Source organism: Cupressus sempervirens, chromosome 7 (genome assembly GCF_028749045.1).
Source record: "Cupressus sempervirens isolate cs-2001-9-10 chromosome 7, ASM2874904v1, whole genome shotgun sequence".
Taxonomy (NCBI): Eukaryota; Viridiplantae; Streptophyta; class Pinopsida; order Cupressales; family Cupressaceae; genus Cupressus; species Cupressus sempervirens.
The window spans coordinates 366347300-366419388 of record NC_143124.1 but is presented as its reverse complement, the minus strand read 5'-3'; the positions used below and the strand labels follow the sequence as shown (position 1 = coordinate 366419388).

General features: G+C 31.2%; 1 protein-coding gene and 1 long non-coding RNA gene across 2 annotated transcripts; both read left to right on the top strand.

The window, feature by feature from the left end:
- Window positions 1-32339: 32339 nt before the first annotated feature.
- On the top strand, window positions 32340-35570 carry LOC149546999 (NAC domain-containing protein JA2L-like). Its single transcript, XM_089791463.1, has 4 exons — window positions 32340-33068; window positions 33263-33571; window positions 34297-34589; window positions 34692-35570. The coding sequence occupies exons 2-4, from the start codon at window positions 33397-33399 to the stop codon at window positions 35475-35477; spliced, it is 1254 nt and encodes a 417-aa protein (XP_089647589.1). The 5' UTR covers window positions 32340-33068; window positions 33263-33396; the 3' UTR covers window positions 35478-35570.
- A 1995-nt stretch (window positions 35571-37565) lies between these two features.
- On the top strand, window positions 37566-38701 carry LOC149546998 (uncharacterized). The gene is made up of 2 exons (XR_016353804.1): window positions 37566-37810; window positions 38289-38701. It is a non-coding gene; the product is annotated as an uncharacterized LOC149546998 (long non-coding RNA).
- The last annotated feature ends 33388 nt before the right edge of the window (window positions 38702-72089 follow it).

Sequence of the window (72089 nt, the reverse complement as noted above, 5' to 3'; positions counted from 1 at the left end):
CTATGTCACCTTTTATAAAAAAACATGATATCAAAATGTGAAAGTTCAACATTAATGCCAAAAAAATGGTATTTGCGTTTAAAATATGAAGATGATGTAAACTGATGAAATGTATAGAATTGGATGAATTTTATGCCTATAATTTTTTATAATTTTTTTAAGTAAGAATTTATTCATTTTATTTTATTTTGAAGTTCCTTTTTTAACTATAAAAAATATAGGGTGTAGTTCTCGTCAAACAAGTATATGCAAATCATCTTTTTTTGTTCTAATTTGAAAATATCTTATAGATGACATGTATAGCTAGTGAACAAGAAAAGAAATAATTTTTTTTGATGTATATTTTCTTTGTTATAAGTACTCAAGTTCGACCTTATCAAAATTCAACAATTTTTCCCTCCTGTCAAAGCTTCCCTATCAAATCTATACCTTCTTGAAAAAAATTGCATATTTGTGAAGAGGATTCTCTCCTCTACAGATAATGTAGTGCCTATCCCTAGTTCACATTTCTGTTATCATTGCCAAACTCTGTTAGGCCAATTTTATGCTTATGATTAGTAGTATTGTTTAGAGATTATCAATATTGTTTTAGATTTAGTTGATTATATAATGAGATTACTTAGTACTTTATACTTCATGTATGCATGATGATTATTACAATGTTTTCAACTATTGATGATGATTACTTAGATGGTTTATTCTATGTGTTTTCTTATAGATACTTACCCCATACTTGCATGTGTATGTTGTGTGTGTTATTTTCTTTATGTATGGCATTTCTGATGTGGTTAAGGAAGGAATTCATAGTCACCTGCTAGTCAGGATCTACATGATGCACCACTTCCTACTATTGCTTGTTTAGCTTAGAATATTATGTTTGTACATGTGTGGATTTTATGTAGGTTGCAAGTACTAGTTATCAATTTCCTTGAATTGCTAGGATGAGCATACCCTATCACATTATCTCAATGGTAACAGAGGAGAGATATATTCTTAAGTCCAAATCCAACCCTTTTAGCCATTTTTCTTAATTGAAAATTAGGACAAGTATCTGAGTTGAGTACCCTCTGAATGCATCGAATGACGTTAATTCGTGTTTATAACCCTTTAGTTTGATTTTGTATGTGTTTTTCTTTGATGAATTTTTGTATGTTACTTTAAGAGTCTTTGGTGAATTTTCTATTAATTAAGTCTAATTAAAAGATTAAATTAATGATTTAATTTAATGGAAAAGTATTATGACATTTTAATATTTAATTATATTTAATTAATTGGGAAATTAATTAAATGAAAAGAATTAAATTTGGAGATAAAATTTATAAGAATAAATTTAGAACATGATAATATTAAGTTAATTTAATAATAATATATTTAGAGTTCATTTTAAAAATAAATGCTAGATAATATTTTCATTTAAGTTAATAAATATTTTATTAATTAAGTTTCAAAAATAAATTAAAAAGTCAAAAGATATTAAATTATTAAAAAGCTTTAAGTTTGCATGATGTATGCATGAGATTAAAATATAAGAGATTAATTAAAAAGATTAAACATGTGAATTTAATAATGTTATTTTAATTGTATTAAGTGCGCATGGGATTAAATTTAATAAATTAATTAAAAATGAAGTCTAGCGAAAATTGAATAAATTTATTTAATAATTCATAAACGTGCATGAAAACAATTAATGCAAGATAAAGAAAGATTAACAAAAGTTAATTTGGAGTTGGAGTCTGGTGAGCATGGAGGTCTCCTGGGTGAATGCACGATTAGTGCCTCGATTCAAGGAGAGAACTCTTTATCACAATGGAAGGGGTTCATTTTTGAGAGATGAATTTGGACACAAATTTTTGGAAGCAAATTTTGGAAGGGAATTTCTAGGGAAATTTTTCAGAGAGAAGATTTTGGATAGAAGTGAATTCTCTCACAATTTTCGAGTGGTTGCGCATTAGCATCAGGCTCAAGTAGGGTCTTCTATTTTGACCATTAGATGAATTATGTAATTCGATATGCTCTGTCTACTTCATGCTTGTAAGAAATTGTGTTCTCAAATCTTGTGGCATGAATCTTGTCACCATTTGTTTTGAATCTTTTGTTATTCAATTTCATCTATAAATCTAGATTGAAAAGCTATTTTGTAAACGTCATTCAACAATTGAAAGAAATTAGTTTTAAATCAGGGAGAGTTTGAATGAGATAGAAATCTTTATATTTCAAATTTTTTGGCTTTCCAAAAAATTGAACAGGAAAGATTTTTGGGTTAAATGCAAAATTTGTAACTAGAAGATTCGACTAGTTGGTCATACTTTGTCTATCAGAATTGGGTTGAAACTTTTATATAAAAAAAATAATAATAATAAAAAAAAATTGAAAACATATTTATTTGGAAATTTAAATTTAAATTTAATTTATAGAAAAATATATTATTTTAAAAATAATATAAAAAATTAAATTAAATTGGGGAGGGGTGGGTTTCACCCACCCCTTAGCCCCTTACCTCATCAAATATTGACGGCAACACCTACTATTGTAGGGACTGTGTTAGCATCATTGCCGCAGGCCCTACATTAGTAGGGTTATGTTTTTAAAAGGCCAGTTGTGTATTAAACATGCCTGGCATTAATCGTAGGTAAGTTTATTTTTATTTTTAAGTATTAATTTATTAATATTTTATTATAATTTAATAATAATATATTAATAAGTTTTATAATAAGGCTTAGTGTAATTTAATAATTTTGTTAATAGGTTTTAAAATTAATTTATTAATATTGTTAAATTTTAATATTTAGTACTAATATTTTAATATTGCTTGTTATTATTTAATGATATTTATTAACAAGTTTTATTATTATTTATTAATTTAAATAATAATGTATTTAAATATAGTTAATTTTTAAATTATTAATTAATTTATTTTAATTAAATTTAATTAAGATTGGTTAATAATTGAAGTTAGGTAGTGAATTATTAATTTAAATAAATAGAATTTAATTGAGGTTGAAATTAAAAGGGGACTATCTAATGGAAACAAATTCTTTTTAAAATGATAATGATTTTTAATGAAATCAGAATTAATTCATTGAAAGATCATTAGATATAATCTTAATGGTTTAAAGTAATTCAAACATTTACCCTAAGTTAATTTTAGAAAGATTGATTTCAAGTATTATGGGGGTATGACCTTAAGTTTCATTCAAACAAATATACAGGTCTATTATAAGGCTAATACTAAGGATCTTATACAATTAAAACATTCATTGAAATGCAAATTGAAATCTTATAGTAAACTGAAACTATGTGGTTTTAAATCAACCCAAACTATGTAACTGTACTATTTTATTTGATATTTTTTCTTTTGGGCTTCGGGGTTTGACCTAGCTTGACTAGTTTAGGATGTTTACCGAAGGCTTGGGAGTTTTGTGATTGTGATGTTATGATGTTTTGGTCTCAATATTTTTAAAACCCAACCATGGTAACGTGATTAAGTGTGCTCTATGACATGTTTGTATTTATTTATTGCTATTACTTTCCAGTCTTCTTGTGTGAAGCTAAGGTGAATGTATATGAGATACCTGACTTAAAAGCATTTTTGCATCATCGATCAGTTATATTTGTTTTTCTTTCCAATCACTTTGAGAGGATTAAGGTGTTTTGAATGGTTTGTTCTTAATGATTTCATATTGTGACATGTTTGACCTGACCATTTTGGAGTCTTCGATCAGTATTATTTTGGGATACTTTCTAGTTGCTCATTGAGAAATGATGGATATTGTGATTTATCATTTGATGTCTTTCAGTTGGTTGTTGAGAACTATTGTGATCATTATGATTATCTTTTGGTGGTTTCCAGTTGATCATGGAGAACTAATGTGAATATTGTGGATTATCTTTTGATGTTTTTCAATCGCTTCTAGAGGGCTAAAGTGATTTTTATATGATTATTGATTTGTGCTTTTCTGAGCCTAGAGTAGGTTATCTATATCTAGTGTCAAGAAGTGGCTTGCAATGGGGGACGAGGGCCCTAAGTTTCTCCGGGGATAACCCATTATAAGTTGTTTCAATAATTGAAAACATTACACTAAATGGGGATTAAATGAACCTAATAAGATAATTGTATGTTCTCACCCGTGCCTCGAGTGCTAGTACAAACTAGGATGGGAGTAGAGAGAACACTTGGTTATGACCTTACATTCCATAGTATGCCTTGTCAGTACGAGGGGATACTAGTGGCAACATAAGGATCACTAGGGACCTTGGATTCCTAAGCTAACTGCCATGGTAACTTCTACATGATTCATGTGATGACACTTTCCCGCTTACATAGTAGGTTTCCTACATGTCTTTCTGTGCCTCTGGAAATTAGATGTCAGTCTGTCTTAGATCCTTTGAGTTAGATTACTTTTAGGATTTCTTGGACTTAGAGAGTACTTGTGTTATGTGGTTTGATATCATGCTTGGGACTTGAGACTATCTCCTCAGTGCGGTGGGAGTGGACCATTTAGTTTCCACACGGTCAGGTGGTAATGCTTGTCACTCTTACCATTGAGATCCATCCATAGTCATCATGGTTGGAACTTCTTGGGATGCTTGTTTATCATGTTTAAGTGATGTTATTTACTGGTGCATTTCCTTATATTGATGATTATCATGTGATAGGTGATGTTATCTAGTTTGTACGATCATCTTATGCTATATTCTTGTATGTTAGATTTCCTTATGATTATGTTGTAGTATGTTTAGTAGCGAAGTCCCTATTACTATAGTACTGACAATCTTATTGATGGCTTGGGATGTTACGCGCAGGGGATGGCTAGGGCCCGCAATGGTCTTATGATGCTATTGATAGTTGGGAGGAACCACACACTTAGTTATGTTTTATGATGGATAGTTATATTTCATGATGGATGTTTATATCTTTTATGATGGATGGATGTATCATGTATGGTGGATGGTCTCTTTTATTTTGCTATACTTTATATCATTTATTCCAAGAGGATGATGTATCTTTATTTCTATTTCTACATATGTATATTCTTTTAGCCTTTCATACCCTATGACATGTACAGTGGATGATTGAGAATTCTGAATTAATTTTTCAAGAGGCATTCAAATCAAATGTATATTATGGACTTTAGTATTCTTTCATGTGTATGTGGTAGTTGTTAGACTTAGTTTTAATTAAATTTAAATGTGTTTAAACATCATGGGACCCTTAAGGAATGTAACCTATTATGTATGCTTTTAGTTGATTGTATGCTATTGCTTCTGCTACTATGTGTTTGATATGCATGATAATCTTTCTTGTTCCAAAAATAAAATAAAAAACATGTTGGCAAACTTAGTAAAACTTTAGGTTAATTATTTTGGATCCCTTGGCAGGGCATTATAGATAAATATAATTTTAAAATTTTTTAGATATGATTTACTATTTTTTTTTTCCTTTTTTGAGGGAGCATCTTCTAAAATGTTTAAATATCAACTTATAATATTTTGAGATTATAACATATTATAATAAATCAAAACACTCAAAAATTTATATAATGATGATATTGAATCTGAGATCTATAAAAGGGTATCTTTAGTTTTTGGAAAGAAAAAAAAGAGTTTTGATAGAGAAATGAGATTTGACCAAAATTGGTTTTGGTATCATAAACAGTGACACAGATCTATGCTTTTACCCCAATAATATTTTCAATTTTTAATATTCTTTTCTCTAAGAACATTACTTGAATGTAATAAATGTTGAATGTACCATTCATTCTCATGAGAACAAGGTTTTTTTGAACCACTCATGAAACATGTGTCAATGAAATTGATTTAAAATCTATATAAATGAATCTTAATATCAATATCATGGCATAACATTTTTTTCTTTTCAATTTTCAATGCTTCACCTATATGAGTATCCCTTGGATGTGATCAATGTCAAATATACTATTTAATCTTATAAAATTATAGGATCTTTTGAACCATAACTATTCAAACATGAGAAAAATAATTTAACTTAAAAAATTCATACATGAATCATATAGAAATAGCATGACACAATAATATTATTTTCCATGTTTTAATGTTTCTCCTTGTGAAAAACTCGCAAATGTAATGAATTCTAAATTACCATTCATTATCATGATGAAGATCATCGGTTCCTATGAACCACTACCCATGAAACATGAGTGAATGAGTTAAGCTTTTAAAATACAAATTTTAGTCTTCATAGAATTATAATAGCATTGAAATATTATTTTCCATTTTTTTTTATTCACTTCTCTAACCATCAATTAGATATAATGAATGTCAAATGTATCATTCATTTTCTTCAAAAATGGATTCTTGTGAACTACTAGTTATGAAACATGGTCTAATGAGTTTGACATGAAAACTAAATAATGAAATCATGATAGCAATATCATAACATATAACAATATTGTTTTCCAATTTTTAGTGTTTCACCATTGTGAGAATCACTTAGATGTTATTAATGTTAAACATGTCATTCATTCTCATGGGACATGAGTTGATTTCATCCACTACTCATTACACATGGATCTATGAGCTTGTATCATGAACATCATAATTGAAACTTGATACAAATATCATAAAATTACATTAATTCTCCACTTTACAATTATTCAACTATGTGAGAACCACTTAGATTGAATTTATTCTAATGTACCTTCTATTATCATTAGAGATGAGTTATTATGAACCACAACAAATGAAACATAGGTCAACGATTTTGACTGAAAACCCATATACTTAATCCTTGTAGCAATATCATCAAAAAACTATATTATTTTACTTTCTTTTGAAGTTTTAATTTCTACTATGAAGCTAGGGCATAAAGGGTGACAAATTTCTTAATTTCTAGATTATTGATTCACAATAGAGAATTTTCTAGTATGGTGTGAAAATATGAAGCTTTATGCAAAATTTATGTGAAATCAATATTGGAATCATGTTGTTACAAGTTATATTATGACTACAAGAAACCTTTTCATAGATCAATTGAGCATACAACATGAGCATACAACATCTATTAAAGTCATTTCTTGCAGTTTATCTAATACAAATTTTATTAATGTTCAAGATGTGGACACAGCTCATGATTTATTATGAATTAATTTTCAATCTCACATCCATCCACTTACATAAGGAAAGATAAAACGTTTAAGGATCTACTATCTCACTTATCTCAACATACACATAGAAAAGTGCAATAATATTTTTTTTCCATCTTAATTCAATATCTCACTTTTAACTTCTTCATTTTCCTATCAAATGTATCTACAAATATCACATGAATTATTTATTAGAGTTCCAAGTAGATGCATTAATCGATTGAAATACCTTGAGCTATTTTTCTAAATTCCCAAACATGGTACCCCTCTGAGATATGAAATAATATTATGTAATAATATATTAAATGGGATTTTAGGCCAAATGACTAGTAGAAATATAATATTTAAATAATGTCATAAGAAACAAAGGTCCTCCACTAACTTGATCATAATGTTTTGACCTTGAATTTATATTTCTATGGCTTAAAGCTTTTTTTTCCTTTATAGCTAAATTAATAAGTTAACATATTGTCTTTTCTTTTATCTTTCATTCCTTCACAATAATTCACTTTCCATGTTTATCATCCTATGTCTAATATATAGTTGACTTTTTTGTACATATCCACTATATCTGTTATATTTTCCTAATTTGGATATCTTCGTGGTGGAAAGTTATATAAAAGTGAACTACTAAAAATGGATCTACATTTAAGTACAATATTGAAAGTACTCTTTTTCTTTGTTATTAGTTATTCCTTCATCCTTATTCTTATCTTGTGCTACAACATTGCCAATATTTGACTAAGAGATATTCCTGGACTAAAATATGAACGCTTCTTCAAATGTATTCTTATTTATTTCTATTATTTGTGAGTTAGACCTCATGTATTATAACTTTGATACTCACTATTGGGACTCAAAATTGCCTTCTCGATTTTGAGTACCATTGAGAAATTTTAGGCCTATAAATGCTTTGTGAAGCTTATGTACCCTACTATTGAGTTAATGCATAAATAGTGTTTAATGTTTCTAACACCCCTCTATTCAGCCTGTCTAAGTGTTCCATGAAGTTAGATCATCATTTCGAGTCATTTGGCGAACTCTTGCTTTAAGAAATTTTCAATCCTACATTTTCACTTAAGTATCAAACAACGACAGGAGGCCTTGTTTGCATCTAAATATCTCACACCCAGAAACATTGTATGATAGACCACTTTAAGAGTGTCTAATGTCCATACTTGAGAGCCTATGTTTCAGATTTTGAGTCGTTTCAAGTCCGTTTGACTAGGTTTTGAATCCCTCAAAGTTGGTCTTTAAATTTGTCATGCTAATTGCATTGCACATAATTCTGGGAAGCCTTGTTTGACAAGCTATAACTTTGACATAGTTGATCAAAATGTGAAAATTCCTCTTGTGTTGCATTGTAGACGTCAGAAACTTGTTATGTTTCAAGTTTTAGCTTATGACGAATTCGTTTGATCAATTTTCAAATGCAATTCCAAATGGAATTTCTAACTTTTTACTGGTGTCAGTATTTGAATATTATTTGGTAGCCCTTTTTGTGACATCATAACTCCTAATCTGTGACTTGTGAGATCGAATGTATTGTACCCCTATGTTGTACTCTGAAAATACTTCAAGTGTGCCAGTTTTTAAGTCTTGATGAATCCATATGCACACTTTTCTAGGACCTTTCCATTTGCAAAAATCGTTATCCTATCAATGTTTTCAGTCAGCAATTCCAAGTAGCCCGCTTTGAACACTTTCCATTTATGCCCAGTTATTCGTCATGAGCCCGAATCACATATTGATACTATCCTCATGAAAGAGAAGCAATGTCCTAGTTTTTATTTCCCCATGTGCTCATTCGCCTAGTTTTCAAAGCCAAATCCCAACCCAGTTTGTTGTTTTTCGACATGTTTTCTTGCAGATAAATTTGAGAGGGCAACTTTGACAACATATATATTTTGACTGGGAATTCCTCATGAGATAAGATTCAGCAGGATACAAGAATACAAAGTAAAGAACCTGTGTGCCAGTTTTCAGAGCTCGATCAAGTGTTTGGGTCAGTTTTAAGGCTAGTCAATAGACCTCTTGGCACAAAATTGGCAAGTTGGCAAAAAATGATAAAATGAGTTTAATGGATATCTCAGTGATGCATAAGTGGTCGAATTTGTTTCCAATCAGTGGGCTAGTTATAAGATTCAATTGTTTGGAAGCAAAAAAAATTTTAGCCAGACCCACTTTGGGGCCTGACTAAATGGTATTAGATTGATAGGGTATATTAGGGAGTTGGTGTTCTAGAAAATACTAGCCACATTTGAGAAGCTCAAAATTATGGTCAAACTATTTGTGGTCCAACCAAAGCATTACAAGAAATACCTAACCAAGGTGCACCACCTAGCCAAGCATTCATGCTAAAACATGGTCAGCGATCACAAGTACCACATCAATGCCCCCTAGTTCATCAATCTGCATTACCTTGTCCTAGCAGCCAACAATCTGTTTCTAGCTCAGTTACCACACAATCTATGAGAACTGGTGCCCCTAAGCTGGCTCCTACATTGGAGAAACCACAAGAAATTAATGCACAAGATAAAATTGTGAAAGTTTCTCAAAATGAGCATGGTTTACTATTGGCAAAATATGTTCAATTGGATGAAGTAAATGATGCCCAAAAAAAGGGAAGTATCATGAAAACAATCAACCCTAAAAATATGATGTCTAAAAGAAAAACCTGAGCACATATTGAGCAGCAGCTAACCATTGAAAAGGTGGAATAGAAAAATCTTTCTATATTAGAGCCTACCAAGTTTGAGGTTTCTAATTCTTCTTAACAACAAGTGTCAACCAAGGATTTACAATTTGGAAAGATTGAACCTAATCTATAGCAAGCAGTTTCTGAGAAGAAAGTGCATGAGGATCTTCCTAAAAAAATTACTAGAGGTAAGTGTAGAAAAAAACTTGCAGGAGCCAACTCTTGCATATGAGAGATGCAATTTCTGAACATACCCGTCATCATCAAGACGAAAACATGTAGGAGTATCCTCGCCAAGCGCAAGAGACAAATTTTCTTAAAAATGTTACTCAAAAAGTTCAAGAGCCACGATGAACAGATGACAAAAGACAAAGTATTTATTCTTCCTAGGACAATCTAAAATGGCAAGAAAGGAATGTTTTACAACAGACGCCATTGTTCAAACAAGGAACCTAAGGCCACATTAAAGGGAAGAAAACAAACTCCATGCAAAGATAAAGACACGCAGCATCAAAATGAAGACCCTACGCAAGACACATTCCTAAACTCAGTGAAGCAAAACTTAAGTTTAATTTCATTGCCTTCCTTGGTTTGTGGTTGCCTGCTTCAAAAAACAAATTTCGAGCAACAGTTAATTGTACTCAAGCAGTCTTAACTACAGATTGAAAGATATGAGTGGCCTTTCTAAAAGACGGCATAGAGGGAAGAACCCCATCCTGTAAAGAGCCAACGCAACATAACAGAGGAGTACGTGAGTAGAAGAAAAGCACATGAAAAAGCCATTAAAGGCCATTATCCCACATTGTCCGTGGGAGGCCCTTTCTGTTTGCTTAAATGCAAATCCACATTCATAGTGAGTTGTCTTAAGACAAAAGGCTTTTGAAAAGCCAAAGCTTGTGCATTGGGCCTGTGGTCAGTCAAATGGACAGGGTTAAGGTTGACATTAGCCAGTTAAAGTGAAATATTTTAATTGAAGTTGCCCCTGCGATGACATGGCGCCAAAAATTAGAATGCTCTAGATTTTGACATCTGGCTAAGATCAATGGTATCCGCATTCCCACAATATTAAGTTGCACAAAAGTTAAAAATGTGGGAAAGCAGGCAATTGACATGTGGCGATGCGGGCTCTGGGTGCAGTGACGTGGCAAGGACATGCAAATTCAAGCTGGCACACAGGATCGCGCCATGTGGCAAGATCGGACGGCACCCACAATCTCGCATTATGAAGATGCGAGGTAGATAAATATTGCAGGAAAGCGAGCTCGCGACACGTGCCAGTGGGCCTGCCCGATAATGACATGGCGGATGCATGTTTGAGTAACCAATCAGATAGTGACACATGGCACTGGTCAAACAGAGGGCTGACCACGGATTAAAGGATGAGGAAAATGTTGAAGAGTAAAAATTAAATATTTTAATCATTTTCTCAGTTTTAGTTGCACGTCAGAGTTTTAAGTTCCAAAAGGGGATTTTATTCTAAAGTTTTGACTTTAGATAAATTTAAAATTTTCAAAATTTAAAATCAAAGAAGTGGAGACCAGACTTTTCAACCAGAGAGACATTTTTTAAATAGACTTTAAATGGGTTTCTAATAAGCAAAATAGGCGATGTTATATATCGCCGAAACCAGGAGAGAATTAATTTTTTGATTCTGGAATTCATTTTTGCACAGGAATATGTCTATTCGAGCAGTATGAGGTTTTCTATCAAGTTCTTTTTCTGCAACCGTATTTAGATATGAAAGTTCAGAATTGATTTTTAACAAAGTAATGACTTGAATGGGTTAAAGAGATAGTGAAAATATAGTTGGGGTCACATTCACTCAGTAAAAACTGAAATTTCACTAGTATTTTCATGGGGCAATCAAATATTTTGATGACTCAAAGGTTTCATCATTTCAATGGAGATATTTCTCAAATCAGTTACAGTAATGACAAAGCAAAAATCAGATCAGAGGGAGATGGAAGAAAGAGGTTGTTTAGTTGCCAAGGGAAGGAATTCTAAAGGGACACATCTGAGCTATATAACAAATCCAAAGATTCTTTCTTTGCTATATCTTTCTTTTCTTTCTCTGTTGTAGGTTGTTGGTTGGTTTTCTATTTCCAGTTCTTTGAGCTCTGCTTAGGTTATGAAAGCCACACACCCAGCATATCTTGTATGAATAGCATATGGATTTCATAGATAGTTTCGATACAGTACTGTGATCTTGTATCTTGTTTTATGCATTCCTAATGTACTTATTTCAAGGAGATGAATACAATGTGCAGAAGGTTTTGAATTTCATTATAATTTTGTCTCCTTTCTTCTTGAATTTGTAATTTTATATGTTCAAGAACAAAGAGCTTGAACCTATTTGCAATTGCTTGGTTGTATGTTTGAAGTTTGCTTGCCTTTGACTCAAGGAGTCATATAATTGCTTGTGGTTTCAGACAAGGTTGCATATTCATTAAGAAGGATGTGTGAAAGTATGGGGTTATATTGGATATTGTTGTCTAATTCATAAGGTGAACAGATCGAACATGAATGTCTCAACATATGCCATATGTTGATTAATGTTCAAGGATGCATAATTATGGAGTATAGGATTGCCCTAATGGATAAGGCACTGGTCATTTGTAGGATCATTAAGTTTTTGCTGCATATTGGACATGCTATCTTTTCTCAATATAAATCAATCATTTTCCCTTCATGTTGAAGTGGACATAAAAGTTTAAACCCTCACTCAGTTTATGAATAATATAGGTTTGCACCTAGCTATTGTAGAATCTATGTTGTTTCATAAGACACTAGGAGATATAAGGGGTTTTCATCTGCTTAATAGATTCAGGGATATGTTTTGCACTGGTACAATATCAATTGAATCTATAGGTATACCCGCCTAGGTTTTGTAGATCTTGAAGTGCAAAAGGAATGTAGCCTTATAGTTGGCCTGTTGCCAAAAATGGCATGTTGAAAATGGGAGTTAGCTACCCCTAGACTTGTCACTTTCTCAGTGGGATAATTGAAAGCCCTCCAGCGTTTTCAAACACCAAGACTCACCATTGCACATGAAGTTTTAGTTCTACACAAAAAATAATGGTTCAATATAATTTATTGTAATATTTAATTGTCTTATACACTTTGTTCCTTAATTCCTTTCTATATATTTATCATTAACATTCCAACCTCACAATCACTTATTTCCTCTTAAGGTAAATTGAGCATCCATTAACATTTTTCTCCTTTCTTTTACTTTTTAGACTCTCTCCATTTTTAAACATATATGGTGTATGTCTATAGACAATTATGACTTTCTCCTTAGTGGATAAAATAATGTTTTAAATTAACTTACCATACTTGCAACAATAAATAATTGATTCATCCTCCTTTCTATTCTTGGAGTCACATTATATATATCACATAATTCCTTCATCCTTCTAATAGTTCTTGATCATTACAAGTTGCTATTTTGTTCAATCCCTTCCACATATAATTGTATATTTTTTCCTCTTCTAATATCATGGTTTTTATTTGAATATCTCCTCCTTTATGTCCTTATACTAATCTAGCCTCCTTGGAATATAACTTACATACATGCTATACTTCCTTTGTGATAGGCTTAATCTACTTATATGATAATTTTGTTACACTCTACTAGTATAATTTACTATAATTTTTAGACTTTGCATTTTTTTAACATAATCAAATCCCATTTCTACATGTACTTGTAGCATCTAAAATATAGTATCATCAACATATGTGGCCTAGTAAAAGCATAAACTTGTATCACCCTTTATTAAAAAAGGGAACCCATAACACAATCTATTCAACTTCAATGACATAATAACATCATTTATGTTTAGAATTTGAAGATGGTATAAACTGATGAAATGTGTGAATTTGGATTAATTTTATGCCGATAATTTTTTTTTTTAAATTGAGTAAGATTTTTTTCAATTTTTTAAATTTTGAAGTCTTTTTTTAACTAAAGAAAATAAATGGTGCAGTTCAATTTGAAAATATTTTATAAATGACATGCATAGATAGGAAGAAAAAAAAAATAGTTTTTTATGTATATTTTCTTTGTTAAAAATATTCGAGGTTGACCTTGTCAAAAATCAATAGTTTTTTGTCCCATCAAAACTTCTATATCAAATCTTCAACTTTTCAAAAATAAATTACATATTCTTGAAGAGGACTCTCTTATCTAGGGATACATATAATTATTATTTTTTCCTTTTTTGAGGGGGCATCTTCTGAAATGTTAAAACACCTACTTATAATATTTTGAATTTCAAACATATAATAACTTATCAAAACAATATGAAATTTATATAATGATGATATTGACTCTAAGTTCTATAAAAGGAATTTTTTAAATTTTTTTAAAGTTAAATTTTGATAGAGAAATCAAATTTGACCAATACAAGTTTAGAGGTCTAAAAGGTGACATAGATATGTTGTATTACTCGCTCCACAAACTAACTTTATTGAAACTATCTACTAGCAATTGTTTAGAAAACATCTCATTTACATTTGTACTTTCATACTCATTTTTTCTTAATAATTCTATACTATTAAATAGAATTTATTTTTCTTTACTTACCATCATTCCTTCATACATAGTCAATGCAATTAGGACACTTCATCTCTCACTTTTCATTGGAAAATACATATTCAATCTACCATGATGAAAGATGGTGCAAGAATTTGATGATCTTGTTGCTCAGGATCGAGCTCCTTGTTGAGCTCTCCTTGTTGTATTCCTTTCTGTCTTAATAAATTTTTACCCCTCTTTTTGCAAAAAAAATTTATTATCGAACTAGCATAACACTCATAAAATATCTTGCACATGTCCATTATTATAATCTCACACCACACCTTATTTTCATTACAAAATTTTTAAAGACTCAATGAATTTTGTTGATTCACCAATATTTTATGAGATATTTACAACCAAGCTACTTTGTAGGAATTAGGTTGAGATATTTTTCTTAACCATAGTTTATCTAACATCTCAAAGGAAACTAAATTGTATGTTCTTTACCTTTATTTATGATATTTTAGCACATGTAGGTCTATCCTTGCAAACACACAGAAACACCTTAGATATGCAAGATCATTCTTCATTATTGCTAGTTTTGTAAATCAATTCGTCATCCTGAGAGAATATTCACTCCTATTTTTTCTATGCATTTAGATGAAACATTTATCTACTTTGCATTCTCAAATGATTTTTTTTCTACAAGTCACCTACAACTATTACATGATAAATGTGAGAATTTATTCACTCTATGAATACATTCTTTAGAATTTTTGTATTTGTTATGATAATATATGGCTCCTTATACCAAATCCACCTTATAATTTTTTAAATTTTTCTTTCCTTAACCATGACAACTCTTGTAGTTATAAGAAAAGTGGACTTCTTCATCTTAGTTTCCTACATTGTTTAGTTCTTTGAAAGGATCCTTAATTCAATTATTTAGTTTTCCTTCCCCCAAAATAATTTCTTTAATTATACTCTTTTCTAACTTATTTAAAATTTATCTTGTTTATTAGTGAAAATTGGTAGGAATTCTTAATATTATATAACACTAAACCTAACTCACATGGTCAACTTTATGCAATTTAAATATCGATCTATTTCCACACTCAATCTAATACATGGTCACAAACCTATTCAAAAATATTATGGAATTCTTCATTAGAATTCTTTATACTCATCTTATTCATCTACAAATAGATTATACTATTTGAAACCTAAAGTTACTAGTCAAGTAGTAAGAATTTAATCATCATTTTTCTCAACATTTGATCTCACCAAATAGACTTTTCTTTCTCACTTATTCTTATAGACTACACCCTATTTCTAGTAATGGAAAGTAAGACTCTTTAACATCATCAATGACACTCTCAATTATAATGGATTCTCTATTTCCTCAAATTAAAAGAGTTGTTTCAATTATCTCAACTAATCAACTATGTATTTAACTCCACACTCTCTAATATATATAAAATCATTGTGGATGGAAAAGTGAATCATTATATAAAAATGTAGCAACTTCTTCATTATTTTATCCCTTGTTGTTATTTGTGATGATTGTTTCTTTGGATGTTTACTTATATTGTTATAGGTTCTTCAATATTTATCTATATGATTATTATTTTAAAGGTTTGGGGATCCTTTTAAAATCCCAATGTTTATAGAAATGAGTACAAAAAAAACCCATGTTTTGGGTTAAGGTTAAGGAAACCTACTTTGTGTAGGCACTTGACATGATGTGGTTTTTCATCTCCTAACTTGTGTCTTTTCTTTATTATTTAGGCTATTGATTTATTGTTTCATGGTGCAATTTTTGTTTGGTTTTTCTCCATTTTTTATTGCTTGGACTTCCCAATCTTGCCAAAATATGTTTAGATATTATTTTAGGACCCCTCTAAAACTTATTGTATTCTAATTAAAGATGATGCAAGAAAAATACAAAACATTACACTCACAATCACAATAACTAATTATTTTTATTTATTATTATAAGACAAAACAAATTAAATGATTATTTTAACTATAAGATTGTGATGTTTTATGTAATCTCATTTGCTAGCATTTTATTGTCAATTGAATTATAGAATCATTTTTTTTTACAATAAATTAGCTTGATTTGTCTAATTAAAAATATCTGAAGTAGAATAAGATATTGATTTATTATTATTTTGTACATAATTTCAAATTTCAAAACATAATTGTCCTTTTCTAGTAATTTAATTTAAAATTGTTGATCAATGTTGTCCAATTCATTTATAGAAGTGGAATGCAATTTTTTACCACTAGCTTCAATTTTTTAAAGGCAAACACCATTGAGTATGTACTATATTCTATTTAATTTTTTTATTCAAGGACAAGAGTAATCCCTAAAGATAGGCAAGAGCCTACAACACAATGGTAACTTGTGAGCCTCTCATCTAGGAGGTCTTTACTTAGAGCAGGAATTGATACTATTTTAAGGATAGTGTATTTTTACTTTTTATATTAGATTAAGTTAGTTTTGTTTCATTCAAATTTCAAAATTCTTTCATCCTAATAAATATAATTGAAATTAAAATCCGGATATAAGACCTTAAAAAATTCGTTAAAATCAAGCAAAAACTAAACAAATGTATAGTGTAGATAAATTTGAGTTCAAGAATAGTATAGATTAGTTTATTTGCATGCATTTAGTTTAGTTGGAGACATATGCAATAACACAAAAAATAAATGATAATAGAAGACCTTGATAACATCATGTCACACAAAACATTCAAAAACAAGTCAAAATGACAACACCAATAAAATATAAATGAACAAAATCATATTGCATGGTTTTTATCCTTACTCAACATTCAGATGAAATGTATCTTAGAAAAAAAGAATATTGGATTAGTGTAATCCTAAAGATTAAAAAAAACAACTTAACCTTCTAACAACATTAATATATCTACCATAACACATAGTCAACAATGTATTCATCAACATCAAACCCCACCCAATTTTGTAAGCATAATAGTTTACCACTAATTTCCTCCTTAGAGAAGCGAGTAAACATATTTCTGTCACTCCCATCAAAGAAAATTACTTGGTTGTCATTCACAATGTTCTTCTTCATTAAAAAAATAATTTTTCAATCCCACCACCAATAGACTACTTAGACATGATTAGTTGGGTGTCATTGACAAGGGTGTAGCCTAAGTATGACATAGAATCTCACTCACTCATGTTGTACTTGTGTTAATTTTTTACATCATCATTTCAAATTAAAAGACATGAAAAATTAATAATTTCAATATAAAGTATTTATATATATTCCAAGAAATGTAACGTATGACAATACTAGAAATGTAAGATCTCACATGATGGACATAAAATGAAAACTATATAAAAATAATAATAATAGAACTTTAAAATTTGTATAATACAAAACTATTACAAAAATGAAACATGTAAAAAGGAAAAAACCATTTGTAAACCAAAAAAATACTATACTTTTAAATCAATTAATTTTATAACTCAGACTAAGATCTATAATATAGTCTTTCTATAAGTGAAAATTTGGGTCTATAATAATTTTATTTTTATTAGAAGTTAAGACACTATAGTTTAGCTCATCGCACAAATATTACAAAGAGAAACTGGTCAGGAAAAAAACGTAGGGTATGAGCTAAGCAGTGACGTAATATCTTAGACTTATAAACCCGTGTGAACGTCTTCGCTTTTGTAGTCGCCATCGCATTTCGCTTGGATGTGATTGTTTTAATCTATTTGTACGGTTAAATGGGAGGAAGAGTTAAAAACATGCGTAGTTAGTGCTTGCATTTGTATGCATTTATATATTGACACTATTGAAACTATATCTACAATTTGAAACTTTTCGTTGTAAATACAGTTTTGGTATAGTCGTAAATAACTAGACAAGGAATTGAATTTGTTTTATTTAGTATATAAATTGATCTTTAATTTAAATTTATTTGGTAATTGTATAAAAAATAGCGTTAGTTGGAGGTAAAAGAAATATCAATATTTAAGATTGTTTGTATGTTTCGTTATTATCATTAGTCTGGCCTATTTATTCTTTTATTCAGTTTGTTCTTTAAAAAATTTAAAGCATATCCTTAATATTTGTAGTTCTTTTGTCTTTATTTTTCATTTTTTAAGAATTTATTTTATTTTTTATTAGTACTCTATATTTTTTTGACCGTGTTTTTTATTTTATTTTTGTACATTCATTTCTAAATTTAAAGGTTTTTTCAGTGGCCAATGAAAAACAAGAAGTGAAAAAATATATTTTGTCTCTACAGAATTCAGTCTTTATCCAAAGCAATAAACCAATTGGGAAGCCTCTGTCACCACATAAATTCTGATTTTATTTATTATCATTATACTATAAAATTATTTTGTTCTAAATAAATATCTCAAAAATCGTTGGTTTGTTGGTTATTCTTAACATAAGCATATCAAAAATTCTAAAATGTTATTGACTTAATCTACAATAGATATCAAAATCTACTAAAACCCAAATTAAACTATTGATTTATTTGAAATTTGATTTAAAAAATGAAAAAATGTTGAAGCCAACTTTTAAAAAAAATTATATAGCATCCATACACTACATTTATTTCACAAAAAAAAAATGTCTTAATCAATAGCAAAATAAAAAGCCAAAATTGTTCCTCAAATTTCTATATATTCACATAGTTTTTATTATTATATATAATATTTTTATTTTGCAAGTTTAACTTCCAAACTTATTTTTCTTATTTTTTCTTAGAAATAAGGTTAGAGGTTAGGAATGTTTAGCATTAAGTTTTTTAGAGGATATTAAAAAAAAAAAATTAAAATATTTTTCATTGTGTATGTATTTCTAAGATCATATTTCATCCATCCTTTAAAAAGTGTGTATGTGTCTAAGTTTAAAATTTAGGTTACCGCTAGCAATCATAAGATTCACCTCCTAAAATTTGTTGCTTGAAATTCAACCATATGATTCTAAGTCTGTTTTTTGAGAATAATATTTTTAATAGTTTTTTTAAATAATTAATGTTAAATGCTTGTTAATCCACCTTACTAATCATATTTTCAACCCTTGCCAAAATCCTATATTTATAAGGCTAGACTCTAACTATAACAAAAAAGAAATACAACACTCTACCCATGAGAGTTCTCTCAATGGTGCTATTATGGACTTTGGGTATTATGAAGTTTGTTTATTTTAAGTTGTTTATTGTTTCTAGTTTTCTTTATCGTAGTTGGGACACATTAATATGAGGTTTTTTGAAATTGAAAACGGGGTTGGTTAATTATGGAGTTTCCTTAATTAGGTTTTTTTCAACATATTGTACTTCAAGTCAGCCCCCATTTTGGTTGCTTTCAATTTCATAAAATAAAAATAAATAGAATGAAAATAATTTTCTCTAAAAATAATATCTATTCAACTATTTTTTATATATAATAGTTCTATTTTAAAAGATTAACTTTCATTTGTATTTCTTTTTCCTATAGGGAAAAGAATAATTTATCCTTCTTAGATTCTATCAATTTTCTTGTCAAATGCCCTTGACCTATTGTAGTCTCCATTTCATTTGGAGCTGATAGTTTCTAGATTTATTAAACCTGGTTTATTGTAGGGTGGTAATCTTGCTAAAGCTTGCCAGGAATGTGATCTTTGGAGTGATGCTGCTCTCATTGGTAGTTTATTTCATCATCATGCTCTTCTTGGTAACCATGGTGTTTATGTGGCTTTTGAGAGCATAAAAAAGGCTCTAGAGAGGTAGTCCTTTCGACCAGTTAAGGTTGTTTTATAGTAGTTTGGTAATCACTTGCCTAAAAGTTGTGATAATAATTTGCATCAGGTTGTCTTTGGCATATTGGATCTTTTGGAGCATGACTCTTCTTAGGCACCCATACACCCATTGACATCTCCTCCCAATTTCATTCTTGATCTTACCCTTAAGCTTGGACCTTCTGATCCTATAGTAGGAGTTATGTAGGAATAAGATGAGTTGTTATGGTGTAATTTTTTTCTATGTGGTTTATGTCTATTTGATTTGTGTAGGTTGTAGCATGGAATTTATTTTTGCAGATGGTTCAATAGATGGACATGGACAAAGCATTCTTTTTTTGTAGCATCTCCCTAACGATTTTATGGTTTCTTTTTTGGATATACTATGCTTTAATGCCTAAGAATTATCAAAACTTATTATGTGATCATTTTTATATATTACTCAAATGGTAGTGTTAGGTTTCCTATCTCCTTCTTTTATCTATTGTAAATCAGAGGTGTCATTCCTGGGATATTATAACCTATTTTGATCATCTTTCATTCTCCATGCATTTTCTTATTGATGAGGTTATGAACAAAGTTTTTCTTCCTAATTCTTATCTCTGAGAATTCCTTACATTAGAATCTATGTATATGGAAAATAAGCTCTCTCTCTCTCTCTCTCTCTCTCTCTCTCTCTCTCTCTCTCTCTCTCTCTCTCTCTCTCACTCACTATATATATATATATATATATATAGTGGATCAAACATCTTATCTCAAATTGTTCAAACTACCAAAGGCCTCCTCATGAACATACACATTTATCTCTAATTGATCAGATTCAAGTAGGTCATAAGATAACTTGAAAACTTAGGGTTGATCCTAGATTAGCTTTTCAAGAGGTGAGTTTGAAAAGATTCCTATCATTAAGCATCATGCAAAATGATAGCTCAACAGAACAATATTATACCGACCCTAGGTTTTTTCCCTTAGCTATTTATTTTAGACTTTTTATTTTGAAATTTCTTGTTATCTAATATTACTCATATAAATTTATTAGATCATATTTATGTTTTCATTTCTATTGTTTTAGGAGGATCTATATGTGCATAAAATTCACCATTGTAGTAAGTACTTAATCATGGGTACTCAGAAAAAAGATGCAAACTTTTAATACACTTATGGACTAGAGCATAAAATTATTACAATTACAATTCAAGAAGCTATATATGTACGATTAAGGGTTAAATTTGGTTTTCCATAGGGAACCCAAAATGTCAAAAGTCTTTACAATAAAAAAGTTAAAGTTTACCATAAAAAATAGTGTTATAACAACAACCAACATCCCTAAATGACCAGCAAGAAAAAAGCAAGCTAAAAGAAAAAGACAAGAACAAGCACAAAAATCAAGTTGCTACCCATAGAAATAAAAAATGAAAAGCCAAAAAACCAAAGACTAGACAAACAAACCAACATTCAGTTGTCTCCAGCACCATCTCTATCTTGTTTTCTTTCATCTTCTCAACAACAACTTTGACATCCTCCTTAATCTATTCCTTAGTCTTTGCCTTTAGCTTCATAGTAGTAGACCTAGCTCTTTTCTTCCATGGAGTCTCTTCTGTGTCCTTTTCCTCATCAAAATCCAAGGCCATAATGTTGTTCACCCGCATATCCACATTGGCAACAATTTTTTTTCACCTTTTCTATAGGGGCTTCCATCAATTTCTAGTAGGTATTAATCATCACGGAAGTATTTCTTTCTAAATTTTCAATTCTATTCACCAGCCCATGAATCTTTTCATCCCCATTAACAAAAACTTTATTATTCTCTGCCTCCCCACTTAGCTTGTTCTCAATTTCCTCCATCTTCGAATTTACGGCTCTATAATTAATATTGAGTTTTTTGATGGAGTTGAAACCCCAATTCTCCATATTGAAAATATACATTCAATAAGCTATATGTTATTTATTACAAATCTTCACTATTATTAGAATCCAAATTAGGATATCAATCTATAATAATTAGTGACAATGTTTAAACATTAAAAAATAAAAATAAAAGAAGATAAATTATGTTTTAACAATTTCACATATAAAAGAAGACAAATATTGAAATGAGACATGTAATAGATTTAGATTTGTAGCAAGAAATCATTTTCCAATGGAGTTGTGTAAAGAGACTCCACAAGTATAATTATGACAAATCTTTTGGTAATTTTACCTTAAATGAGAAAAAAAGAGGAATATAATATACCCTTGAATAACCAAGGGAAGAGGAGAGGGACTTGAGGGAAGATTTTAAATTTTATTCATATATACAAGTCATGAAGGAGTATAAATGTGTTATTTTCAATGTTTAGATTATGTTGAATGGTCTAGAAACTATAAGGCTTAAAATTATAAGTAAAGAAAAATACTAGTTGGATGGAGATAGTAAAAGATGATTTTTTTATAGTTTGTTTGGTGGTCATTATCATGTAATAAAAAAATATGAATAAAACTATCAAAAAAAATCTAGGAATTACATTTTTTGGCTTTGGATTTAAATTTGCAAGGAATAGTCTAGGTGATTTTGGTTGCTAAAATTTCACTTCCTTATTCAAATAATTTGAATGCTGGTATTTTTTTATAAAGAAAGGTCATATAACCATTCAAATATTCATTTTAATTTTGTATCATTTTGCATGTGATTTTATTGAAGACATTATAAATTAGCTTAATGATCTTTTATATGAATTTTATTCCTCATTAGTTTGAGGTATTTAATCTTTTTTTTTAAGAATATAAGAGGGAAAACCCTTCACTACATATGGTATCCAAGAACAGATGTCCATGAGTGCATCTGTGTGTTCTTACATGCACACAATGATTTCCCTTGTATCATTTACTAGTTTTATCATTCAATTATATCCTTGGGCTCAAGTTTTTATTTCTCTTCATTTTGCAAATTTATCATTGCGCTCTTTTCAATATGAAATCATATGAAATTGTTAATCCAATTTTAGTCAAATCTATCTTTGCTAAGGGAATCAATTTCAACTTATTTGATTGTTATCCAATGAATATGAATGTTGGAAATGATTCCTACTTTGCATTTTTAGGCTAGTGAAATTTATTTTCCCTACATTCATTGTATGGGATTTGACATAACTTTCATTTATTTGTATTTAGACATTCAGAGACAAGTTTAATCACCATTTTGGTGAACTTTCATTATAAATTATATTTATTGACTAATCATTATTTAATTATCTTGTATAAATTTAATATATGATTAATTGGTCATTTTATTATGATATTGTGTTGTTGAATTACTTTTTGTATTGATATAATTTTATTTCATTTATTAGTTTTATAAATTTTTACTTGCAATTTTATCAAAGGCATTGAAAGCGTACACTAATTCTTTTATCTTTTCCTCTAACATATATTAGTTACTCACTAGGACTAGTTTTGTGTTGTTGGATCTTTCAATTAAAAGAGCTTCGCAATCCATTATTCTAACTTTAATCAAGAACTATAGGAGGAAGTTATAGCTTCCCAATAATCAAAAACTTACATATTCTAAGCTTGATTAGATTGTTCACATATTACTAGCTAAGAGCTTGGGTGAGTCCTCTTCTCTGAATACAACTTACACAATGTTTGGTATTACTTAGAGTCCTTACCCTCTTGCTTTTATTGATAAGAACAACTCTTTAATAAAAGTTTCTAATTTGAATACTTAGTCAAGAATAATATGAAATTCAGAAATCTTCAAAAATTAATGAGTCAAGAGAACTTGGTGGGACAGTTAATCCCCTTGAATAATGTTTTAAGGAAGTTGATTCAAGGTGTTGTACATGGTAAGAAAGTCTTATATAGAATAACTCACATAATTAATGACAATTTACATTGATTTTTCCTAGTTGAAATAAAGGTCATGCATATTTTATTTGTCCAAACAAAGTTTAGATTTTCATGTCCATGCTTACATCTATACATAATGTTCCTAAATTACATCTTCCATCATGAGTAATTTACAATACAAAATGGTAATTCTATCCCTACAAGTAGTGATGGGAAGCCTATCAGTCAATACTATTATCTTATAGATTTAATTTATTTTTCTTTTATTTCTTAAAACATTCATCAACCATATTCTCCAACCAAATATTATAATGTTCCACCTACCTATCATACCACATCTTCAAATCCTCTATCACAACTTAACTTTTATTAATATAATTAATTTTTTAAAGCAACCAGAAGTTGATTTATGAAAAAATATTTATGCTTATGTAAAAAATAATTTGAAGCATAGTTCAATCTAAATCCACTATCACTAAATATATTGTAGTCCACTTTCATTAAAATTCACATTAAACTCTACCAACATGTTGAGGTCCATTGCTTAGGGAAACATAATGTAAACAATGATCATAATTCTTATATAAAAATCATTTATACTTTAGGCAATGTTATTCATTATGATAACAAACATAATGGACACTCTTCACCTATTCCCTAAAATATACAAATTTGAAATCTTTTTCTTTCTTCTTTGACTTATTATTAAATTACGGATTTTCAAAAATTGGTATATGCACTCATTTATCAATTTTAAAACAATATTTTTCAAATGATACTTTTCATTAATTTATTCCATGGAAAATTATATCATAAGGATGGAGTAACTAATTTAATAGCCTAATACCAACATTGATATGCATTAATTTCTTATATTTTCCTTGATGCTTATATTCAATGGAAATTCATTAGTTAATTTTAAAAAAATTAGAGAATACCTTTTTCAATAAATTCACATCTTTCATATAATTATTCACACTAATTCACAATCGCCAATTTTTGGTTAGTTAATATAAGGTATTTTCATCTTTGAATCCATTATAGAGGAATGAAACTTATCATCAAACATGTCAAAAATTTAGAAAATAAAACTTGAAAATCATTAAGATCAATAAAAACAATTCTTCCAATAACACAGATACTTATGTTATAGCTACATCACCCCTATTGTAGCTCAATATTCTTCTTAAATAGTTAGACTTCATAACTTCACATCCCTTTCAAATTATTTTCATAAAATCATGTTTTAATGAAGTATTCTCATATTTATCCAATATATAACTCTAAACCTACTAGCTTCCTTTAACTAAAAAATGATTTCTCAGTATAATCATCAACTCATGCATGAACTAGATGAATCTAAACATTTGAATCATTAAATTTAAGAACTCAATGATTTTAATACTATAGTAGTGGATGAAATGAGGGAAAAACATAGTCAATTTACTTCATGATCTTTTGACTTTTATTATGTATGTAACTTATTACGTAAATATTTCTGATCATACTATTTGATCCATTATTAGGATGTATCTTTACATCTAAATGATGAATCAAAGAGTGTGATACAAAACATTGAAACTGAAAATAAATTACAAAGTCAAATCCATAAATTCAATAATTACATTTGAATATATTATGGAAATCTAATCAATTTGAAATATAATGATTTCATAAAACCACCTAATGATAACTTTTGATTTTTTTCAATCTTTTTTCTTCTAGTTTTACCAATAATTTTTAGTATAAGTATAAAGGAAATATATATAGTAATGACAAAAAATCTAACTTATTCTATCATAATCCTTTAACAATTAAATTTTATCTAACAAAGCATTAGTTAAAGCTATTAAATTGAACACAAATACACATGAGAGCCATATTTACATGCATAACTAATATGAAAAAAATGGTACAATGAGAGTGTAGTTACTATATGAATATTTAGCTACAATATTTGTTCCAATCTCATAACAAAGGAAGCACATTCATCCCACTACATAATTTGTAGGATAAGGTGAATTTGTTAAGTGAAAGGTTCACATCTTCAAAGTATACCAAAATAGAAAACAATTACCCAACAAGTATACATAAATTGGTGCATAAAAGGTATAGGATCTCATCTAGCTCAAAACAATGTTTTCAAATTCAAACTCTTATGTCTATTCTCTTCCTTGTTCACATTAATCTACCTTCACATTCAATCCATATATTACTTTATATAATTCCATATTAAGTACATCTTTTTGTTAAAATATAGATACAATGTTAAATATTATAAACTCAACAAGGTTAGTCATAGGGAAAATAAGAAAAGTTAGTGCAAATCATGAAAGCAAATATTTAAAGTGGTCCACTCTCAGAGATAAAGGTTAATTATGAACATCATAAAATGCCATCCATGAGACAATTCATCAAATTCAAATTATTTTAATCATCTATAAGATCAAACTCAAATGAAGCAGATAGAAAAGGATACATACACATTAAGAAAGTTTGCCCAAAAATACTCTCCAATGAAAATGCCACCATGTGAAGCACTAAACTATTTTTATATCACAAATCTTATTTTAAAATGTATCTAAACAAATAAGACATCAATCAATATTCCAAAAATAGCTTAAATTAGATTCAGGCTAACAAAAACACCAATATTGCACATAAAACAACATACAGTCACTTTTTGAGTAAAATAACATAGAATACTTGAATTGGAACACTATGAGGATTTTATAAGCATGTACACACAATTGCATAGTTCAAGATACAAATGTAGATCTTTCTTTAATGCTCTCAAAAGCCAACATTCTTCTCAACAACCTAAAAAATAAATCATCTTCCTTCGAACCATTTTTCACTTAAAATTATGATAGTGTTCAACATTTAAATTCCAAAAATTATAGAGCCAAAACTTCAAGCCATCAAATTCTTCTATGGAGGAATGCAAAATGTTCTTCCATAAGAACTTAAATTAATATTTCTTGTATATTCCAACTTCCCATGCTTCCATCTTCTAGATATGTGACACACTAATCTTTTATTACCACCAAAAACCAAAGAAATCATATAAGCATACACTAAAGAACTTCAAATACGCTTATCCTAAAAATCATTATTCATAGACACTTTATTTTATATAAAAGTCTCTAATCTTCTCATACTTTACAACATTCCTAAATATCAAATTTTAGACATTTTTTCTTTTGTATAAGGCTTTGTATACTTTTCTTTTCTTATATATTAGACTTTTAATACTTTTTGTACATTGATCATAATTTATTATGCATTAAGTGTAAATTAATTCACACATGTTAACATCTATAAAAAAAAATGAACATGCAATGTTGACAATCTCCTTCTTTTTCATTGACGAAAACACCAACAACAAAGAAATAATTATTCTATGAGCATTGTTCAAAGATCTCTCTATCTTTAACAACAAGGGAAAAGGGTAAAAAAATGATCTTTTGATTAAAAGAATTTCTTTTTAAGGGATATCTTTTCTCTATATTTCGCTTTTTTATATTGTGTATGTCACACTATTTGATACACTTTAATTTTTAGAACATCTCTCCCTCTATTAGGGAATTCATAACCTTCACTACCTTCACTTCTCCATGTCATCCTATGACACATAATATCAAAAATAGTTCACCCATTAGAATGTTTCACCTCTCATAGTTTGAAAATGGAAGGTAAATAAACCCCATCCTACCATAAACATACTCAAATGTATCGTTCACTAGTGCCTTAGTGAAATTGTCTACATTTTTTTCCCTTTGTGTGTACATATTCCATCTAGAAGTCTTCCTTGGAACCTTTTCTCTTAAGAAGTGATATCTGATGTAAATGTATTTTCTCTTTAATTGTATCACCAAATTATTTAAAATATTGATAACACTTTTCTAATCACACTCTATTGTCCACTATATTCATCACAGATTATCTTCATATCATAAAGGGTTTGTTTCATCCATATTATTGGAGTACATCAAGATGTTTCTACAATTTATTTTGCATCTATAGTAAAAATTTAAACTCAATAGTATTTACTTATCTTGGAGACAAGTCTAGCTCCCAATAAAAATGTAAGTTACCACTTGAACATTTCTTTCACCTGCACTTTTGACCCAGTATATATTATTAAATGCATTTTAATAGAAATAATTATATTTTGTACCCTACTCCAAAATTAGATTTCCTCTCAAAGTTTGCTTGTTGTTGTCTCATGCTACTACATGACATTAACATGATAATTGGTACCTAAGAGAATGACATACATAATATTCTTAGGATTTTAAAGAAGACTAGAGAAATTGACAATGTACAAAATATAAATTGTGTGTGTGTGTGTGATTTACTCGATGTCAACTACATTGACTAGAGAAATGGTCATCCACTATTATTTTTTATTATAAATCAATGAGGAAATTAAAAGGTGATTCTTTTTACATTAAACAATGAATTAATTTTAGGAATTTTAGATATTTTACAAAGATTGGTTTATATATCAAAACCCTATTCAATTCTTTTATTAAATGCAATTGAAGGTATCTAAAGCTTCTATATAACTACTAGATATTCATCTTCACTTAATTGACAAACAATAGATATTCATCATTTAAATAAAAATTTACATAAATAAAATAAAATAAAATAAATAAAATATGAAATAAATATATATTTTACTTTGGTCTACCTTTTGGCTTTTAGGTTTTCTTTATGATATTGTGTTAATTTCCTATAATTCTACAATTACAAGTTATGTCCTACAACATAGCATAGTTACAAATATATAGAAATTTAAAATTACAAAGATTGATAATTAAATTAAATAAATTATTCATAAAAGAACAATAATTGAACTTATTAAACTATCATTTTTTTCAATAGAAAATTTTTTTAAAAAAATTTATACCACTTAGATTCAAACCTACCTAGTGTAGTTTAGATTAACTTTATATATTGGCTATGTGAAATTAAGAAGCAGGGGTTGAACATATGTGAATCCATGAATGTGAGGTCATTGAATAATGGTTTAGTGAAATATATATTAAGGATCTTTGATGCCTTATTTAGGAGTAATGCCCAATGTCTAATCTACTCTTTTTCCTAATAAGGAATTGAGAGTTCCACATCACAAATCAATCTTTCATTTGAAGATAGATAATATCTCATAATATTCATTAAAATTTCTTGAAACAAGAATTAAAATACATAAGAGAACATTAAAAAATGCTAGTTTGAAAGATATACATATAAAAAACTATAAATATTGAGAAAGGAGTTGAATAGAAACAAATAAAGGTTGTGTTTGGGGTCATCAATGGGAAGAACCAACTGAAAAAGGTGAGCCAAGCCAAGGAAAATAATTGTGAGGAGATAAAGATCAAGATCTGGACTAAAGAGATTAAGTACCTCAATGAAGATTGGGAGAGCATTAATCACGCTTAGTTTCTCTTCCTATGTTTTTTGCAATAATACTTTGAACATGGTTAGTAAGATTAGTAGTTTAAAGTTTAGACTTAAGTTAGTGATAAGTGTGGATGGTTTAAACTACTCCATGAACATGGATGGTTTTGATTAATTTTCTCTTTTTGTAGTTTTTGGGTGGGACTCTAACTGGGATTAGAGTGTGCTTCTTTGCTACTTGGCTATAATGGCCTAGGGAAGAGAGGTTTATGACCCTCTTCCTACCTTTTTAAATCAAACAAATTAAAAAATATAATCTAGGTTAGTTGAAAACAATTATATAGAAACAATTAAAAAATTTAAATATGAAATCTAATTTAGATTGTTTATAAATATATAACAAATTTTGATATTGAAAAATGTAAGAAGGAAACTTGTGTAATTATTAACTTTTTCTAAAACTACAAATGTTAAGAATTTTGGAAACTAGGTCTCATATTGTCTATAAGCTATGTTCAGTTAGTAAACTAATATTTCTTCCTAACATGTTTAAGTGATGAGAAATGAAGAATCTTACAGAGAAAATGAGCTTTCATATCAGCTTACACAACATCATATAATAATGATAAAAATATCTTGAAACAAAATTAAAATATATATGAATGGATTGACTTAAGTCAATTTGGAATTATAAGTAACATATGTATAATCATGAGAGGCACTCATTGTAGGATATTCATTTGAAAATCAAAGAAATAAAACATTCTTTTATTTAAAAAAAAAAATAATTTTAATCATTAAAATCTTATTTAGAGCTAAAAGAGAACAAAATTTAAAAAAAAATCTTCTTTTTCTAAATGTCTCTTAGCATAGTTTTGCTACTTAAAATTTATCTTAGATTATTACTTTTAACAAATCAAAAAAGACATTATTTTATTTGATCATAATAAAATAAATTTTTTACCTACTAATTTTAAATATATTACATATTCAAAACTATATAATATTTTTAATTTATAGTAAATAAACTTAGTAAAAAATGGTGTTATGTATATAAAATTATTTAAATATAAATTATATGTGTGTTGCTGAGTGCAAGGTTCCAAGACATCTGAATTTGGCAGCCTAGATGCTCCTTAGTCCTTGACTCTTAGCCAAAGAAGTTTCAGACATGCGTGAGCCCGCGTAAAACTTTTTTGTAGATGACCTCCATCAAAAAAATAAAAATTATACATTCCAAATTCTTTTTGATTTTGAAACCTAACTAGTAAGTCCCAGCTTAGTTTCTATTAAAGCCTAATTATTGTTTTCATCTCAATCTATATTATACTAAGATCCTCCCTATGTCATAGAGTATGTCATCAACGTAAATTGCAAGCACATTTTAATTATACAAATCGATCCTATTAGAGACCCACACGTCATATACCTAAAACTCTCTCAGGAAATCATAGAAAAGATTTGACCTTTTAAAAAGTTTAAATTCAATAAAATAAATTTAATTAATGCAAGTCGGTTTGTGCAGATATAACATAAATTAGCTCCTATAAGGGCGAACAACAGATAGAACGTAAGCTGAGACATTTATCAAATCAAAGAAAATATACCGTCCCTTTGAAAAAGACCCATGAGACAAAGCAGCGGTGAAAGAAAAATCAGATATATCCAGTGAAAATTACTGATGTATGAGAAGTTAAAGATATTTTCGTCTCCAAGATATCTTTTATATTAAAATCTTAAAATCAGAGTGTATATCTTATTATAAAACAGTTGAGAGATATTGAAAGCAATTTAATTTAGTATCAACATCACATTAATTGTGTATCAAATGTTTTTATTTAATTGTGTAATTGTTTAATTTAAACTTATCTACATTTTACAAGTAATAGTTCACAAGAATCCATTTCATGTCATGAAGCATCTGGATATGCTCTAAATGATGTTTTCCCTAGAGCGCCAGACACTTCACCTCTATAAGCATGGCCTAGATCTAATTAGTGTTGACATTTGCATTTGTTCTAATGTCCATTGAATTCATGAAATATAGGTAGATGAGTTCTATAAAAGACTACAGGAATGTAGCTGCATGCTGTCAAAAATTCTCCTGCTTTTAATCTTCCTACTATTTCTAAATCAGATTACCTAGAATTTATTCCCCTCCAACATTTCAGATCACACTGAGTTATAAACTGAAGTATCCATCGTCAATTATGAAGATAATAAAATGTTCGTGAAGAAACAATTTCAAATTGATTACACCTTAATGCCAGAAACTCATTTTAATTTTTTTCTGTACTCAACATGTTAATTACAGTTTAAAGGTCTTAAAAAGGCTTTTGTCTGATACGAATTGAAGCGCAGAAAGTTGTGGAGAAGTTTCTGAAAAGGGAATACGGAGAAATCACAAGGCGGCGCTATGGACGAAATCTAGCAAGAGGGCTTTGGCTTACTTACCACGTGTTTGATGGGACTTATTGTAAGAGAATGAACAGTGGAAAGTGGGCCTCAAGTTCTACATTGTGCACGCGTGCGGCCACTTCCTGTTAGGTAGGCCAATACGCGTGATTAATTGAAGTTTACTTTGTCAATTTCTGACTGGTAAATGTTATCAAGCAAAGAGGAAGAAGAAGAGGCCTACAGTGGCACTTAATCAATTGGCCACACGCATCGTATACCGAGCCAGCGGTTTGGATTGGATTGAAGAGAATAGGTGGGTGCTTTTAGGATTGGATTTACAGGTGGAGTATTGAAAGTCATCTTGTTTGAATAGAGAAGGGGAGAGTTATCTTTAGGAAAGGGAGCTTGGACTGAGATGCAGAGAGTAGCCGCCGCGGGTTAATTGTGTTACCCATGATTTTGTTAGATGTCGCTTGATTAGGTGTTCCACGTCATAAGGCGGTGCTTACGCAGAAATTTCCTCTCGTGGACTGACTTTGGTGATTGGCGTTTATATAGCCCTCAGGGGGCACTTGTAAACAAATTTTTTCTAGAGGGAAAGTTCATAGCTTGGAGGGTTCAGGAACTGGTTTGAGTTTGTTATAGATATTTGGGTGATTGGGTCTAAATTTTGCTGTGGGATTGATCTATTGTTGAAGTCTGGGAGACTCTTTCCTGGGGAGGGAGATTCTTGTGTAGAGTTTGTAGATAAGTGAGTTTGGTGCTGAGATTTAGGGTAGTAGAGTTTCAAGGTTGAGACTGTGGTTGTTCCTTGGTGGAAAAGGTGAGCAAGGATTGTTGGTTGTTGTTGGAGAGGTTTTGGATAATCAGATTTGAAGTCTGAGATTGGAGGTGTTCTTTATTGGAGATAAGATTGAGAGTCTCTATGGATTAAATTGTAGGTGTTCTCTGTTGAAGAAGGTGAGATTGAGAGTTTCTATGTTAATCAGTTTGGAGATTAGAAGTGTTCTTTGTTGGAGTGGGCGAGATAGGATTTAAAGTCTCTAGTATCTCGTATAAAATTCGGTTTGAGATTGTAGGTGTTTTCTAGAAGGTGATAGTCTCTAGACAATCCATCTTGAGATTATAGGCGTTCTTTGCGAGATAAGCTTGAAAGCCTTTGTAGTATCCACTTTGAGATTGTTAAGTGTTCTTTGAATGAGAAGGTGAGATAAGGATTTTCCAATTCAAGGTTTGGGATTGTGGGTGTTCTTTTGCTGGACTAGGTGAGTTGAATTGCTGATTCTTAACGGAAATTACTGCTGCTTCTTTCTGGAAAAGGTGAGTTATGATTATTCAATCTTGGTTGAGAGCTTTACTTTGAATGTTCAAGAATAGGTGATAATATTAGCAATCATTGTACGGGAATTAAGCAAATTCTTTAATAATTTTGTGTTTTATTGTTTGTTTTTTCCTTTAAAGTGGTTAGTGGGTTTACCTTAGGCCTGATAAACTCACTTCAATCTTGTGGACAGTGCAATTCAATAAGGATACTGCAAGCGCAAACAGATTGATTGGACTGCTGAGTCAAGAAGGAACTTTGGCTTGGTTGGATTCATTTTGTTTGGGAATTCATTGAATTTCATTTTGTTGTTTCAAGATAAAAGTGATGGGGAGAGAAGGGGCACCGGGACAACTTTATCTTCCACCTGGTTTTAGGTTTTATCCCACTGATGAGGAATTGGTGGTTGATTACCTGTGTAAGAAGACTGCAGGTCATTCTTTTGCTGTGCCCATTATTGCTGAGGTGGATCTTTATAGGCTTGATCCTTGGGAACTTCCAGGTAAAATTCTCACTTCATGTTACAGAAAAATAAAAAATTTAAAACTTAAATGTATGAGTTATGTAAGCTAATATAATTGTAAGGTTTAGATGGTTTAATTATCTGCATCTGTTAAGTATGATATTTTTCTAGATATTATAGATATAAGACAGGTATGACAGGAGGAAATAATTGTGTAGATGGCAGATATTTTCACAGCATTGATTACTGAGATTGAAGTTGAAAGTTTGAGGCGCAGCAGTAATTTTCTTAACAGATTCTTGAAAGAAGCATTTATGGTATCCAAGAAAATAATAATTACTTTCACTTTCGAGCACTTTAGCAATATACATAATACATATAAAAATATTAGGATTCTGTAATGGTTGCAGTCATTGTCTTGGTACGTGTGACGCTGAAACTGCTTCTTGCTTTGAGTTTCCTGATTGTTTTGAAATAAACAATAGAATAGAATATGTTTCCTATAGTTGTTGGTCTATTGAATATGAAATATAATGATTAACCATGACGTGGAACCCATTATCAGACAGCAATATGATTCTGATGTCTGAATTGATATGATAATATACTGTAAACAAACAGATTTTTTTTTGGGTTTGGGTTAAAAAAATACCCATCGCAAAAGATGACTCCAAAATATTACTTGGGACAACAGTTCTAGAAGATTTATATCTCTGCACGATGGATTCTATTGTTGATTTTAATGTGGATCTCTGAATTGGCAGATAAGGCGCTGTTTGGAGAGAAAGAATGGTACTTCTTCAGTCCTAGAGACAGGAAATATCCGAATGGATCTCGACCCAACAGGGCTGCTGGAACAGGCTACTGGAAGGCCACGGGTACTGATAAACCCATTTACAGTAATGCGGGAAACCACAAGCAGCTGGTTGGGGTAAAGAAAGCTCTTGTTTTCTACATTGGCAAAGCTCCTAAGGGAACCAAAACCAATTGGATTATGCATGAATACCGTCTGGCAGATGCGGGCACTCGAGCTGCTAAGAGAAAAGGAAGCCTAAGGGTAATTATGGCACACTGACTGTCATTTGGGACTCCTAAGTTCTTTTACCCAGCAAAAAAATTCAATTTTAACTAATTTTTTAATGTTTTTTTTGTATTGCAGTTGGATGACTGGGTATTGTGCCGGATATACAAGAAATCCATGGGAGTTCAAAAGGCGGCTGCAGCAGCTGCTGCAGCTGCTGCAAGGAAGGAAAGCAACGAGTCATCTTCTTGCTTGGATGAGGTTTTGGCTTCTCTGCCAGATATTGACAACAAGCTCATCAATCTACCTCGTTTAAACTCCTTGAACCCTTTTATGGAGCACAAGTCCTGCAATGATATTGAAGTGAAGGGTATTGGAGATAATGTTAGCAGATCTTGCGCCGGACAGCCATGGCAGAACTCCACCACAACGGCTGCAGCTGCAAACAACAACAACGACAATTCTATTAATTGTTTGATGGATTTTGGGCAGAAAGGGGATCAGCAGTATTCCAATGGAGGAACAGATGGGGTTATAACAGAAGTAGCATCTTCTAGATGTAACTACACTTCCCCACTTGACATACAATTGAATGGTACTTCTAGAACTAGAAATGGTAGCATTAGTTATGACTTTGCAGCTCCTAATTTGCAGTGTAGGCCTCCAAGGCCTGAAAGGCAGCCATTGATGCATCACCACCATGACTCCCCAGATGAAGAAGTTCAGAGTACTTTTAGACTACACAACAGTGAAGTCAATGCCATTCAGCCTTCTCAGCCACCATTGGGATTTGGGTATGATGCCAACCAAATGCAAAACACATTTAACGCTTCTTCTCAAATGGATCCAATGAACATGGTCTTTGACAATGGATTCTTAGCAAGCTTGCAGGGGCCAAACTATCTTCATAATAGACCAGAATAAATTCCTAGAACTCATTCCCTCCTTTCATTATATGCATCTTCTTCCCAATATTGATATTATAGACTATGAAAGAATCTTCTTTCTTCATCTCAATGTTTCAAAATCTTAAACATGAACGAATAGTAGTAAGAAAGAGCTATAATAGTTAAACCAGAAGCTCTTCAAGGAAAAATTGGGAAGATTTAGTTGTGTACATTGTACAATATGTACTGTGCTACAGAAATCATTGTATTACTGTCTATAAGAGGAATTTGTTTCCTCACTAGTCTTGCATTTGATCAAGAAGTAACAATATTGTTCTTTGACAGGTTTCAAGAATTATTTTTAATAATACTGTTCGTTTCCTATAGAAAAAACTTTTTTATCTCTGAAATATTTGGTTTTAGAAGTTTTGTGAATGAAGTATTGTCTTGGAATCATAATCTAATATTATCTGGTTTCTTTTCTTTTCAGATCCAACATAAAGTTTTCCAAATAGGACAAACATCATGTGTAATCTAACGTAAGATTTTACTATTGAACGTTAAAAATAACGTGAGCAAAGAAAGTCCCAGACAACATTTATTTCAGTCGTAAGAAAAACTAAGTTCAAATGATTTGTCTTTTTCTTAGAGCTTTTATTATAGGGAAACTTTGAGGATTTGTCTTTATACTTATCATTATTTTGTAAATTACAATCTTTTTGTCTATATACTACTTATCATTTTTTTGTGACACTTTAGAAATTTGTGTATCAAGATTATTTATGTAAAAATAAATTGCAATGATAGATAGAACATATTAAATTTTAAGTCAATCATAATTTCATTTTATATATTGTTTTCTTTTATTTTTACATCTAATAAAAAATGAATTAATTAATATAAAAATTACATAAATAGTTTCTAAATAAATTGTTTAAAATTGAAGCATGCAATTCAACACAAATTGTCAATTTATTTGTTTGAATAGACTTTATGTTGTAGTTGATGCAATTGCCATTCAACACAAAATTGAAAATATAATATCAAAAGGGATGCAAATGGATAATTAACTCATAGCAATGGGAGAAAATAAATATCTCCCCAATCTCTGCTAGGACCCATCATACCTCCCTAAGGCGAGCATCTTTCTCTGGGAAAATATATATTAAATAAAAATAAATCTTACAATGGATAGGACCACTAGGATGACTTTTGAAGGACCATCTATATGAACTATATGTGAATATAATTTTGAGACAACTTAACATCTACTATATCAATGCTTGTTTGTTGGCAATCACTATGTCAAATGTTAAATTGATAATCTACTCTCACAGACAATGTATGGAAACTTCTCAATAGTTGGCCCAAACATGGTTTTTCTAAGGTCTATGATAACCTATGAGAAATATCCCCAACCATACACCTTTGGGATACCTAAAAGGAGAGAAATAGGAGGACACATGCTGGTGAAGGGATGGACATGTCTGTTAATATGAGATTGTAATGATTCAATCATTGTTTTGTCACTGATTTCAAACCCGCTACTTGTTGGTGAGACAACTACTTAGTTGATTTGAGTACTATGATTTTTTTGATTGATAAGGATGTTTTGATCAAATAATATAACACAAACACTTAGAGGAAAGGTTGAGTTATGGTATGAAAATGGAGTACAAAGATTAATTAAGATAGTGATGATACAATGTATTGATTATCTACTTAAGGCTACAAAGGTTGGATACACTAATTAGGTCTAGAAGTGTTGAGATAATGGGTGTTGCACACATTGCATAATATTATTATTTTATTATTTTATTTTTATTATGTAATGTTGTGCCTAGATGGACGTGCAACATGTAAAGATTCCCATGGAATATTCTTGATGAGTTGTATTGTAACATTGTGAAAATATTTCATGTAATTATTTAATATTGGGGGAAAAGAATTAAATGCCCAATATTAAATGTGGGGTCATTGGGTTAGGTAGCACATGGTTTTAGCACATGGTTTATGTAATACCACTTGGTGGTTTTGTGGGACTTGCTACTATATAAGCAGCCACAAGGGTAGTTGTTGTATAGAGAGTAAGAGTGACAAGGAGAAGACAAAAGGCAAGAATCAAGCGGGACAAGGCTTGACAGGTTAGCCAAGGGAGCATTTGTGAAGGTTGAAAGCATGGCATGGGATGTGTGGATTCATGCTTGTTCACATAGTTTGCTCAGTTGTGGCTATGGCCATGAAGGCTTCCATGGTTGTATGGCAATGGTATTTTTTGCTGAATAATACATGGTGATGGATGCTTTTGGAGGCTGGGTTTTTCCCTCAATGAGGGTTTCCCAGGGTATATCTTGTGTCACAATTTTGTGGGTATGTTGTCTATTCTCTTGCATGTGAATTTTAATTTTGTGTTTATTTCAGATTTATTATGGGTTATGTGGAAACAATTATATTCTTTGTTGCCAAGTTTCCTTACAAGAAGAACAAGTAAGAAGAATTGAGTCTACCAAGCTTGACCAAGTGGATAGTAGGTGCCAAGAAAATTTAGTGCAAGCCAAGAAAAAAATCAATTAGAGCTGAGAAAAGTGAAGCTTCATTGTATGCCAAGTAAACTTAGTGGAAGTCGAGTAAATTTTATTTGATGCCGAGCACTAGTAAACATTAGTGTTTGCCAAGTTAACTAGTTGAAGATGAGTGGAAGAACAATATGGAAACCAAGTAATAACATATTGATGTTGAGTGCTAGTATTCATGTTAAATTGTAGATTTGAAAAATATGTGCTACCTATTTTGTTTTCTTGAATTGTATAAAGCATGCAGAAGATAACTATAGTGAGTTGGTGTACAGAATTCAAGGTAAACGATTTCAAGGTGAATTCAAAGAGGATTGAAGAAATTTTTCTAGAGGAACCAAATGGAAAAGTGGGTAGATTCATTGTATGCTACCTAATCCTACCTAACCCTAAAATGGACGATTGAGGTTGAACAACAAAAGATCTTAAATATCTTTTTATAGAGAGAGTTGGGCAAAAGCAAAGGTTGTCATGTACAAGAACCTAATAAAGACAAGGAGTCTAGGGTATTGCTTCATTTGGTGGCTAAACATAAGAGACTGTTATTGGCAAGCAAAGCAAGAAGGCTTAAGAGTATAAATTTTTGAAGGGTTAAAAAGCTATCAGAGTTGAAGTGTGTAAAAGACAATTAGAATGGAAGACTGAAATATAGATCTATAATCTACAAGTGAGTTGTAATTTGTTATTAGTTCAAGCCTTGTTGTTACTTTTTAATCATTGTATCAGTCTATGATAAATCCTTTAGATTAAGTTTAACCTAAAAATCATTTGTAAATCCTTTAACCAAGTGACATTGCAAGTGAATGATCTAAAGTCCTCTAACAAGGTTCACTCCAAATAGGGTGATTGAAATCCCCAAACCAGGTCACATTTAAAAGTGTGTATTGTAGTCTTTATTAGGGTTGGCCTTTCACATGCCATCACTTTAGAAGAGTGAGAATTAGTAGCATTTTACTCGTGGTTTTTCTCAAATTGGACTTCCATGTAAAATCTATGTGTCAAATGTGTTATTGAATCTGTTATGTTTCATGTTTACATTTCTGCAAAGATGTTTTTACCTTGGACAATAACTTATAAATTTAAAGTAATGTATGATCTAATGGATGCATGCATCATAAGCTTTTATGGATACAAGTTCAATAAGATGTGAAATTTTTTTATTTGTACATCTGGAGCTTGGATAATTGATTCTCCCCCTCTCAATTATTCTAAAGAACTCCATTAATTTGTATTAGAGCCATCTTCTTAAGAGGAGTAGTTCAAAGGTACTAGAAGAAAAAGATCAAGATGTCATAAAGAGAGGTACCTAAGCTTAATAAGGACAACTTCCTTCCATGGAGAAGTCTAAAGAAGCTACACCTAGGAGGTCTTGGGGATCATGCACAATCTACCCTTATCAAAGAGCATGTGAATCCTCCTAGAGCCCTAAGTGTCGAAGATCTAAAAAAGAAGAAAGAACACAATCTGATAATGTTGGAGATTGCCCTTGCCCTAAGTTATTTCGAGTTTGATGCTATCAAGGGTTGTGCTAGTGGAAGAGAGATGTCCTTGATGCTCCTCACACCATTTATGAAGGAGGCACAAATGTTCTAAGAGCCAAATCTAAATCTATGCTATTAGAGTTTCAACCATACAAGAACTCAAATATATACTAGGTTCTAATCTGACTCTTAAAGTTTTGGTAGGTAGGCTCATTGACTTTGAGCTCTCTAATTTTGATAATTTTGAACATGATAATGTTGAATCTTCTTTCAAAGCTAAGTTTTCATTAAAAGAACCTAAGAAGAAGAAGTAAAGGGTCAAATATGTTTCTAGTCATAGTAACATAGATGAGAAGGATGTAGAACAACTTGAAGTACTTCTAGCAAGGAGATTTCATAGTAGAAAAGGAAAATTAAAAGGTAAGTTACCTATCATGTATTTTAATTGCAATGAGGTTTGTTATATTTCTACTCGATGTCCAGAAAAGAAGAATATTAGAAGTGGTGACAAATAAAGAGGTAGAAGAGATGAGGACAACAAAGATTACAAAGACAAAGGCAAGAAGTCTTGCTACATTGTTGAAAGGAGGAATACATCTTTTATTAAATGTGCTAGGACACTCATGATGGAGAAGAATGTTGCTTTGAAATATTGGAGAGTGTATATAAGTACAAATATCTATACCTTGAACCATGTGCAAGTCAAGAAAGGTACTCATTCAACACCTTTTGAATTATGGTATGGATACTAACACTAACAAAGTTGTGGAAAGTGCAAATGTGAAGTTTGATGAATATACAAAGGCACATGAGACTAGACATATGGAAGAACCAGAGGAATACATATTTTTTTTATACTTTTATGAAGGTATGTCTTCTCATGAAGATGTTGTAAATCAAATTGCAAATCAACATCAAGTTATAGTGACTGTCGAGTCATATACAATAAATATCGAGTTGCATTTAGGAATTGATCTAGAGTCAAGTGTTGAGTTGCAGAATGAAGTTGAGACACATTCTGATTTTGAGATTGGTGTACATGAAAGAAATGTTGAGTTACCTAATAGAGAAATACATAGTGATTCATAAATTAATAGACCTAATGAGGAAAGTAGAATAGAACCAAGATTGTCAAAGTATGTCAAGAGACATCATCCTATTAATTAAATTATTGGAGACAAATATGCTAGACCCATGACAAGGAACAAGCTAAGAACTGATACATGTTTGCTAAGAATGCATGAACCTAAGTTAGTGAAAGATGCATTACAAAAGGTGGAATAGAGTAAACCAATGAAAAGAGAGATTGAATATATTGAGAAGAATAAGACATGGACTCTAATTCCCAAACCAAAGGAAAAGAATGTGATTGGAACCAACTAGGCGTACTAAAATAAGTTAGATAAGAATGGTGAAGTCACAAGAAAGAAGGCAATATTATTTTGCAAAGGAATCCACAAGAAGAAGGGATAGACTATGGAGAAACATTTTCTTCTATTGTAAGATTGGAAGGAATAAGAACTCTCCTTGCTTACTCTGCATACAAAGATTTCAAAGTTTATAAAATGAATGTGAAATCTGCATTTCAGAATGGCATATTAGAAGAAGAGGTGTATATAGAAAATCCAAAAGAATTTGTTGATGCTAACAACAAGAACATGGTATGTAGACTACACAATGTTTTATATGGTTTAAAGAAAGCACCAAGAGCATGGTATGAAAGGATTCACAACTATATGGTGAAGATTATCCTTTGAGAGGACTGATTATATCATCAATTTGTACTTGAAGACAAAAGGAGGTAAATGCACTTTACTAGCTTAATTTTTTGTTTATGATATCATATTTGGAGGTCAAGATGGATTATATAAGTCTTTTACAAATGGAATGAAGAAAGAATTTGAGATGTCCATGTTTGGAAGATCAAGCTCTTTGTTAGTTTGCAAGTATATGAGATGAAATATGGTATCTAAATCATTCAGTCTAAGTATGTGAAAGAGATATTGATTTTTTTTGGATTGGTTGATTCAAAACCAGTTAGCACACCTATGGTGACAAGACACAAGTTGTCAAAGTTTGATGATTTAGCTGATGTGAATTAAACATTATATAGGTCTATGATTGACAAATTACAATATGTACTGCATAGAAGATGTGACATTGCATTATTTGCTAGGATAGTTGCAAGATTCTCTGCTAATCCTAATAAGAATCATTTCATGGATGTTAAGAGAATAATGAGATATTTGAACAAAACATAAGACTATGGTGTATACTATAAGAAAATGAAAAGTTTGAGTTGAGAACCTACACTAATGCTGATTGGGCTAGAAACATTGATGATAGAAAGAGCACTAGCGAAGGAGCATTTTTCTTAGGAAAAAGGTTGGATACCTAGACCAACAAGAATGAAAATTGCATATCTGAATGTACTAATGAAGCTAAATATGTTTCTGTTGTAGTAAATTATACAAACACTCTTTGGATCAAACAACTACTCAAAGGTATGAAGGAAGAATTCATTGAACTTGTGATACTTTATTGTGATAATAGAAGTTCTATTAATATATCAAAGAACTTGATGATGTAAACAAAGACTAAGAACATTGCAGTCAAGTATCATTACTTGAGATAGTTAGTTCAACACAAAGAGGTGAAGATGGAATTTGTGAATAGAAAAGAGAAGATAGTTGATATCTTCACAAAACAATTACCTAAGGATTCTCATGTATATTTAAGAGGTAAACTAGGGGTGATACCCCTATCCAAAGCTGCTTGAGAAACATAAATAGTGCCTTAGATCAACTAGAGTTGAATGTTGTATCTTATAACTTAATGTAGTGCATAGATCAGTCACAATTAAGGTGATAGGGGGTGAAACTGAAATTTTTAACATCTACATGTTGATATGACAAGTCTTTGGAATTGCTGTCAAAGAGGGAGAATATATAAATAGCAAAGGAAGAATTATCTACTCAGAGGGAGATAGTGTACTTGATATTTACTAAAGACAAAGAAATAATAGAAAGAAATACATCTACCTAGTATAAGGGATATAGTGCTAAGGGAGATATAAGAATAGTGCAGAGATGCTTGAATATCAAAGAGAGGGAGTATTCAAGAGGGAGTCATAAAGAAGAGTTGATTATCTGTTGATTAGAATAGAATTTTTTAGCCTATATAGAAGATGAAAGCTACTGATAGAGGGAGAGATTTCAATACAAGGCATTATTATATTTTTGGTATTGTTGTTGGTATGGTTTGCCACCAATGCCAAAGAGCAATATTGTAGATATGAGATTGTAATGATTCAATCATTATATTTTCACTGATATTAGACCTGTTACTTGTTTATAAGACAACTGCTTAGTTGATTTTAGTACTATCATTTGTTTGGTTGATGAGGAGGTTCTAACCAATTAAGATAATGAGAACACCTAGGGGAAAGGTTGAGCTATGGTACTAAAAAGGACTACAAAGATTAGTTAAGATAATGATGATATAATTTATTGATTATCTACTGAAGGGTACAAACATTGGTTACATTGATTAAGTCTAGAATAACAAGTAAGAAGAATTGAGTCTACCAAGATTGACTGAGTGAATAGTAGGTGCTAGGCAAAATTAGTGCAAGCTGAGAAAAAAATCAATTGGAGCCAAGAAAAGTGAATTTTTAGTGTATGTCAAATAAACTTAGTGTAAGTCAAGTAAAGTTTAGTTGATGCCAGCACCGATAAACTTTAGTGTTTGCCAAGTTAACTAGCTGAAGATGAGTGGAAGAGCAGTATGGAAGCCAAGTAACAACATATTGATGCCAAGTGCTAGTATTCATGTTAAATCATAGATTTGATGAATCTTAGCCAACAATTTAATTTCTTGAATTGTGTGAAGCGTGTGGAAGATAACTATGATGAGTTGGTGGCATAGAAGTCTAGCTAAACTATTTTGAGGTGACTTGAAAGAGGATTGAAGAAGAAGTTTCTAGAGGAGCCAAATGGAAATGTCCATAGATTCATTGTATCCTACATAATTCTACCTAATCATAAAATGGGAGATTGAGGTTGAATGAAGAAAGATCTTAAAATCTCTATTTATAGAGAGAGTTGATTGGAAGAAAAGGTTGTCATATGAGAGAACCAAAGAAAGATAAGGAGTCTAGGGTATTTCTTTATTCAGTGGCCAAACAAAAGAGACTTCTATTAGCAAGAAAAGAAAGAAGGCTTACGAGTTTGAATTCTTGAAGGGTGAAGAAGCTGTCAAATTTGAAGTGTGTGAAATCTAAGCAGAATGGAGGACTAAAACATAGATCTATAATTTGCAAGTGAATTATAATTTGTTATCAGCTCAAGCTTTACTGTTACTTTCTAATCATTGTATCTATCTAGGGTAAATCCTTTAGATTAAGGTTGAGCTCCTAGTCATTTTTAAATCCTTTAGCTAGGGGACATATCAAGTGAATGATCTAAAGTCCTCTAACAAGGTTCACTCCTAATAGGGTGATTGAAATCCCCAAACCAACTTCCACTTTATAGTGTGTATTGTAACCTTTAACAAGGTTGGCCTTTCACATGACATCACTTCAGAAGAGTGAAAATCACTAGCATGTTATTGGTGGTTTTTCCCAAATTGGATTTCCATGTAAAATCCATGTGTCAAATGTGTTATTGAATTTTTTATATTTCATCTTTACATTTTTGCAAAGATGTTTTAACCTAGGACAATAGCTTACAAATTTAAAGCATTGTATGATCTAATGGATGCATTCTTAATAGGTATTTATGGATAAAGTGAGCTATGAAATGTCTTATCTATACATATAGAGCTTGGATAATTGATTCATCCCTTGTCTTGGTTATTCTAAAGAATTCCATCAATTGGTATCAGAGCCATCTTCTTAAGAGGACTAGTTTGAAGACACCAGAAGGAAAATATCAAGATGTCATAAAGAGAGGAACCCAACCTTAATAAGGATAGTTTCCTTGCATGGAAAATTCTGATGAAGTTACACCTAGGAGGTCTAGGGGATCATGCACAATCTACCATTATTACAAAGCTTGGGAATCTTGTTGGAGCCCTAAGTGCTGAAGATCTGCAAAAGAAGGAAGAATCCAATCTGTCAATGTTGGAGATTGTATCTACCCTAAGTTATTCCATTTTTTATGCTATCAAGGGTTGTGATAGTGCAAAGAAGATGTAGGATGCTCTTCACACCATTTATGGAGGAGATACAAATTTTTTAAGAGCCAAATCTAAATGTGTTATAGGTATGTTTGATGATATGAGAATAGAAGAAGGTGATAATGTTGCTCAATATTACTCTAGAATAGAAGGTGTGGTTAATGCTATATGATTAGCTACTAGTATTATTGATAATGATATTATATTGAGTAAAGTACTAAAAACACTACTACCCTTCGATGCCACCCACCTATGCTATTAGTCTTTTGGTCATACAAGAACTCAGATATATACCAGGTTCTCATCTGACTCTTAAAAGTTTGGTAGGTATGCTCACTACATTTGAGCTCTCTAATTTTGATAATTTCAAACCTGACAATGTTGAACCTACTTTTAAAGATAAGTTTTCATTAAAAGAACCTAAGGAGAAGACAAAAAAGTCAAATATGTTTCTAGTGATAGTGACATGGATGACGAGGATGTAGAAAAACTTGAAGCACCACTAGTAAGGAGATTTCACAAAGGCAAAGGTAAATTAAAAGGTAAGTTACCTATCATGTGGTTTAATTGCAATGAGGTTGGTCATGTTTCTGCTAGATTTCCAAAAAAGAAGAATTACAGAAGTGGTGACAAATATAGAGGTAGAGAGACGGGGATAACAAAGATTACAAAGACAAAGGCAAGAAGTTTTGCTACATTGCTAAAAGGAGGAACAGATCTATAATGGACTATGCTAGGACACTCACGATGGAGAAGAATGTTGCTTTGAAATAATAGAGATGGTCTATAAGTACAACTGTCTATACCTTGAATTATGTGCAAATACAGAAAGGTACTCATTCAACACATTTTGAATTATTTTATGGATACTTACCTAATGTAAAATATTTTAACGTATTTTGAACCAAGTTCTATATTTTTAATGATTTTAAGAATGGTAAATTAGATGCTAAAATTGAAGAAGGTACATTCCATGGCTATGCTATAAGAAGTAAAGCTTGCAAGTTTTTAAATACTAACACTAACAAAGTTGTGGAAAGTGCAAATGTGAAGTTTGATGAATATACAGAGGCACATGAGGGTGACCCTATGAAAGAACTAGATGAATACACATCTTTTGTATACTTTTATGAAGGTATTCTTGTTGATGAAGATGTTGTAAATCAAGTTGCTCATCAACATCAAGTTTCAGTGACTATTGAGTCACATACAATGAATACTGAGTTGCATTCAAGAACCGAGCTAGAGTCAAGTGTTGAGTTGTAGAATGAAGCTGAGATACATTCTGATTCTAAGATTGGTGTACATGAAAGAAATGTTTAATTACTTGATAGAGATATACATAGTGATTTAGAAATTGATAGACCTCATGAGGAGAGTAGACTAGATTCAAGATTGTGAAAGTATGTCAAGAGACATCATCCTATTGATTAAATTATTGGAGATAGAGATACTAGACCCATGACAAGGAACAAGCTAAGAAGTGATACATGTTTGATAAGCATGCATGAACCTAAGTTAATGAAAGATGCATTAGAAAACATGGACTAGAGTAAATCCATGAAAGAAGAGATTAAACAAATTGAGAAGAACAAGACATGGACTCTAGTTCATAGACTAAAGGATGAGAATATGATTGGAATCAAGTGGGTGTATAGAAAGTCAGATGAAAATGGTAAAATCATAAGAAACTGGGTAAGATTATTTTGTTAAGGGTATGCACAAGAAGAAGGGATATACTATGGAGAAACATTTTCCCTTGTTGCAAGATTGGAAGGAGTAAGAACTCTCCTTGTTTACTCTACATACAAAGGTTTCAAAGTTTATAAAATGGATGTGAAATATGCATTTCTGAATGACATATTAGAAGAAGACATCTATATAGAACATTTAGAAGGATTTTTTGATGCTAACAACAATAACATGGTATTTAGTCTACAAATTTTTTTATATGGTTTTAAGAAAGCACCAAGAGCATGGTATGAAAGGATTCACAACTATCTTGTAAGAATTGGATTTAAGAGGACTAATGATAACATCAATTTGTACTTGAAGACAAAAGGAGGTAAATGTATTTTACTAGCTTAAAATTCTCTTAATGATATCATATTTGGAGGTTGAGATGGATTATATAAGACTTTTGCAAATGAAATGAAGAAATAATTTGAGATGTCTATGTTTAGAGAGGTCAAGTTCTTTGTTGGTTTGCAAGCATATCAGATGAAATATGGTATATACATCACTCAGTCTAAGTGTGTGAAGGAGATATTGATTTTTTTTGGATTGGAGGATTCAAAACTATTTAGCACACCTATGGTGATAGGACACAAGTTGTCAAAAATGATGATTCAGCTGATGTAAATTATAATTTTATACATGTCTATGATTACAAATTGAAATATGTAGTGCATAGAAGCTGTGACATTGCATTATTTGTGGGGATGGTTGTAAGATTCTCTACTGATCCTAATGAGAATCATTTGATGGATGTTAAGAGAATAATGAGATATCTAAAAGCAACATAAGACTATGGTTTATAATATAAGAAAAATAAAAAATTTGAGTTGAGAGCCTACACTAATGTTGATTGGGCTGGAAACGTTGATGATAGAAAGATCACTAGTGGGGAACCTTTTTCTTAGGAAAGAGGTTGGTTACCTACACTAGCAAGAAACAGAATTGCATATCTTAATCTACTGATGAAGCTGAATATATTGCTGATGCAATAAATTATACAAACATTCTATGGATCAAATAGCTACTCAAAGGTACAAAGGAAGAAATAATTCAACTTATAATACTTTATTGTGATAATAAAAGTATTATAAATATATCAAAGAAAACTATGATGCATAGAAAGACTAAGAATATTACAATCAAATATCATTACTTGAGAGAATTAGTTCAACACAAATAGGTGAAGATGGAATATGTGAATAGAAAAGAGCAAATAGTTGATATCTTCACAAAATAATTACCTAAGGATGCTCATGAGTATCAAATAGGTAAACAAGGGGTGATACCCCTATCCAAAGTTGCTTAAGAAACATGAGTAGTGCCTTGGATCAATTGGAGCTGAATGTTGTTTCTTACAAATTGATGCAGTGGATATTACTTTAGGAACTATGTAAAGTAATCAAAGAGATGGAACAATAGATTAGTCACAAGTAAGGTGACAAGGGGAGAAACTGAAATTGTTAACATCTACATGTTGATATGGAAAGTCTTTGTCATTATAGTCAAAGAGAGAGTATAGTAAAAGGAGAAATATCTACTCAATGGGAGATAGTATACCTTATTTTTACTAAAGAAGAAGAAATGACAAAAATGAAATACATCTACCTAGTAAGAGGTAGATAATGCCAAGGGAGATATAAGAATAGTGCAGAGATGCTTGAATATGAGAAAGAGGGAGTGATCAAGAGGGAGTCATAAGGAAGAGTTGATTGTTAGTTTATTTGAATTGAATTTTGTAGCCTATATAGAAGGTGAAAGCTATTGATAGAGGGAGAAATTTCAATAGAAGGAATTATTTTATTTTTGGTATTATTGTTGGTATGGTTTGCCACTGATGCCCAAGATGGAGATTGTAGATATGAGTTTGTAATGATTCAATAATTATTTTTTCACTGATATCAAACTTGCTACTAGCTGGTAAGACAACTACTTAGTTGATTTGATTACTATCATTTGTTTGATTGATGAAGAGGTTTTGACCAATTAAGATAACAAGAACACCTAGAGAAAAAAGTTGAATTATAGTATTAAAAACTTGTACACAGATTAGTTAAGACAACGATGATACAATGTATGGGTAAAAGTACATAGTGTTAGCTTTCAAGATGATTTATTAGAATGATTGAATTTGATTATTGTAAGAATTTGGTATAGCTCTAATACCATGTAAGAATTTTCCTAAGGGAAAAATTCACCTAGGAACTAACAACTCAAACACAAGAACAACTATAGAACAAAAATGGATATGATCAATTAATCAGAGTATGTCTGAATATATTGCTCTGTTCAATATATGATGTGATGTACAAACACCCTAGGAGTGCCTATATATAAAGGCCTCTAAGTAAGCACTTAGAATGTTGCTAGAAACAACCAGGACATAAGATAAGCATTTGCAACTAAGCACATACCATATCCAACATTCTAGATGAGTGTATAAGAATGAGAAGGTTGTAGACACCATATGCTTAATTAGTGTGCTAACTCTTATGTTGTAGACACCATGTGCATAATAGAGGTGCGAACTCCTATGTTGTCAACATGACAACTCACAAGAGTGCACATGCTCCTAGGTGACCAATAAATAAAAAATAAAAAATATGCATTAACCTAAGTAAACTTAAGTAAGTGTAAATAGTAAATACTTATTTACACTAACAAGCACCTAGAATGTCTCTAAAAAAACCAAGAGATAAGATAAGCATTGCCAACTAAGCACATACCTTCTCCAACATTCTAGATGAGTGGATAAGAATGAGAAGGTTGTAGACACCATGTGCATAAAAGAGGTACAAACTCTTGTGTTGTCAACATGATATCTCACAAGAGTGCACATGCTCCTAGGTGACTAATAAAAAAATAATAAAAAATATGCATTAACCTAAGTAAACTTAAGTAAGTGTAAATAGAAAATACTTATTTACACCAACACCCACCCTTAAGTGTAACTTAGGGGAATGCCCTTAAGCTTATGACAAATAGGATGAAGTGCATGATGGGTCTTGGATACTAGGCCATTTTAGGTACCCATGTACATAATGCAAATGCAAATAAAATCTCCCATAAAGTTGGGAAAGAAGGAAAAACTAATAGGAGAAACCCTCCCCCAAAAAGAGAGATGAAAGAGGATGCATGGATGGATGGAGTAATCAAGACCCCCCATTACAACAAACATCCAATATATACAAGAAAGAAAAGAAGGAGAAGGACAAAATGTCCTAAGAGGAAAAAGTCCCCCCAAAAAAGGAGAAGAAGGAGATGAGGCAGTCCTCCCCTAAAAGTAGTGTGCCGATCAGTGAGAAATGCTCCAATATAGAAGTTGATCCACGAACTTTGAATGATGTTCCTCCCCTTTGGAAGAAACAAATGCAAGAGTTCAAAGGAGATGCATCCCCTATATGGAGAAAGAATCTCTATGATGATCGGTGTCTCTGAAACTTGTCCAAAAGTCCTTGTGGTGATACTAATGATGGCTTCCTCCAAAACTATTGAAGAGAAGCGCAAATCAAACAAGGAGAGATGTAGAACCTGCTTCAGGAAATCAACAATCTTCTCAAATGTGAAAGAGACTTCCTGCAGATGCTGTAAATGAGAATCCACAATCACACCAACCTAGAAGGATTGATCATGTAGAGAATGGACTTGAGGATTAGAGTGGACCCCTTGCAACAACTATACAAGAATCTTCAGTGAAGAAAAGTGATAGATCACCATAAAAGTCTCCCATATCTATTGTGCGTGACTCCAAGAATAGAGCTGAAATGTTTGGCAAGAAATCATCACCTAAAAGACAAAGTGTACCCTGGAGTGCTGAAGTACATGAATCTATCACTATGGTAAAAGAAGTATCTACCTCAAAAAAAGATGAATGTCATCAATAATGTCTCCCAAATCTTCAATGTGAGATGCCATGAACAGGCCTACAAGGGCATAAAGGAAGTCATCACATGAAGGTGGATTAGGAAGACATAAAGGGTCCTACTGCACTGAATATGAAGCATTTATGGCTAAAACTATAGCAGTAGGAGCAATAGGAGCTAGAGGTGTGATCTCATCTAGAGTTTAAGAAACCGTAGCTAGAGTGATTAGATGTAGAATGTCCTTTGGAGATGGAGGATCACAAGGATCTCCATATGATTCCCAAATAGACAACCAAATATCATCAGGAAAATGTGCCAATCTGAGAGGAGCAAAATATTCCTCACTCATACTTTTAGACAAAAAGCGACGAAGGTTGACAACATATGTTCAATTAAAATGTGGTGGCAATGTATAGAGATAAGGAAGCAATTTTGGATGGTCTCTTAGATGATTGACTATCAAAGTACTACATTTGTGATAGTTCCTTGTTGTCAACTGTGGTCTAATATTAGACTTACAAATCTAACAAGACTCCATGATATCAATCAATGAACCTCCTAGAAATCAAAAAACCCCCCAAAAAAAGATGTTGTTGGCACTTGGTAGCCACTTGCCAATTTAGGATCTATTTTTGAAAGTAGTATTTCTATCTATAGAACCTATAATATGATTATAGATTAGGAAAGTAGACAAAAAAAATGCACTTTCAAAAAAATGGAACCTGATTTGGAGTCTAAATGAGCCCGTACTAAGCATTTTAAGTGGCAAAATTTGGGATTTGTGAGTTACAAAAAAAATTCAGGAACAAAGATGTCAAACCACCTACACCAATGTGGAGATCATGAAATCCTACCTCAAAAAAAAAAAATTTGCTCACAAAAAGAAATCTGTATGAGGGAGATATTGCTATTTGAAAATTGTTGCTATTGTTATTTTTTCTGAATCTCTACCATGCCTCCAAAAAACAAATGGCTCTAGATTTGGCCTCATATGTTTGACTTGGATGAAACAAAATCTGATTTGGGGTTTTTTGGATCTTCTAAATGTGACACAAATATCTAGTTTGCACCAGCAAGCTTCAATCTTCACCAGCAAAAAATCTTTCCTATGGCCTGATGGCCAAAAAAATTTCAAAAAATAATGCAAATCTATAAAAAATAGCAGAGATGCAGATGAAAAAATGAAGATTGAAAAATTAAATGTACAAATCTGAAATGATCATACCAATGCTACAAATTGGTCCTTCAATTGCCAGTTTGCAAAAAAAATGGCCTCACAATCTACTTTGGCCAAGGTAGCCGAGTTTATAGTCGATTTCACCAAATTAGTATTTTGGATGCAATGGCAAGGTCAGATCTGGCTCTAGACGCTCCCAATTTTTGTAGTACTCTAGATTCAGGTTGAGGTGTTGAACCAAGCATGGTTTCGAATGACTACGTAATGATAACATTTTCAAGAGCTCTGATAAGAATTTGGTCTAGCTCTGATACTATGTAAGAATTTTTCTAAAGGAAAAATTCACCCAAGAACTAAGAACTCAAACACAAGCACAATTGTAGACCAAAAATGGATATGATCAATTAATCAAAGTATCTCCAAATACATTGCTCTGTTTAGTATATGATGTGATGTACAAACACACTAGGAGTGCCTATATATAAAGGCCTCTCGGGAAGAACCTAGAATGTCTCTAAAAATAACCAAGAAATAAGAATTAACAACTAAGCACACACCTTATCCAACATTCTAGATGAGTGGATAAGAATAAGAAGGTTGTAGACACCATATACTTAATTAGTGTGCTAACTCCTACATTGTAGACACCATGTGCATAAAAGAGGTGCAAACTATTGTGTTGTCAACATGACAACTCACAAGAGTGCACATGCTCCTATGTGACTAATAAATAAATAATAAAAAATATGCATTAACCTAAGTACACTTAAGGAAGTTTAAATAATAAATACTTATTTACACCAACAACTATTTCTATGTAAAAATCCATTTTGTTGAAACCTCTGATCTAGAAAAATTCATTCTAGCTAAGTTATCTATGGTCTCACACTTTTGCAATCGCAATTGTCTATTAAATGCATGTTTTATACTAGTTTGTATCCAACTACTAAATAAATAAAATTATTTCAAAAAAGTGACATTTCAATAAATATTACTATTTTTATAATATTTTTATAATAACATATAAACACCATTTTGTAGAGCTTAGAGTTAAGACTATTCTCATATAGATTTTATAGTGGTTTAATTAGTTATAGTATATTATAATAAAAATATTCTATAACCAAGTATTTTAACACTTGAAAAAATATCAATTTTGAGAAAGAAAAAATATTAAATCATATAAAAATAAAATTAAAAATGATACATGACATTCTAGAGGAGAGAGTCATGTTCTGGAATGTATAATTTTTCTCTTTATTACAATGGATTTGCTTTGAAAAATGTGGTAGGAGATGAAAACTATCAATTTTAGGTGAGTTGAAATTTGAATCATTATAAAAGAGAAAATATTGGTGTAAAGTTGATCTTTATTTTTAGTTGTTCTAGATATATATATTTTATCTATAACATAGTTTGAAATCAAAGGGAAATAAATTTATTTCCATATAGTTTTATGGTGGGAACTAGACCCCTAATTTTTAGCCTTTTTTAGCTGCTAAAAAATTATATATAAAAATTAGGAAAATATAAAAATTATTATTTCAAATTATTATTAAAAATTATAATCCTAAAATTCATTGATTTTTACACATTTCATTAGTTTACTACATTTTCAAATTCAAAATAATAATACCAATTTTATATCATTCAATTTGAACAGTTATACTTTAGTTAGCCTTTTCGTTACAAAAGGGTGACATAGGCTTGTGCTTTTACCTATATTATTATCTACTTAAGGCTACAAAGGTTGATACATTGATTAAGTCTAGAAGAACAAGTAAGAAGAATTGAGTCTACCAAGATTGACCGAGTGGATAATAGGTGTCAAGAAAAGTTAGTGAAAGCCAAGTAGAAAATCAATTGGAGACAAGAAAAGTAAAGTTTCAGTGTATGCTGAGTGAACTTAGTGTAATCCAAGAAAATTTTAGTTGATGCTAAGCACTAGTAAACTTTAGTGTTTTCTATGTTAACTAGTTGAAGATGAGTGGAAGAGCAGTATGGAAGTTAAGTAAAAACATATTGATGTCGAGTGTCAGTATACATCTTAAATCATAGATTTGATGAATCTGAGCTAACAATTTATTTTCTTGAATTGTGTGAAGCATGTGGAAGATAACTATGTTGAGCTAGTGGCACAAAATTGAACGTAAGCTTTTTTGAGGTGAATTCAAAGAGGATTGTAGAAGAAGTTTCTAGAGGAACCAAATGGAAAACTGTGCAGATTCATTGTATCCTACCTAATTCTACCTAACCCTAAAATGGAAGATTGAGGTTGAGTGGCAAAAGAACTTAAAATCTATATTTATAGAGAGAGAGTTGGTTGTAAGAAAACATTGTGATGTGCAAGAACCTAAGAAAGATAAGTAGTCTAGGATATTGCTTCATTTAGTGACCGAACAAAAGAGATTACTATTAGTAAGAAAAGAAAGAAGACTTAAGAGTACGAATGCTTGAAGGGTAAACAAGCTATCAAATTTGAAGTGTGTGAAATGCACACAAAAGGGAAGACTAACACATAGATCTATATTATGCGAGTTATAATTTGTTATCAAATCAAGCCTTACTGCTACTTTCTAATCATTGTATCAGTCTAGGGTAAATCCTTTGTTTTAAGGTTGACCTCACAGTCATTTGTAAATCCTTAAACCAAATGATATTCCAAGTGATTTGTTGGAAGTCCTCTAACAAGGCTCACTCCTAATAGGGTAATTTAAATTGTCTAACCTAGTTAGATTTACTAGTGTGTATTGTAACCTTTAGCATGGCTAGCATTTCATAGGGCATCATTTCAGAAGAGTGAGAATTATTACCATGTTAATCGTGGTTTTTACCAAATTGGGTTTCCACATAAAATCCATGTGTTAAATGTGTTATTTAATCTATTATGTTTCATGTTTACATTTCTGCAAAGATGTTTTGACCTATGAAAATAACCTACAAAGTTTAAGTATTGTATGATCTAATGGATGCATGCATTATAAGTTTTTTATGGATATGGGTTCACTAAACTATGAAATGTTTTATTTATACATCTGGACCCTGGATAACTGATTCACACCCCCACCCCCCATTATTCCAAAGAATTTCAACAATGTCTTCTTGTTGGAAATATAAGAGGAGTAACTAACCGGGGGGGGGGGTGAATCGCTTACCACTAAAATAAATCCCAGATCTGTTAGATGTCACTATAAAACATTTCTGTTAAAAAATATCTTTGTTGATGCTTGACAAACACATTGAAAAATGTTGTAACTTAGTAAACACTAAAATTTCTCAACAAATGCTTAATATGAAAATCTTAACATGTTAACTATGATTACTATTACTATAACTTAGTTGCAAACACAAGAGAAATGAACACATTTGACACCAAGATTTAATGTGGAAACCCAATTTGGGAAAACCACTAATTATAAATAGTTATTGATTTTCACTCTTCTAAAGTGAGCCCTATTAGGAGCCAACCCTATTAAAGGTTACAAAAACACTATTAAGAGTGGTGTTGTTAGAGGTCTTTTGATAATTCAATATAAATGCCACTTTGTTAGAGGATTTACAAATAACTGTTAAGCCAACTTTGTTAAAAGATTTAGATAAGTAGTACAATGGTTAGAGAGTAACAATGAGATGAACTAATTTCTAATGCAACTAAATTGTTGATCACATATCTCAATTCAGGCTTGTATACTTGATCCTTCTTGATCAAATATATCTTTTCAGCTAATCAAGGATATTCTACTTATCCTTTAAATTCACTTCCTCTTAGCATTGCTAAATCCTTAATTGTGTTTAATTATATGCCCTCGACCCTATTTTTCAACTTTCCCTTATATTTATATCTTTCACATTTTCAAGTCAGCTAGAATATAACTTAGAATAATTAATATTCATCTCCTTATTCAGCTACAACCAACAAACGATTCAATTGAACTCAATATGCCAAAACAAGAAAATCCTTCGTTAGCCAACTCTACTTAGTAGACACTAAATCAAAGTGATTTTCCCATATTAACTAAGTGAACTCAATTAATATTGCATATTTAAAAAGTTCCTTTGGTAACTGAGTGAGCTCGGTTAGCATTGGTTCCATCAAACATTTTCTTTATTAACTGAGTGAGCTTAGTTAACACTCATCTTCTACAAACTTTCCTTTGTCTCTTGAGTGAACTTGGTAGACACTGTCTTCTAAACTAGGAAAACTTTGGAATGCCCAATAGACATAGAAAACTATCCTCAATGCCCAAGTGAACTTGACATACACTGATTAGAAATGATATGAAATTTTGTGTAACATCAAAGATAATACACAATTAATCAATTGTTATTAATAATCTCCCTCTTTGGCATTGATGGCAACACAACATGTCATAATGCAATGAAATTTTAGGGCAAGAATTAAGTAAGGAACATATCCATATTTTCATTCTAATTCTTATCTATTAGAACTCACTCTATCAATGTAAACTCTTTCTGCCTTTAGTTTCTCCCTTTGTTAGAAAACTTATGTCTGCAACAACTTCTTTTGATAGAAAACTCTATCTTTGATAACAGACCAAGTTCGTCTCCCTTTTGACATCTCCTTATCTTTTTTTATACAAAATTTCTATGAGATATGATAGCAAACTTCTCCCTCTTTGACATCTCATGCCAAATACAACATTCAGTATATATCAATGTACCTTAAGTACTTATCCATTTGCAATATGCCATTTTCAATATTGTACCAACTAATTAATCATCAACATGCTCTAATTTATGCATTAGTAAATTTCATTTAGTGAGATTTAGATAGTAGAATGACATCTAGCTTACTTCTTAGATACAAAAATGCATCCTTAGGTAATGGCTTGGTGAATATGTCTACAATTTGTTCTTTTTTATTCACATATTTCAATCTTACTTCTTTATCTTATACTAGTTCTCTTAAAAATGATATTTTATAGCAATGTGTTTTGTTTTGGTATGCATCACTAGATTCTTTGATATAATGATTGCACTAGTGTTACCATAGTATATAACCACTGGATCCTTGATCTCTATCTTAATGCCTATCAACAATTGTTTAAACCAAAAAATATTAGAAAAACTAACTACTACAACCACATATATGGCCTCTGCTATGGACTGAGAAATATAATTATATTTCTTGCTTGTCCAAGACACTAGTCTTTTATCAAAAAAGAATGCTCAACCACTAGTGCTCTTTCTATCATCAATACTTCCTACCCAAATAACATCTATGAATAATTTTAAATCCAAATTGTCTCCTATTTTGTACCATAAACTATATTCTTTGATACTTTTCATATATCTCATGATTCTTTTGATTTCCATCATGTAATTTTCTTTAGGATTTGCTAAGAATCTTGCCACCATGTCGACTACTAATGCAATATTAGGCCTTATATGCACTACATACTACGATTTTTCAATCATTGATCTATATGTGGTCTGATCTACCTATTTGAAATCATCATTTTTAGAAAGCTTATGTCCAGTAGACATAGGGGTTCCAACTATTCTTGAGTCTTCCATTCCAAATTTCTTTAGTATCTCCTTGATATATTTAGATTAAGTAATGTAGATACCATCTTTCTTCTATTGGATCTACAATTCAACAAAGAATTTTATCTCTCCAAACATAGACATCTCAAATTCTTTACTCATTTCTTCTAAAAATGCCTTGCAATAGTCATCATTTCCTATGAATAAAGTATCATCCACGAATATTTCTATGAACACAATCTTCTTGTTTGGTCCTTCTTTGATATAGAAAATATTGCTATCATTTGTTCTTTGAAGACTAATTTGTATCAAGTAGTTCTCTTATCTTGTTTTTCTCTTCCATGAGTTCATACAATCTTACTAATTGAATTTCTTGCTCTTTTCTTAGTTTTTGTACTTCTTCTCGAAGAGTACTATTCTTCTCCAATATTTCTTAAATTGCTTCATGATGTAGGAGCATTCTATTGTTTCCTTGTAATCCTACCTTTTTGTTCATTCTGCTAGTTGTTGTTGAGTGCCAATTTTCAGTTGTTGCCAAGTGCTAGTTTCCTGTATGTACAAAGTTCTAATAAGTGTTGAGTTGTCTAGTGTGTGTCGAGTTATCTAGTATGTGCCGAGTTACCCAATGAATGCTAAGTGGCTCTTCATATGCCGAGTTACTCAGTGTATGCCGAGTGACTCTTCATGTGTCGAGTTACCCAATGTATGTTGAGTGACCCTTCATGTGCTAAGTTCTCCTATTTATTGCGAGTTTCAACATTTGGACGTGATTTCTAAGAGCCAACTTGCAAGATTTATTTTTGATTGTGACATTTATGTTAAGATCTTTTCTTGAAATGTGTCCAAACTATTTTTGGGTTGGCCTTCCTCTTATGTAATGTTCTAGAATAATATGTAAAACATTTTGGAAAGTATATATAGAGTATTTAGGCTTAGAGTTAGGGAAGATTTTAGAGAGTTTATAATGGAAAGGCAGAGGTTTCTATAAATGCAAATTTAAAGCTAGATCATGGATCTGGAAGTTGTATATTTGTAATTGGCCATAACCTAGAAATCCTTATAGCTAGGCATGTATGAAGATATTTTGAGAAATTAGTAAAAGTATCTCATTCTCCTTCCTCCTTTGGTTGTTGTTCCTTATACTTGCTTCCATTGTGTTAACTCTTGTAGGGTGGTTTGGATAGTTGGGTAAGCCTTTGGCCCTAGTTACTCACCCCTTTCCTATGTTAGTTGCTATCAAAGCTTGAGGTTCATCCTTGTAGAGATTGGATCATGTAGAACCCTGATTTGGATTTGGTTGTAGGGTTGTAGATATGTGGATTTGACCTATAACTTGCAAAGGGTTACGATCTTGCAGGAACTTGATTTGTAAAGATGATTCATGGTAGAGGAAATAATGTTGATAATGCTATATTGGATCAATTGAGACAAATTACATCCATATTAGATGTTGTGGAGACAACCTACAGGAGAGGAGTGCATCTTGAAGATGTTGGTGATGATGAAGTAGCAACACCAAAGTATAATCTAGAACTTGAAGACAATCAAGATAAGGAAAGATTGTTGCGAGTATTGTCTAGGGAAAATTCAAAGCTTGCTATAGAAGTTGTTCCTTATGATGGAAAATTGGATACCAATGTTATGTTGGATTGGAACTCTGATATAGAGAAGTTCTTTGAGTATGAAAACACTCTTGATATTAGAAAGGTGAAGCTTGTAGTCACTAGGTTGAAAGGTCATGCATCACTATGGTGGGAGCACTTGCAAACTAATAGACAAAGAAGAGGAAAGGAGAATATTAGAACTTGGCCAAAGATGGTGAAAAAGGTAAAGAAAAAATTCCTTCCCACTAATTACCAAGTTAACTTGTTGATAAAGATGAAAAATTTGAAACAAAAAGACATGACTGTGAAAGAATATACTGAGGAATTCTATAGATTGGACATTAGATCTGGACATTTGGATGATGATGTTGAGAAAATTGCAATGTACATTAATGGATTGAGATCTAGAATATACGATGAAATAAGTTTTATGAATTTGAAAAGTTTAGAAGAAGCATGAAGAGGTAGAGGTGTTAGATTCCAGAGAGGTAGAGGTAGATCTTATGGAGAAAGTGGCAGATCTAATAGTTCTATGTAGGATAAAGGCAAATCTAAATGGAAGAATGATGAAAAAGACAAAATTGAATGGAAAAGTGGTAATTCTCATCAAGGAGGCACAAACTCTTACTGAGGAAGAGGTAATTCCTATTCTAGAGGTGGATTTCATAGTAATTGTTCAAGAGTGGTAAAGAGGGACATAGATCTTTTGAATGTTGATCCTCTAAAAGTAGGAAAGGTAATAGAAATGATGTGATTCAAGGAGATGATGAGAGTTCACCAAGTGGACCTAAGGCTAGAGAAAATCTAATGGTGAGAAGAACTTCATGTAATGAGGGAGGTGATGAAAAACTTGTTTTAAGGAGAAGTCTTTTCAAGACAAGATGTAAGATGGCTGGAAAATGTTGCGAAGTGATCATTGACAATGGAAGTTCTACAAATTTTGCATTAGAAGAGCTAGTTACCAAATTGTAGTTATAGAGGCTGAAACATCCCATACCTTATCATGTTTCATGAATCAAAGATGAGCATAAGATATTGGTAAGTGAGAAATGCTTTGCGAAGTTCAAAATTGGACACTACTTTGATGAAGTTTTGTGTGATATTATGCCCATGGATTGTTGTCATATTTTGTAGGGTAGACCTTGGCAATATAATAGATATGTTGTACATGATGGAAGATTGAATCGATATACTCTTTGGGTAAATGGAAAGAAACATACATTATTATCTTTGATTGAAAGTCCAGAAGAAGTCAGTTGTACTGTTATAAAAAATTTCATGGTTAATGGAAAAATTTTTGAAAAGGAAGTGAAGAGGAATCAGGTTTGTTTTGCTATAATTCCAAGAAAACCAAGTTTTTTCAATAAAGACCAAGTGCTAGAAAATAGTGTTAATTGAATGCTAGTTAGTGGAGATCGTGTGGCAGATGGTAGTACCGACCAAGTACCAATAGAAATTATAGAATTTCTAAATGAGTATAAAGACATTATTGCTGATTATATCCTTGATGGTTTACCTCCAGTAAGAAGTATAAGTCATTGTATGGATCTGATTCTTGGAGTTAGTTTTTCAAACAAAGCATCATATAGATTGACACCTGCAGAGAATGAAGAACTTAAAAAAAAAGTGCATGAGTTTTTGTAGAAATTTTTGATTAGAGAAAGATTGAGTCCATGTGTTGCACCTGCTCTATTAGCACCTAGAAAGAAATGGAGAATGGAGACTGTGTACTAATTCTAAAGCCATTAACAAGATAATAGTGAAATATAGTTTTCCTATGTCGAGGATGGATGACATAACGAATTTTTTGAGTGGAGCAAAGTATTTTAATAAGATTAATTTGAATCAAATCAAAATCAGAGAAAGTGATGAATGGAAGACTTCTTTGAAGACAAAGGAAAGTTTGTATGAATGGTTGGTTATGCCTTTTGGTTTAACTAATGCACCTAGTACTTTCATGAGGTTGATGAATGAAGTTCTGAAAAGATATTTGGGTAAGTTTTTGATTGTTTATTTGGATGATATTTTAATATTCAGTAAGACTAATGAAGAACATCTTGAGGATATTAGACAAGTGTTATAGAGGTTGAAAGAGGAAAAGTTATTGATTAATCTAAAAAAGTGTTCTTTTATATAAGAGGAGATTTAATTTTTGGGATTTTTGATTTCAGCTGATGGATTGAAGATGGATCCTAAGAAGGTTAAAAAAATTTTGGAATGGCCTACATCTGAGAATGTGGGTGAGGTAAGATCATTTCATGGTTTAGCTAGTTTTTACAAAAAAATTTATAAAGAATTTCGGTTCTATTTGTAATTCTATGACTGAAACAATGAGGGGAGATAGAAAGGAATCAAAGTAGATACATGGAGCTGATAAGAGTTTTGAGACTTTGAAACAAAAGGTTGTTGAATTACCTATGCTAGTTTTACCCGATTTTAACAAAGTATTTCAAGTTGAATGTGATGCAAGTGGTAATGCAATAGGAGCTGTATTAAGTCAAGAAGGTAAGCCTATTGTTTTCTTTAGTGAAAAGTTGAATGATGCTAAAAGGAAGTATTTTGTGTACGATCAAGAATTTTATGCCATTGTTCAATTGTTGAAGAAGTGGACACATTATTTGATTCCTAGGGAGTTTATGTTGTATACTAATCATAAAGCTTTACAATACTTGGGAAGTGAACATAAATTGAATATGAGACATATGAAGTGGTTGAGTATTTGGAGAGTTTTACATTTGTCATTAAGCATAACAGTGGAGTTGCTAATAGAGTTTCTGATGCATTGACTAGGAGATGTTCCTTGCTGATAGAAATGAAGGTTGAAGTTCTTGGTTTTGATGAAATGAAAGAATTGTATGATGTTGATCCTAATTTTTTTGAGGTGTGGAGAGAGTGTAGAGCACCAAATTTGAAAAATCACATAAGTAAATATGATGAGTATTTCATTCAAGAAGGTATGTTGTTCAAAGGTATTTGATTGTGTATTCCTAGAAGTTCTATGAGGTTGAATCTGATTAAGGAAAAGCATAGTGGTGGATTGGTTGGACATTTTGGAATTGATAAGACATTGAGTTTGTGGAAAGAGAAGTATTATTGGCCACAAATGTATAAGGATGTTTAGAAATTTGTAAAGAGTTGTGGAGTTTGTCAAGTTGCAAAATGGGTGACTCAAAATACTAGTTTCTATACACCTATTACTGTTCCTAAGAAACCTTGGACTAGCATCAGTATGGATTTTGTTCTTGGATTGCCTAGGAAATTGAAAGGGTACGATTCCATATTTTTTGTAGTGGACAAATTTTCTAAGATGGCTCATTTCATACCATGTAAGAAGACATTAGAAGCTAAGCATATTGCTGAAATTTTATTTAAAGAGATTGTGAGATTGCATGGATTACCAAGAAGCATTATTTCTGACAGAGATAGTAAGTTTGTTGGTTATTTTTGGAAGACTTTGTGGAAGAATATGGGTACTGAGTTGAAATTTTGTTCTATATTTCATGCGTAGATAGATGGATAGAAATAGATTGTGAATAGAAGTTTGGGTAATTTGTTAAGATGGTTAGTTGGAAATAAGCCAAGTAATTGGGAGATGGTATTGGCACAAGCTAAATTTTCATATAATAATTTTGTGAATAGGAGTATAGGGAAGACACCTTTGAGATTGTTACTAGAATACATCCTATAGGTATATCAAATTTGAGAGATGTTGTTGTTGAAGAAAAGAGAAGCACTACAAGAGAAGAATCTGCTGATTTTATGGAGTCTTTGCATAAGGAAGTGAAGGTGAGATTGGAACAAAGTAATTAGAAGTATAAGGAGAATGCTGATCAGTCTAGAAGACACCATGATTTTCAAGTTGGTGATGAGGTGACAAGATCATCTAAAGAAAGGAAGATTTCTAGTTGGAACAAATAGTAAGCTAGAGATGAAGAAATTTGGACCTTGTAAGATCTTGAAGAAGTTTGATAATGGAAATGTTTATGAAGTTGAGTTACTTGATGAAATGGATATATCTCCTATATTCAGTATTGCTGATTTGTATAAGTATCATGAGTCAGAGGATAAATTTTTTGTATTAGATGATTATCTTATGAAGCATATTGAAAAAGTTGAATAGATATTGGATCAGAGAGTTGGCAAGAGCACAAGAGGAGAAGATTACTATGAATATTTGGTGAACTGGAAGAACACACCTATTGAAGATGCTTCATGGATTTCTCAATTTGAGTTGGATTCAACTTAGGTTGTGACATCTTAATGATTTAGGAGAATCATTTCTCCCAACCTTGGTTGTTTGATGCAAGAGCATCTTGAGTTTCCTTGTAATCCCACCTTTTTGTTCATTCTGCCAGTTGTTGTTGAGGGCTAGTTTCCAGTATGTGTCGAGTTCCACTATGTGCCAAGTTGTCCAGTGTGTGTTGAGTTATCTAGTATATGCTAAGTTACCCAGTGAATGTCGACTCTTCATGTGTTGAGTTTCCTAGTGTATGCTGAGTGACTCTTCATGTGTTGAGTTACCCAATGTATGCCGAGTGACCCTTCATGTGCCAAATTCTCCTTTTTATGCTGAGTGTCAACATTTGGACATGATTTTTGTGAGATGACTTGTGGGATTTATTTTTGATCATGGCATTTATGTTAAGATCTTTTCTTGGGATGTGTCGAAACCATTGTTGGGTTGACCTTCCTCTTATGTAATGTTCGAGAATAATCTGTAAGTTGTTTTGGGAAGTATATATAGAATGTTTAGGCTTAGAGTTAGGGAAGATTTTAGAGAGTTTAGAATGGGAAAGTAGAGGTGTTTGTAAATGCAAATTTAAAGCTAGATCATGGATTTGGAAGTTGTATATTTGTAATTGGCTATAACCAAGAAGGCCTTATAGTTGGGCATGTATGAAGATATTTTGAGGAATCAATAAAATTATTTCACTCTCCTTCTTCCTTTGGTTGTTGTTCCTTGTGGTTTCTTCCGTTGTGCTAACTTTTGTAGGGTGGTTTGGATAACTAGGTGAGCCTTGGGCCCTAGTTATTCACCCCTTAGCTACATCACTTCATCAACTTCATCTAAATTTCTTGAATGGATGTCTTCAATTCTTTCTTCAATTTAGAGTGAATCATTCATCTAGATTGTAAGATCTTTTCTTCTTTTTAGGGATTGACAAAGTTGCTCTTTTGCTTTCTTGAGTTGTCCAGTGGCCAATTCCAAATCTAGGTTCTCGTTCTCAATAGCCTTATTAAGTATGAATACCTCCATCACCTTTGATCATTTCTCAAGCTATTAAACTTTTCACTAAGAACCACAAAGCTCTGATATCAATTGTTGGAAATATCTAAAATTACTCAGCGAATACTGTGAAACTCAACATATAAATTGAATCACTTGATTCAAACTACATAGCTCATTCAATGCTATCACTTCGAGGTTGATATAAACTATGTCTCTTGATTAGCACTGATTAGCTCAGTTAACATTGGACTCATATCTCATCAACTAAAAACTCGATAAGAAATACACAACTTGGTTTGCACTGGTAAACTCAACATACACTAAGATGCTCGATTTACACTATTGATTGTCACCTTGGTAGTAGCTGCTCAATGCAAACTAAAATCTATCAAAAGGACTCAGTAGAAATTGTATAACTCGGTAAAAACTAAAATACTTGGTTAACATTGCTAACCTTACAATATACTTCATATAAACTCATAGTCTTAATAAGTGTATGTCACTAATGACAAACATGACTAGAATTTCAACAAAATATTCATGCAACTACAACCTCCTTATAAATGCTACAGGAGCATAAAGACTATGCATGGAAATGATCGAGCCTAAGTGAAAAATCATAAAAAAATTGCTCAAATGGAGAAAAGAAATCATAGGAAAGTTTCTTTATATTCAAGTCGATTATTTCTAATTTCTGAGCTACAAGAACTTGTTCAAAACTCTCTCATGTCATGAAAACATTCCAAAAACTCTTGCATTTTGAACATGGACTTGTTTTTGAAGGCTCTGAACATATGGGAAACAAATTTTATCCTTTATGAATCTTTTATAAAAAGGGGTGTATAATGATGTAGAGAAGGGTATATGTTAAAATGTCTAAGTGTTAGGTGGGCATTTCTCCAGATGGGGGGATATTTTAAAAAGTGATATAATGGGATGTTTATTTTGTATTTTACACCATTAATGTAAAACATTTAATAAAAATATTTTAATAAATCATTTTGTTTAAATGTTATTTCAAATCCAAAATAGAAGGGATTTTATAAGTGAGATTTTGTAAGTTTTAGAAAGGGTGATATATATGCTACTTGCTAGTTGTAGGGGTTTGATCGTTTCATTATTTAAACATATTCATATTGTAAATATTTAGATAGATGATAATTTTGTAAATCATTCTATTTAAATATATCTTTTGATGTAAATGAGGGAATGGTGCAAATTTTTGGTTGGAGCCTATTTATACTTTCTCCTTATCTTTGTTTAAGCTAGCTCTTACATTCTACCTCATTGAGAGTTCTTTCATTTTTCCTCCTTAGAGAGTTAGTATTGTTTGTATCTTATGTCCTATTTTGTGATGCAATTTTTTAAGCCTTTACTCCTATTTAAATTATATAGTATGATCCTCTTTGGCATTATGTATATTTTTTAATTTGTCTTTCCAACTTTAAGTTCGTGTGATTTTAACAAATCCTTAATTTAAATGTTAAACATTTATGAGGTACATGGGAGATAATTTCATGAAACAAGTGTAATTTGTTTGTAATATAGGTTTAAACATTGTGAACAATTTTTCCTTCTTTCAAACCCCACACATTGTTAGATTTTACATGCCTAAAGCTAGTAGGATCTTTCTATGATCAATCTATTATATTCATTTGAAGTTGTGGGGAACTTCTATTCAAATCTGCACCACTATCATAATTTAATGAATTACCTTAATTACAAGTTTAATTTATGCTATTTTTTTTCTCTTCATCTTTTTCTACAAAGTGTCAATCCAATTACAATAGGGATTAAAGGGAAACTAAACCTTAACATGGCATACCCACAAGTAAAGGATCATTCTATTTTGTATTGGATTTTTGGAAATTTCTTTTTAGCAGAAGGGTGCAATCTAAGTGACAATGGTAATAATTCCCATTTTCAAACAAGGAATTATTGACCAGTAAAGTCACAAAAAAAGTACCCTTAATTCAAAGGCTTAATGTAATTTCATAGGCATAGGAAAACACCCTCCATCGAAGGGGTTTGGTTAAAATATAGTATACTTTACAATGTTAAGATAATGATTGGATATTAACTTAGGCCCTATTAATCCTTCTCTATTTTTGATCCTTGGTATATCTAATTAGTTATGTTTAAATTCATAGCCTAAGTTTCATATATCTGACTACTAGTATGCTCCTTAGTATGATTCATTTTTGCATTTAGGTTGTCCTCTTGAAGAGAACCTTTATTAGACTTTTTAGAGGTCCGTGGGTCTTTACTCTTGATCTCTTCTCTTACCTTTAGTTGTGATTTTGGCATTTCTAGTGTTTTCCCTTTTATTCTTTCCTTTTTGGTTGGGCTTTCCTATTTTGGTATTTCTTGACCTTTCCTCTCATGTTGGTTAGTGTAATTCCTTTTGTTGTTTCTAGTTTGGTTCTATTTTTTGGAATTTCTAGTTTGTTTACCCTTTTATTATCTAGTTAGATGTCTACATCTCTTTTTTCCCTTAATTTTTTAGTTTCATCCTACCTTAGTTTGTCATTATTTGTTCTATCATTTTTCTCTTCCTTTGTCTCTTATTTTCTCATGGTTAACATTTCTTTATCCCTTTTCCTAGTTATTTGTTCTTTGATCACATGCTTAGATATGACATAAGGTTCTAGCTTTTATGAAGCTCTTCATGGAAATTCAATTTCTTCCCTTTTCTCCTTCTTCCCTTTTCTCCTTTATCTAGTTTGTTTATGCCTTCTCTTTTCCACACATTCTTTTTTTCATGTTGTCTTTCCCCTGGTTATCATCTTTTGTGTAGCATGGAAACAACCATATCTCTTTACTATCCCCAAGAAGAGAGAAAAATGACTTTCATTGGATGACTTAAACTTGATAGATGTGCCCATTCTTTTAATAAAATTGATGACATATCATGGCTTTCTATCAAGAAGGAAATATGTAAGCATGTTCTTGATTATAGTCATAGCTAGAGAATGAATGATGATGTTATATGCATATTCATTGCATGAACCTTCAAAGAAAATGTCAATATGACATGTTAAATCACTTTATCTCATCCTATTCGACAAAACATCAATGAAGGTCTCAATAATGTCATGGAAAATATCAACCACCATTTGTAAATACCCCATCTAGATGCTTGAATGACCTAGTTAGCAAGAAGCCTGAAACATGTGAATGTTCCCAAAAGAAAAAATTTGTACATTAAGGATCAATTTTTTTTAGAGAAATCTTAGCCTAAGATGGAAAGACACATTCCATTCCTTCTAAGGTGGTAGAACATTATCCAAGATCATTGTAATTGGATGGAAGGCTTCTCAAAAGCCTCTAGTGTGGATATCCCACCAACGATGGACTACAATTGCTGAGAATAGTATGAGGTTAGTCTACCATTTCTTTGTAAGGACACAACAATCAAAAAAGGCAAGAAAGAAAGGATGGACACTATGTCAAGTCACGTCTCTTTGGATTTAGAGATGATTTAGAGTTAGGTGAAGAAACAATCATCATCAAGGCTTCATGTTTTTAGGAATCTTGTTTGTCTTTGTTTATCTTTGTTTAGTTTTTTATCTCATTTTATATTATCTTTGGTTCATCTCCTATGAAAATTTTCCTTCAGTTATATCCTAGATTTTTGTTCCTTTTTTAGCTTATGTATATAGTACATAAATATAAGTGTGTAAATTTGGGGTCTCTAAAATAGTCATTTCCCAATTATCTTGGGCTCTATATATCTTTGTTACTCTTAGTTTAATGGTCTCTACCTATTTATAATACTTTCTTAGCCTAAATTATTTGAATCTAAATTTATATAGAGTCAACAAAAATATGCATTTGGGTGTAATTAAATTTTATCCTTGTGGATTAGTCCATTATTATAGTGACATTTTGTTTTGTAGTATTCATATTTGATTAAATTTGTATATGGACATGCTCATGATAAGATGGATCTTGATATTAAGCTTTGTAACTAATAATTCATAAAGATATGTAGATTAGTAGTAACATATTTTAATCTCATTAATTGTCATCCACCATCATGACGCTTTAAGCAAGTTTTGATCTTTTGTTTTTTCTTTTTTCTTTTTTTCTGTTAGTTAGATTTCTTATATTTTAGGATTGCATTTAACCAATTGTTTTCCCACAACGGTCCTAGTTTTTATCCTTGTAGCATTCTCCTATAGTTAGTTCCTTCCTCCTCATGTCTTGATAATATCCTAATAGCTATAGAGTACTTGCTCTTCATAAGACTAACAACAATTGTAGTCATTTGAATAGTATCAATGAAGCCTTTCTATTGGTAATATAACTAATTTATGGGTTTATATTTATCTTGAATGAGTCTATACACATTATTAAGTAAGAGGTCTTGAAAGCTTTTAATTAAGAATTATACTATAAAGCAAAGAGCTGATAGATAATAACTATAAATGAAACTATGTTTCAAAAAGGTCCTCCCATGTTTTTCATACAATATGGGGTATTAATCCAATTACATCTATACGAATACTAGTACATTGATGTTAATTATTCAAATAAGTACATAATTGAAAAACCCTATCATTGATCTGAGATAGAGTTCATCTAGAAAAAAATCTAATAAGAACTAAGAAATGGGAGACAAATTTCTATATCACATTTCTCTAATCCCAATGACCACTAGAATACTAAGGCTTGAGTTGGTTAAATATGAAACTGTCTTTCTTATTTCTAGATATGATAGTTTTAGACAAGTAGTTACCCAATATGATGCTTGAAACCTTTGGTATATTAATCAACCATTATAATCCTTTGGCATAACTTGGTGTAGTTAAATATGCTTATTTATCTCTCAGATGACTCAAGGTTTTCATCTTCATCTTGGCTTCTATTGGATATATAAATAAGAAGGTTGAGATTTTAGGGAGATAATCCTCCTAACTATTGCCAACTATCCTTCTGGCACTCTCTTAAAAATATTTATATGTTATTTGAGCATTGTACTACATAGATTCACAAGGTTATCAAGTTTGATTATAAGGATAGATAAAAAAGAAGACTTATTATTCACCATTATGGAGATTATTATAAGAGTAAAACCAAAAGTATGTAATAAATTTGTACAAGAATAATCAAATAAAAAAAATAAAAAAATTCTAGACAACCTACATGTTTCTTAAATAAACATCAATATTACATTGAATTTGGAAAACTTTTGATGACTCTTCATCATTTAATTCTTCTAATTCACTTGTTCTTTATATCTTTATTGTTTTTTAGTTGTAGTAGAAATAGGGGATCTATAAATTTTAAGCTATATGCATGGAACTAACTATTAAGACTAATCAATCCAATAATAATTTTCTAAATCATGCATATGAAGAAACCAAACATATTATCAAATAAGAAGTGTCCATAACTATCCAATTAACCAATATTGTTGAAAATAGATTGATAAAAGTATTGGAATGTGTTTCAATCATTATTTTTTACTAATGTCAAACCTACTACTTGTTGGTAAGATAATTCCTTAAATGATTTGAGTGCTATCATTTTTTTGATTGATGAAGATGATTTGATGAAATGAGGTAAAACCAACACCTAGAGGAATGGTTGAGTTACGATATGGAAAAGGAGTACAAGGACCAATTAAGATAGTGATCTTATAGTGTATTGATTATCTACTTAAGGTTTCAAAGGATGGATACACTTACTAATTTTACAAGAACAAGCAAAGCAAATTGTGTCTCCCATGCTTAACAATTTGCACACTAGGTGCCAAGAAAAGTTACTGCAAGCCAAGAAGAAAATTACTTGGAGGGAAAAAAAGTCAAATTTTATAGTATGTCAACCGATATAGTGTTAGCCAAGTAAATTTTAGTTGATGGCAACACTGGTAAACTTTTGTTCATGTTGAGTGTTTTGATAGTGGATGTTGAGAAATGCAATATGTGCTGAGCATTAGAAGCAAGTTAATGTCGAGTGTTAGAATTATGAGAAAGATCATGAATTCAATGAATTTGAGATGACAATTTTGATTTCTTGGATTGTATGAACCATGTCAAAAATAAGCTTAATGAGCTCATGGCACAGAATTCAAGGTGAACATTTTGAGCTAAATTAAAAGAGGATTGAAGGAGAAGTTTCTAGAAGGAAATAAAATCAAAAGAAGGGTAGATTTGTTGAATCCTACGTAATCCAACCTAACCCTAAAATGGACATTGCATGATGAATGAAAACATTCTTAATTTTCTATTTATAGAGATAGTTGGTCAGAAGCAAAGGTTATCATGTGCATGAACCTAAGGAAGGCAAGTAGTCTAGGGTATTACTTCATTCAGTGACCTAATAGAAGAGACTGCTATTGGCAAGAAAAGTAAGAAGGCTTAAGGGTATGGATGATTGAAGGGTGAACAAGATTTTAGAGGTGAAGTGTGTGAAAGCCAAGTGAAATGGAGGACTTAAAAAAAAGATTTGTAATATGCATAGTGTGTTGTAAGTTGTTATCAGATCAAGCCTTACTCTTACTTTCTAATAATTGTACTATTCTTGAGTAAAACCTTTGGATAAAGGTTGACCTAACTATCATTTGTAAATCCTTTAATCGAGTGACATTCCAAGTGAATGATCTCAAGTTCTCTAATAGGGCTCACTCCTAATAGGTTGATTGAAATCCTCTAACTAGGTCACATTTAATAGTGTGCATTGTAGCCTTTAACAGGGTTGGCCTTTCATTAGGCATCACTTTAGAAGACTGAGAATGAGCAGCATGTTACTAGTGTTTTTTCTCAAATTGGGTTTCCATGTTAAATCATTTTGTGAAATGTGTAACTATTGAATCTATTATGTTTCATGCTTACATTTTGTTAAAGTTGATTTAATAGTAACCTAAAAGCTTTATGTGATTTTATGATCTAATGGATGCATGCATTATGAATATGTTTCATGGATATGGGTTCACTAAGTTGTGAAAAGTTTTATTTGTACATCTAGATCTTCGATAACTAATTCACCCTCCTCTTAATTAATCTTAAAGAATTCTAATAATTAGTGTCAGAGCCATCTACTTAAGAGGATTAGTTTGAAGGTACTAGAAGCAAAAGATCAAGATGTCAAAAAGAGAGGTACCCAAGCTTAATAGAGATAAATTTCTTGCATGGCATAGTTTGATAAAGCTACACCTAGGAGGTCTTGGAGATCATGCACAATCTACAATAGCGACCAAGCATATTGATCCTGTTGAAGCCCTAAGTGTTGAAGATCTAAGAAAGAAGAAAGAACACAACTGAACAATGTTGGAGATTGCCTCTGCCCTAAGTTATGCCGAGTTTGATGATATCAAGGGTTATGGTAGTGCAAAGAAAATGTATTATGCCCTACACACCATCTATGGAGGTGATCCAAATTTTTTAAGAGCAAAATCTAAATGTCTTAGAGGTAAGTTTGATGACATGAAAATGCAATAAGGTGAGCATGTTGCTCAATATTCCTCTAGGATAAAGGATGTTGTTAATTCTATAAGAGGATATATTGGTAAGATAGATGATGAGACTATACAAAGAAAAGTTTTGAGATCATTGTTTCCTATCTATGCTACAAGAGTTTTTTCAATACAAAAATTGAGATGTGTACCAAGTTCTAATCTAACTCTTGAAGGTGTGGTAGGTAGGCTCACTTCTTTTGAGCTATCTAATTTTGATAAATTTAAATTTGACAATGTTGAAACTATCATTGAAGAAACATAATGAGAAGAAGAAGAAGAAAAAGGTAAAATATGTGTTCATCGATAGCTATATAGATGAGGAAGATGTAGAATAACTTGAAGCACTACTAGCGAGGAGATGTCACATAGGTAAATTCAAATTCTTGAAGGTAGGTTACCTATCATGTATTTCAATTGAAATGAGGTTGATCATATTGCTGCTAGATGTCCAAAGAAGAAGAATTATAGAGGTGGAGACAAGTACAAAATAGAAGAGATGAAAACAATAATGATTACAAAGACAAAGGCAAGAAGTCTTGCTACATTGTTTAAGAGGAAACTAAAGATGGTTTTGATGATTATGATGATAAAGTGGTGTATGTTGTAATGAAGGACATTTGTAATTAGGATGAGGCAATTGCACTAGTGTCTCATGTCAACACAAGTGACAGATGGATCATTGGCAGTGGATATTCACATCACATGACTGGAGATAAAAGTAAGTTGATTAACCTAAATTATTATGATGGAAATAACATACTGCTTGGTAATGACACATCCTATTTGATAAAAGTAAAGGGTTCTATTAAACACACAAAATTTTTTTTTTGTGACAATGC

Excerpts from the sequence above, each read along its gene's own strand:
- LOC149546999 (XM_089791463.1), top strand. The coding sequence starts at position 33,397 with ATGGGGAGAGAAGGGGCACCGGGACAACTTTATCTTCCACCTGGTTTT. Across the intron at positions 33,572-34,296 it reads TGATCCTTGGGAACTTCCAG|ATAAGGCGCTGTTTGGAGAG; the intron begins GTAAAATTCTCA and ends CTGAATTGGCAG. Across the intron at positions 34,590-34,691 it reads AGAGAAAAGGAAGCCTAAGG|TTGGATGACTGGGTATTGTG; the intron begins GTAATTATGGCA and ends TTTGTATTGCAG.